This window comes from Bufo gargarizans, chromosome 2 (genome assembly GCF_014858855.1).
Source record: "Bufo gargarizans isolate SCDJY-AF-19 chromosome 2, ASM1485885v1, whole genome shotgun sequence".
NCBI classification, from domain to species: Eukaryota; Metazoa; Chordata; class Amphibia; order Anura; family Bufonidae; genus Bufo; species Bufo gargarizans.
This window is the reverse complement of record NC_058081.1, coordinates 249737816-249809904: the sequence shown is the minus strand read 5'-3', so window position 1 is coordinate 249809904 and position 72089 is coordinate 249737816.

Genomic DNA, 72089 nt, shown 5'->3' with positions numbered 1-72089 from the left:
GATAGACCTAAGTCTAGCCCTTCTTGAAGAAAATCCAGGATTAGTGAGATGTTGGCTCTGAACTGGTTGAAGGAGGTTCCAGACCAATCAGCGAATTTCTTCCATATTTTTTGGTACTTGTCGTTGGTACTCTGCTTCCTGCTAAGGAGTAAGGTGTTCACTACTTTTTTTGATAAACCAAAGTTTAATAAGTTGGATTCTTCAGAATCCAGGCTGTTAACTTTAGTATTTTCAGGTCTGGGTGAGTGATGGGCCCCTGACTTAGAAGGTCCGGCCTCCGAGGTAGAAGGAGAGGAGCTTCCACGCTGAGGGCTTTCAAGAGGGAGAACCAACTTCTCTTGGGCCAGAAGGGGGTTATCAAGATTAGTGTACAATTCTCTTTTAGGAACTTCTGTAACACTTTGGGGATAAGCGGAAATGGGGGGAATGCATAGACTAGGTTTGTTGTCCAACTCTGGTTGAAGGCGTCTACTGCCCGAGGATGATCCCTGGGGTTGAGGGAGAAGAACTGGTTTAGCTGATGATTTCTCCTGGATGCAAACAGGTCTATCGTCGGCCTGCCCCATTTCTTTGTGATTAAGTGGAAGGCTTCTGGGGCTAACATCCATTCCCCAGGGTCTAGTCTGTGCCGGCTTAGGTAATCGGCCTGAATGTTTAATACTCCCTTCAGATGAACCGCTGAAAGAGATTGAATGTTGCCTTCTGCCCAGGAAAAGATTTTGTTTGCCAGGTTCTGTAACAGGTGATGCCTTGTGCCTCCCTGGTGTTGGATGAAGGCCACGGCTGTAGCGTGTAGTCCTTCTGCCAGCTGACTCGTGTGTTTCAGTGCTTCCCACACTGCCCTCAGCTCCTTGAAATTTGAGGATTGCTGACTTACGTAACTCCCCCATGTTCCCTGGTAGGAGTTCCCCTGGACGACCGCTCCCCAACCGTGGAGACTGGCATCTGTTGTGATGACTAGAGGGAGATCTTGTGCCCAGAAAATCCAGTTTTCTAGGTTGGATTTGCTGAGCCACCAAGTTAGCGATTTTTTGGTCTCTGCATCTAAGAATATTTTCCTCTCTAGGGTTAATTGCGATCTGTTCCATTTGTCTAAGATGAACTTCTGGAGTAGTCTTAGATGGAACTGTGCCCAGGCTACTGCTGGAATGCAAGCAGACAGACTCCCTAACACCTTCATGGCCTGTCTTATCGAACAGAATTTCTCCTTCTTGAACTTCCTCAAAGCTGTCTGAAGCTTTACTATCTTTTGAGGTGGCAGAAAGGATCTTTGGGAGACTGTATCTAAGGTTATGCCCAGAAAACCCTTCCGTTTGGATGGGATTAAATCCGATTTTTCCCAATTAATGAGCCAATTAATTTCCCAATTAATGAGCCAACCTAGGTTTTGTAGATGATCCAGGACTTTTCTCTCAAGGTTGTCAAGGCTTCCGCCATTATTTTGGTGAAAACCCTTGGGGCAGAAGAGATCCCGAAGGGGAGACACCTGAACTGGAAATGCTGAATGTTTCCCTCCAATTTTATAGCGAACCTTAGAAATTCCCTTGACGACCTGTGAATTGGAACATGATAATAGGCGTCGCTTAAATCTATTGTGGCCATCACTGCATCCTTCTTTAAGAGCTTCACTGCTGACTTCAAGGTCTCCATTTAGAATTTTTGATATCTTACATATTTGTTTAGATGTTTCAGATTTATAATTACCCTGGATTTCCCGTTTGGCTTCTTTATAATGAAGAGGCGGGAATAGAATCCCAGCCCTGTCTGATTTTTTGGAACGGGCTCTATGGCGTCCAAGGTTAATAGGTTTTTATGTCGTTTTTTAAGGTCACAGTTTGAGATGGGGGAAGGGTAGTGATCACGTATTTCTGTGGAGGGGAAGAGAGAAGATCTATCAGATAACCCTCCTGTATAATACTTAAGATCCACCGGCTGTTTGTTACGTGCTCCCAAGATCTTAGAAAGGAGCTGAGTCTTCCCCCCACAGGTATAGCGTCATTGTTTGCTGTTGGATGAGGAGGCCTCCGCCCGATTTGGGTTGAAGAGGAAACTTCTCCCCCTGCCTCCCTTCGCATAGCTCCACCTCCCAGTCTTCCCTTTATCTTTTTTATTTTCGGGCTGAAAAAATCGGTCACGAAAGGGCTGCCTTTTTTGTTTATATCTTTCCTCTGGAAAACCCCTTTTTTTATTTGTTGCGTTGTCTAGGATTTTGTCCAAATCTTCTCCGAAAACGTACTGACCGTGGAAGGGGAGTGCGATTAATTTATTTTTAGATGTGATATCTCCTGACCACGCTTTAAGCCATAATGCCCTTCTCGCTGTATTTGAGAGAACAGCTGTACGGGCAGATAGTTTTACTGATTCGGCTGCTGCGTCTGCTAGGAAGGAGGTTGCCATCTTTAATAGAGGCAAGCTCTCTAGAATTTGATCCCGTGGTGTCTTATTGACCAGATGTATCTCCAGCTGGTCTAGCCAGAGGTTCAGTGTTCTGGCCACACATGTAGAGGCGACGCCTGGTTTGAGAAGGGCCGCCGTAGTCTCCCAGGTCTTTCGCAAGAGACTCTCCACTTTCCTGTCTAGAGGATCTTTCAACTGTGCTGAGTCCTAAAACGGCAGGGCCGTATGTTTTGCTACCTTGGCCACTGGCGCGTCTACTTTTGGAATAGTCTCCCAATCCGTACAGTCCTCTTGGCTAAAGGGGTAGCGCCTCTTAATTCCCCTTGGGATAAAGGATCCTTTATCCGGTTTTTCCCATTCTGACCGAATTAATTTTTGTACGTTATCAGGGACATGGTGGATAAACGCCTTCTTCCTTTCACCTAGACCCCCAAAAATTTATTGTTGGGTAGACTTAGGAGCTTTAGGCATCTCCATCTGAATGGTGGCCCTGATGGCCCTGATAAGTTCCTCAATATCTTCAGGATTGAACAGGAAGCGCTTATATTCGCCCTCTTCGTCTGAAGATCCTGGGTGCTTTTGCACAGATTCAGAGTCTGAGACCGCCAGCCCCTCAGAGTCGGAATCCAGGATAAGTGATTTAACACTACGGGAGTCCTGAGTGGGGGGAACTTTGGGGGGAGTAGGTTCTCTGGCAGTTAAGGCCAGCTGAACCTCTTCTTTTACCACTTTTCTAATGTCTTCAATTAAACTAGAAGACTCAGCCTTGATGACACTGGTAAATATTATTAATGGTAAATACTCAGATTGGGTCACTGTCACTAGTGGAGTACCTCAGGGGTCAGTATTGGGCCCTATTCTCTTCAATATATTTATTAATGATCTTGTAGAAGGCCTGCATAGTAAAATATCAATTTTCGCAGATGACACTAAACTGTGTAAAGTAATTAACACTGATGAGGACAGTATACTACTACAGAGGGATCTGGATAGATTGGAGGCTTGGGCAGATAAGTGGCAGATGAGGTTTAACACTGACAAATGTAAAGTTATGCACATGGGAAGGAATAATGCAAGTCACCCGTACTTATTAAATGGTAAAACACTCGGTAACACTGACATGGAAAAAGATCTAGGAATTTTAATAAACAGCAAACTAAGCTGCAAAAAACAGTGTCAGGCAGCTGCTGCCAAGGCCAATAAGATAATGGGTTGCATCAAAAGGGGCATAGATGTCCGTGATGAGAACATAGTCCTACCACTTTACAAATCATTAGTCAGACCACACATGGAGTACTGTGTACAGTTCTGGGCTCCAGTGAACAAAGCAGACATAGCAGAGCTGGAGAGGGTCCAGAGGAGGGCAACTAAAGTAATAACTGGAATGGGGCAACTACAGTACCCTGAAAGATTATCAAAATTAGGGTTATTCACTTTAGAAAAAAGACGACTGAGAGGAGATCTAATTAATATGTATAAATATATCAGGGGTCAGTACAGAAATCTATCCCATCATCCATTCATTCCCAGGACGGTGACTGTGACGAGGGGACATCCTCTGCGTCTGGAAGAAAGAAGGTTTGTACACAAACATAGAAAAGGATTCTTTACGGTAAGAGCAGTGAGACTATGGAACGCTCTGCCTGAGGAGGTGGTGATGGTGAGTACAATAAAGGAATTCAAGAGGGGCCTGGATGTACAGACGTGGACAAAATTGTTGGTACCCTTTGGTCAATGAAAGAAAAAGTCACAATGGTCACAGAAATAACTTTAATCTGACAAAAGTAATAATAAATTAAAATTCTATAAATGTTAACCAATGAAAGTCAGACATTGTTTTTCAACCATGCTTCAACAGAATTATGTAAAAAAATAAACTCATGAAACAGGCATGGACAAAAATGATGGTACCCCTAACTTAATATTTTGTTGCGCAACCTTTTGAGGCAATCACTGCAATCAAACGCTTCCTGTAACTGTCAATGAGACATCTGCACCTCTCAGCAGGTATTTTGGCCCACTCCTCATGAGCAAACTGCTCCAGTTGTGTCCGGTTTGAAGGGTGCCTTTTCCAGACTGCATGTTTCAGCTCCTTCCAAAGATGCTCAATAGGATTGAGGTCAGGGCTCATAGAAGGCCACTTTAGAATAGTCCAATTTTTTCCTCTTAGCCATTCTTGGGTGTTTTTAGCGGTGTGTTTTGGGTCATTGTCCTGTTGCAAGACCCATGACCTGCGACTGAGACCAAGCTTTCTGACACTGGCTAGTACATTTCTCTCTAGAATTCCTTGATAGTCTTGAGATTTCATTGTACCCTGCACAGATTCAAGACACCCTGTGCCAGACGCAGCAAAGCAGCCCCAGAACATAACAGAGCCTCCTCCATGTTTCACAGTAGGGACAGTGTTCTTTTCTTGATATGCTTCATTTTTTCGTCTGTGAACATACAGCTGATGTGCCTTGGCAAAAACTTCGATTTTTGTCTCATCTGTCCACAGGACATTCTCCCAGAAGCTTTGTGGCTTGTCAACATGTAGTTTGGCATATTCCAGTCTTGCTTTTTTATGATTCGTTTTCAACAATGGTGTCCTCCTTGGTCGTCTCCCATGTAGTCCACTTTGGCTCAAACAACGACGGATGGTGCGATCTGACACTGATGTTCCTTGAGCATGAAGTTCACCTTGAATCTCTTTAGAAGTCTTTCTAGGCTCTTTTGTTACCATTCGGATTATCCGTCTCTTAGATTTGTCATCAATTTTCCTCCTGCGGCCACGTCCAGGGAGGTTGGCTACAGTCCCATGGATCTTAAACTTATGAATAATATGTGCAACTGTACTCACAGGAACATCTAGTTGCTTGGAGATGGTCTTATAGCCTTTACCTTTAACATGCTTGTCTATAATTTTCTTTCTGATCTCTTGAGACAGCTCTTTCCTTTGCTTCCTCTGGTCCATGTTGAGTGTGGTACACACCATATCACCAAACAACACAGTGATTACCTGGAGCCATATATATAGGCCCAATGGCTGATTACAAGGTTGTAGACACCTGTGATGCTAATTAGTGGACACACCTTGAATTAACATGTCCCTTTGGTCACATTATGTTCTGTGTTTTCTAGGGGTACCATCATTTTTGTCCATGCCTGTTTCATGAGTTTATTTTTTTACATAATTCTGTTGAAGCATGGTTGAAAAACAATGTCTGACTTTCATTGGTTAACATTTATAGAATTTTAATTTATTATTACTTTTGTCAGATTAAAGTTATTTCTGTGACCATTGTGACTTTTTCTTTCATTGACCAAAGGGTACCAACAATTTTGTCCACGTCTGTATTTCTGGAGCGTAATAATATTACAGGCTATAGCTACTAGAGAGGGGTCGTTGATCCAGGGATTTATTCTGATTGCCTGATTGGAGTTGGGAAGGAATTTTTATTCCCCTAAAGTGAGGAAAATTGGCTTCTACCTCACAGGTTTTTTTTGCCTTCCTCTGGATCAACTTGCAGGATGACAGGCTGAACTGGATGGACAAATGTCTTTTTTCGGCCTTATGTACTATGTTACTATGTTACTATGTTACACAGGGCTTTGGATCCTGTGTTAGATAATCTTTTGCAGCAAATACCACATTTTCTGTTTTTTTTGGCTGCAGAAGTCGAATCCTTTTCTCCCTGAAATAGTAAGGGAGGAAAGGATGAGCAGACTGAACCTACCATACCAAGCATGTGCCTGAGAACAGGTTACTCACTGTCCCAGGATTTGATGCAGGCTCGGTTCCAGAGCTCGGCGTGAGGGGGGTGCTCATCCTGACTCCCGACTGCTCCAGAGATGCTCCAAGTATGAGAGCCACGCTATGCAGGGCGCCATTACACAGGTCCTGTGCATTTTTATAGCGTCCTCCTTGCTTCAGGACCTGTGGCGCATGTGGATGACGTCAGCACGCTTAGCTCCGCCCCTAGCGTCTGACGTCATTGCCTGCCGGCCGGAAGGGACACATCTCAGTGCCGATCCGCCGTGTTCCTCCTTCCCTCTGCATCAAGCCCTCTGGGACCGCCGCAGAGGAAATCTTCGCAGGGGCACTACGTATGCGCCCGAGCCCAGGCCTAACCGAACAGAGGAGGGAGAGCTGCACTGCAGATCCGACCTCGGCCTGCAGATGAAAAATAACTCCAGGTGAGCTTCCAACTAGCTCCGTGCACCTCTCCTGCTTCCTATCCTGATGGGACAGGAAAAACACTGGTGATGTGAGGAGGGGGTGGGGGTTTTAACCTCTCTGTGTTTTTCCTGTCCAATCAGAAGGGAGTCAATCTCAGGATGTGGTGTCATGGAGACGACTGGGGAAAGGAGCCTTACTGGCGTAGTTGTAGACCATTTTCTATGCCTAAAACAAGCGTAGAAAATGATAAATGAGATTGGCCTTTCGTCCCAGTCTTTTCCCCGTCCGCGTCAAGTCCCCTATTTTAGACTTGGTGTGAGTGGCGGAAAAGGTTGCAGTTTGGGGAACAAATCGCCTTTGAGGCACAATCTGTGACAGATATATGCCAAAAACTAATGTATATCTGTTTATAAATGACCCCCTAAGTTCCTATGGAGCTTTACCACAGGCTGTCCATAGGAACTAATGTGTGGCAGCTGCCGCACGCTCCCGGTTTTAATCTTCCTAGATGCCGTAGTCACAGTTGACCACAACATTTGAAGGGTTAAAAGTCCACAATCGACGTTACCACCAGTTGCGGATATTAGCTCCTGGTGAATGCTGGTTTAAACAGCAGGCACTCGGCAGCTACGGCAGCGGCTGTACGTGCGAGCATATTTAAAGTCCTGACCGCCTTATGTATATACCGTATATATCAGAACCAGTTAACAATACATAGTCTAGCATAAAACAAAAGTTTTCTTATCACCAAAATATCCTTATATTTTTTTCATTTCTGCGTGTACAAACCCTAGAATACAAATTTCCAAATTAATCTTAAACTTAATACCGAAAATCTGGCTATATGATCCACCACCAGTACCCAAATCCTGCTTCTGAAGACCAAAACAGATGAATACCATCAGCCTGCTCAGCCCCGCATCTAGGGCAATACAAATCTCTTCCAGGATAGAATTTAGCAAGCTTGTCGGGGGAATAGTATAGAAGGTGTATGATAAATAATTGTGATATCCTCAAAGTAGAGTTTAGTGATATGGACCATGCATTTTGAAAGATCGGATCCCATTGATTCTGCATAGATGAATCTACATACAGATTCCAAAGTCTGTGAGCCAATAGTGGAGTTTTCTCTAGTTTCTTATTAAGTAAAAGTTTATTAGAAATATTCTCTTTATTAGTTAAAGATTTCAGAACCACATCAAAGGGTCCAGGTAGTACAAAGTCCTTAAATCTTCCATAATATTTCACTTAATTTCTTCAAATGTTTTCATAGATAGAGTATATATTTATATATATATGGGTTTTTATTAACAGTAGGGCTTTCCCCCCCCCCCCTTTTTTGCTTCTCGTATTACTCCCTTTTTGTGTTGCTTGGAAGGTTTGGAAAGCTGTGAAAAATGGAATTAAAAAATGATTGATAAAGCAGCCACTGAAAATATATCGATTGGACCCTTTTAAAAGGATAAGTTGACCAGATGGCTATTTGTTTGACTGTCATCACTCTCGATCCAGTTAAATTTGCTAAAACATAGAAAGGACCATTGTGGTGACACATGACAGTCTGACAATGTTATGGACCGTGGGTGATTTCACATTTTATCTATGTAAGTACTATAAACATATCATTAATGTAAACTGAGACTTTGTAGAGAGATTGCTATCTAAAAATGTAATATGTTAAAACCTTTCATTTAGCTATACAGCTGCCTATGCTATATGAGTATTTTTGGCAAGAAAAGGCTTACAATGTGAAAGAATGTAATTATACGTTGATCTCATTCATTGCCTCCCAGCCTGTGCTTAGCTGCTACTGAAACAGGGCATTTCCTTTTAGGTAACCTGTGTATTCGACTTACATACTATGTTGAACTTTAATAGCACGTCTACATAAATCAGGTGCAATAATTACCTATAAAGTACTCTTATTTATATCAGATAAAATCATCACAGAGCACGAAAAACGCTGCTTGCTTCCAAGAAAGCAAAGTGTTGCCAAAATGATCCTCTTCTATTAATGAAGAGCTGATGAGTCACGACTGCAATTCAACCACCTACCTCTAATTTCTGCTATAAATACATCACATAATGACTGGGTCTTTAAAACAGGGCACAGATTGTAAAAGTTCTATTTCAGGCACAAAAGCTCGGAATAGCTGAGATTTTAATGCCATTGATAATATGCATGCTTATTTATCCGACTATTGTGCTATGGCAAATTGTACCCGTAATTAAATCTGGAAACCTGAAGCCAGAAAAAAATTACCTAGCCGGCGGATAGCTTGGAATGCGTTCTATTTAGCATGCAAAACAGTCTTTTTTGATCCGTCACATATTACAGCTGAGTGATAACATTATTCATTTCCTGTGACATTTCAATGTATCTTCCAGGGATTAAAATAGTTGCTCATTTGATCTGTTGAGCCAAATGCGCAAACATTTGGATTAAATGTACTGTGATTTAGGCAGAGTAATATGTTTGTTTGTTAAAGCAAGACATTTCTATTGTATTTTTTGAATCATTTTTAGCTGAAAGTTTAAATTCATAGCAACAAACCTACTTCCAGTTCCAACATACCTTTGTGTCCCCTTCACCAGGGGCAGACTGGGAACTTAAAGTGGCCCTGAAAAAAATATTAAAAGTGTCCCCATTTTGTAGTCAGGTCTAAATTGATGTAAGGCAGAGCCAACACATGTAGGTAGGGCCAGAAATACCATATTGCAGCACATTAAACCATTCCAACAGAGCCAACAACCACAGTCCATCACAATACTACCCCAGGAGCACAAAATACATGCCCAAAAACTTCCACTGGCCGGCCGTGAGGAGGGCTCAGGCGGCCCCCTGGGCATCAGCCCACCGGCAAATTTCCCTGTAAGGACTATGGCCAATCCGCCCCTGCCCTTCACAGTCTCTTCATTGCTGAGAAAAAAGTTCTATTCTGTGTGCATCTTAAAGGGCTTCTGTCACCCCACTAAACTTTTTTTTTGTGTACTTATGATCCCTATACTGCGATATATGCATACATAATGTGATTAATCATTTTGGTTCAGTAGATTTTGCTAAAAACTGACTTTTATAATATGTAAATTACCTGTCTACCAGCAAGTAGGGCGGCTACTTGCTGGTAGCAGCCGCATCCTCCTATCATAATGACGCCCCCTCTGCATGTTGATTGACAGGGCCAGGGAACGGGATCGTTTTCTGCTGGCCCTGTTTGCATTCGAAATCTCGCGCCGGCGCCGTACCTGTCTTCAATCGGCGCAGGCGCACTGAGAGGCGGACGCTCGCTCGGCCGCTCCATCCTCAACGCCCCGTTCCCTGGCCCTGTCAATCAACATGCGGAGGGGGCGTCATTATGATAGGAGGATGTGGCCTACTTGCTGGTAGACAGGTAATTTACATATTATAAAAGTCAGTTTTTAGCTAAATCTACTGAACCAAAATGATTAATCACATTATGTATGGATAAATCGCAGTATAGGGATTATAAGTACACACACAAAAAAAATAAAAATAATGTTTAGTGGGGTGACAGAAGCCCTTTAAATGGCAAATTCCCTGAGTGTGGTCCTAATCACAGAAAGTTCTCCAGGTCTCACTTGGTTGATTGACATTGCCAGCCTCATTTGATATTACTTCCTTTGTGAATCCTGCACATGTGGCATTCATTCCTTGCCCTTCACATGTGTTGTAGACTCCCTAGTGTGGACAAAGGATTTGCACTCTCTTCCAGATGTAGTAATGACAGCTGATGTGCATGTGCAGTATGCCTGTGAGGCCTTTTTCCACAGCAGAGAGCAAATCAATGTGTGAACAAGTTTCTAAGTGCCCTACCATGCATTGGGAGTAGTTTGATGGCTTCAGTATAAAAAACCAAATCGTAGACAATGGCTTGCATTTACTAATATTGTCTAAAATTAAGACTATGTAAACTTAGTCTTAAACTGCACCACATTTATCACAGTGGCTGATGCTGGGTGATAAATCTGGAGTGATGATAGACCGTCTAGTCTAAGTTTACCCTTCCCTATTTGTTTACTCCAAAAGCGAGCCACCCTTTCTAGCAAAGACACACCTCTTTTTTGTTAAGACATGAGCCCTTGTCAGATGAGTCACAAAAAGTGTCTAAAACACTAAATGTGTTTTGATTAGTAAATCCCCCCCGCAGTGAGTTAGTTATACTAATCAGTTGTATGATGTGCATCCAGTTAACAGCCATTTTGAATTCCAGTAAAGCACTCATCCTCTTTACTTCCCTAGGAATTTGTGAAATCATTAAAATACAAGTCTCTTTAACTCATTGACTCTTTTCTTTCTGTTCGTTTCTTCAATTTAACATCACTACCAACAAAGAAGAATTGTTCAATATTTTATCACTTTTCATGGTCCATGATGCCATAACACAAAGCTACATTTCCTAGGAATAAAAGTTAGATTTCCTGGAAAAGCAACATATAACCAACATTAACGTTTATGCAGCATCTAGTCTAATAATATTGAGCTGCCATGCAGGAAATTAGCAATTTCTTTAAATAGATTTGCTAATTTTGTTTTACTGGTGATCAACAATATAAACCTACTGAAAGATTGCCTGTAGAGTTCCTGTCAGCAGGCTACAAACTACTGACGTTTACAGCTGCCTGTAGTGGGCAAATGACATTCAGACTACAGGCAGTAATCTTCAATATCCAACCTGCTGTTAGAAGACACAGACTGAGCACAGTGAATATGTAGCTGCATAGATTAAAGGGCTTTATAAGAGCTTAATACCCTTAGCCTCTGTGCTCAAAGATGTCTTTTACTTGAAGGGTGACACAACTTTTTATAGGGATGTGTCATCAGAAAATCACTTATTGCATAAAAGGGTTGACCCACGAAAAATAGTCTGATTCTTCTAGCCTTGTTAGAAAGAGATTGTAATGTACTATATGATGTCTGATTTTCATTTTTTACATTAGTCATGGGATAACTCCTTTAAATTAAGTTTTTGTGCGTAACATATTTTTTAAATGTATTTTTTATTTGTGTTTTTCCTAATTTCCAATGTCGAGTCACATTATTATGACCAGTTTCTACTTTCAGTGTCGGCAGCGTGTAGCTCATGAAGTAAGTTACGTGTTGTAAGCTGGCTTGGTGGGTATATAGGGTGTGAGATAGGCTGTCGGTAGGCACACGTATACTTCAGTACTGTCATGGGTAAAAGGGGTGATTTATCAAAGTTCCAAAAAGGGGTGATTATTGGCTTTCGGGCCAAGGGTGGCAGTATTTCTGAAACTGCACAGTTTGTAACAGTTCACATGCTTCTGTGATGAAAGTTGATTGTGAGTGAACAAATGGCGCCATTGTGAATAAGCATCACATGTCATTGATGTGAGGGGTGAACATTGGTTATGAGGGTGCACAAGGGGTGGACCAAAACTCTACAGAGGAGCAGCTCAAAATGAACCCGGAGAATGCCAGACATGTCTAAAACAGACAAATGGTCACTTCTAAGAAAGTTGCATGGGCAGAATTCACTTTTTACACTATTAGGATTGGACCTTCCCTGTTTGGCAAAGGTTTGCTTTATCCGATGTGTCACATTTTCTGCTTCATTCAACAAATGGATTTTGAAACATCAGAAAAGAAACATCCTGCAAACACGGCTGGAAGAACTCAAACTGGTGGTGGCAGCGTTATGGTCTAGGCAATGTTTTCGTGGCATTCTCTGGACCCACTATTCCATGTGGAAGGCACTCTTAGCTGATTTGGGTATGAATCTATCCTTGCAGATCACATACATCCATACACACTGATTGTCTTCCCTGGGGCAGATAGGATCTTCCAGCAAGACCATGTGACATGTCACATGGCTAGAAATGACTTCCAAGTATTACCCTGCCCCCTAATTCCCAAGACCTGAACCGAATTGAGCATCTGTGGGACCACCTTGATCCTCATGTTTTCGCTATGGATCCTCCTCCACACACCCTCCAGCAGCTGTGGAATGCACCTTCACTCCACATACCGGTGACAACCTACTAGGACCTTATTGAGTCACAAGTCACACCCAGCCTGTCTAGCTGTTGTCCGTGCTGTTACTCTGAATATTAGCTGGTGGTGACAATAATGTGACTAGACTGTGTATAACTCTACTCTAGTTCAGAGCTCTTCTTTGTGTAATATACCAGGTTGGGACACGTCTACTGCATGTAACAACCTTTCAGTGGAGTGCCATTAAAGAGACCAAAGCCAGACACCTGTGAAAAATGATATCTGGCGTATTGATTTTTTTTGTCAATGTCAGGTAAAGTCATTTGGTAACACTTCCAAATGACACAGATCAAGGGCAAGGGACATCTGAAATTTCATATTTCCAACTTTATTTCTATAATATTGCCTAAGGCCTTCTGCACACGGCCATATCCATTTTGGGGTCCGCAAATCACAGATCCACAAAATATTGTGCATCCCATACTTTTTACAGGCCCCATTGTAGAAATGCCTATTCTTGTACACAAAATGGACAACAATAGGACATGTCCTATAATTTGCTGCATAGCCGCATGGATGCGGACAGCACATGGTTGTCTGGATTTTTTTGCAGCTGCATTGAAATGAATGGATTCGATCTGCAGAGTTTTGTTTCTAATTCAGTGGCATTTATTTATCAAGCTACTATGCCAGAAAACTGGCGCAAAAAAAGTCATAAACCACAAACTTTTTATACGCCATTTGTGCAAAAGTTTCTGTATGAATGGTATTTTTACACTGCCGTCATCACTTTCCAAAAAGAAGGGGTGACCTGGGCATGGTATGGGTGGGACCATCAGCCCTGGCATATATATATATATATATATATATCATCATTGCACCAGTTTTCTTACGTAAATTCTGACTGAAATCTACGCCAGCTACAAGATAATATACATTTCATTCTAGGTCCATGGATTGCTGGAGGATGTACTTAATTTACGATGATTGGTAAGCTAAGAGCATTCTCTGGCAGTGCAGGGGAAATCAAGGCTGGCGTAGAAAACCCAGATCTTGATAAATGACCCCCATTTATTGTTAGAAGGTGTTTCAAGAGGGAAGTAACTATAGTATTTTTTTAACATGAGCATTACAGTAAACATTTGTATTCCTGGATCTGATGGCATATGTTAATTGAGGCATATGGGAAATGTTTTAAATATCTAACAGGTTCAGTAACTAATACAGAGTGCTAAATAAAAGAGAATAATATTTGTTTCATTGGCCCCTTAGGATTTCACTCTGGGGTATGTTTGTTAATGTGCGATTTGGCTTGGAATTTTACAAATATCCAGCTGATAAATTAAATATATACAAGTAGCTGAGTTCCTAAATCAACTGTATTGCTTTGTTATAATGAGCAGCAATTTTAGATCTAAGAAATCATTTCTCAGACTGTGATATGGTTGCAAAACGTCAAATCTGTCTCCTTATGGGGGCTCCAAGTCAATCATTTAACACTCAGCAAGTTCCATCTGAAAACATAATACAATCTTTGGCTTTTAGCAATTAGCATTTGAAGTTGTGAATATGCATGTTCTTAGTACTTTAGTCTGAATTTCAATGAACTCCCATGGAGATTAGCTGGGGAAGGTTGAGTGAAGACTTAAGGGCTGTTCACATCTAATTTTTGCTGTACGTACTATATGTTTAGGCATATAGTAAAAATATAAACACAAACATATGCAATTTTGTGGTTATCTATAGTTTTAATATATATGTTTGATGGCTGAGCATATGTTTCATTACGTTTGTGTTTGTTTTTTAACAAAAAATAAAGATTTGAAGGCATTATCTGAAAAAACCTAGATACATTTAACGGATGGAAACATATTGTCTTATGTTTACATCTGTCTCCCATTCACTGCAGAGTCTGCTGAGTTTTGGGGTGCCAGTTAATTGAAAATGAAAGGGGTTGCCCAAGTTATTTTTATTGATTACCTATCCTCAGTATAGATCAGAAGAGATGGCCTTGCAGTTCGCCCAGCGGTAGTTTTGCAGCAAAGTTTGCGTGTCCGCGATTTGACGAAACATGCGAACATATGGCGTTGTCCGCCGGCACCATATTCTTTTGCATTGCGCCGAACTTTGACCCATGACACATCCATCAGGTGGGACAGGACAGCCAATTGAGACGTTTCAGCACATGGACACACCCCCACCCTATAACAGAACCCGAGCTGGCAGCCATTTTACATTCTGTGTTTTGCTAGCTAGCTAATAGGGCCACAAAAGTCCTTTTAAGGACTGGTATAGTGATATACTGAGGGGTGTGATATACTTATAATATACTTTCTAACATGGAAAGTATATTATAGTGCATTTGTATTGTGCAGCAGTTGTGTGCGGTTCTGCTGCGATACCGCAGCTATAAAGAGGGACAAGCGCTATTGGAACAACTATTTTCAACAGCTGTGATATACCTGTTGTCCCCAAAAGGGGTTCGATATACCTGCTTCCACAAACTACTGATTAAGGGGTTTGATATACCTGTTTCCACCAAATATTGAGTGAGGCCGGCTATATAGCTCCTTCCACAAAATACTGATTAAGGGGTTTAACAACCTGCTTCCACCAAATATTGATTGAGGCAGACGATATACCTGCTTCCACAAAATACTGATTAGGGGTTTGATATACCTGCTTCCACAAAATACTGATTGAGGGCTGCGATAGACCTACTTCCACAAAATACTGATTAAGGGGTCTGATATACCTGTTTCCACCAACTATTGAATGAGGCCTGCAATATACCTGCTTCCACAAAATACTGATTAAGGGGTTTGAAATACCTGCTTCCACAAAATACTGATTGAGGGCTGCGATATACCTGCTTCCACAAAATACTAATTAAGAGGTTCGATATACCTGTTTCCACCAAATATTGATATACCTGCTTCCACAAAATATTGATTAAGGGGTTCTATATACCTGCTTACACAAAATACTGATTGAGGGCTGCGATATACCTACTTCCATAAAATACTGATTAAGGGGTCTGATATACCTGTTTGCACCAAATATTGAATGAGGCCTGCAATATACCTGCTTCCACAAAATACTGATTAAGGGGTTTGATATACCTGCTTCCACAAAATACTGATTGAGGGCTGCGATATACAAACCGGATTCCAAAAAAGTTGGGACACTAAACAAATTGTGAATAAAAACTGAATGCAATGATGTGGAGATGGCAAATGTCAATATTTTATTTGTAATAGAACGTAGATGACAAATCAAACGTTTAATCCGAGTAAATGTATCATTTTAAAGGAAAAATACGTTGATTCAAATTTTCACGGTGTCAACAAATCCCCAAAAAGTTGGGACAAGTAGCAATAAGAGGCTGGAAAAAGTAAATTTGAGCATAACGAAGAGCTGGAAGACCAATTGACACTAATTAGGTCAATTGGCAACATGATTGGGTATAAAAAGAGCTTCTCAGAGTGGCAGTGTCTCTCAGAAGCCAAGATGGGTAGAGGATCACCAATTCCCACAATGTTGCGCAGAAAGATAGTGGAGCAATATCAGAAAGATGTTACCCAGCGAAAAATTGCAAAGACTTTGCATCTATCATCATCAACTGTGCATAACATCATCCGAAGATTCAGAGAACCTGGAACAATCTCTGTGCGTAAGGGTCAAGGCCGTAAAACCATACTGGATGCCCGTGATCTCCGGGCCCTTAAACGACACTGCACCACAAACAGGAATGCTACTGTAAAGGAAATCACTGAATGGGCTCAGGAATACTTCCAGAAACCATTGTCAGTGAACACAATCCACCGTGCCATCCGCCGTTGCCAGCTGAAACTCTACAGTGCAAAGAAGAAGCCATTTCTAAGCAAGATCCACAAGCTCAGGCATTTTCACTGGGCCAGGGATAATTTAAAATGGAGTGTTGCAAAATGGAAGACTGTTCTGTGGTCAGACGAGTCATGATTCAAAGTTCTTTCTGGAAATCTGGGACGCCATGTCATCCGGACCGAAGAGGACAAGGACAACCCAAGTTGTTATCAATGCTCAGTTCAGAAGCCTGCATCTCTGATGGTATGGGGTTGCATGAGTGCGTGTGGCATGGGCAGCTTGCATGTCTGGAAAGGCACCATCAATGCAGAAAAATATATTCAGGTTCTAGAACAACATATGCTCCCATCCAGACGTCATCTCTTTCAGGGAAGACCCTGCATTTTTCAACAAGATACTGCCAGACCACATTCTGCATCAATCACAACATCATGGCTGCGTAGGAGAAGGATCCGGGTACTAAAATGGCCAGTCTGCAGTCCAGATCTTTCACCTATAGAGAACATTTGGCGCATCATAAAGAGGAAGGTGCAACAAAGAAGGCCCAAGACGATAGATCAGTTAGAGGCCTGTATTAGACAAGAATGGGAGAGCATTCCTATTTTTAAACTTGAGAAACTGGTCTCCTCTGTCCCCAGACGTCTGTTGAGTGTTGTAAGAAGAAGGGGAGATGCCACACAGTGGTGAAAATGGCCTTGTCCCAACTTTTTGGGGATTTGTTGACACCGTGAAATTCTGATTCAACATATTTTTCCCTTAAAATGGTACATTTTCTCTGTTTAAACTTTTGTTCCGTGATTTATGTTCTATTCTGAATAAAATATTAGAAGTTGGCACCTCCACATCATTGCATTCAGTTTTTATTCACGATTTGTATAGTGTCCCAACTTTTTTGGAATCCGGTTTGTACCTGCTTCCACAAAATACTAATTAAGAGGTTCGATATACCTGTTTTCACCAAATATTGCTATACCTGCTTCCACAAAATATTGATTAAGGTGTTCTATATACCTGTTTCCACAAAATACTGATTGAGGCCTGCGATATACCTGCTTCCACAAAATACTGTTTAAGGGGTTTTATATACCTGCTTCCACCCAATACTGATTGAGGGCTGCGATATACCTGATTCCACAAAATACTGGTTAAGGGGTTTGATATACCTGCTTCCACAAAATACTGATTGAGGCCTTCAATATACCTGCTTCCACAAAATACCAATTAAGGGGTTCGATATACCTCTTTCTACCAAATATTAATTGAGGCCTGCGATATACCTGCTTCCACAAAATACAGATTAATGGGTTTGCTATACCTGTTTCCACCAAATACTGATTGAGGGCTGCGATATACCTGATTCCACAAAATACTGATTAAGGGGTTTGATATACCTGCTTCCACAAAATACTGATTAAGGGGATTGATATACCTGCTTCCACAAAATATTGGTTGAGGCCTGCGATATACCTGATTCCACAAAATACTGATTAAGAGGTTTGATATACCTGCTTCCACAAAATATTGATTGAGGCCTGCAATATATCTGATTCCAGAAAATACTGATTAAGAGGTTTGATATACCTGCTTCCACCAAATACTAATTGAGGGCTGCAAGATACCTGATTCCACAAAATACTGATTGGGGCCTGCGATATACCTGCTTCCACAAAATACCAATTAGCAGGCTTCAAATACCTGTTTCCACCAAATATTGATTGAGGCCTGCGATATACCTGCTTCTACAAAATACTGATTTAAGGGGTTTGATATACCTACTTCCACAAAATACTGATTCAAGTCTGCGATATACCTGCTTCCACGAAATACTGATTAATGGGTTCGATATACCTGTTACTACTAAATATTGATTGAGGCCTGCAATATACCTGCTTCCACAAAATGCTGATTAATGGGATTGATATACCTGCTTCCATAAAATATTGATTGAGGCCTGCAATATACCTGCTTCCACAAAATACTGATTAATGGAATTGATATACCTGCTTCCACCAAATATTGATTGAGGCCTGCGATATACCTGCAACCACAAAATACTGATTAAGGGATTTGATATACCCGTTTTCACCAAATATTGAGCGTAAAAAGTTTATGACGTTGGATAACCCTCTTGCCCAACGGGTGTCCGCTGGCTTGTCGGAACTGCTAGCCCGCCAACTACTGCCATATAAACCGGTGGTCTCGGAGGTCTTTAGAAAATTTGTGGCCATTGGCACACAGCAATGGAAAGTCCTCAGAAGGAAATATTTCTCCCAGAAGGGCATACCAGAGCTATATGTTCAGCGGCAAGTAAATATATCTCTGGCGCAGTGTCGGTGCCAAGATACATCTGACCACAGACACATAGTCTAGCAAACATGGGCAGGGAAGGTACATAACTTTTACTGCCCACTGGGTGAACCTTCTGATGGCCGTCAAGCATGTAACCTGTGGCTCCCGTGTGGATTTAGTGTTACTGCCAAGGATTGCATGCAGGCCTGCCTCTTCCTCTCCTCCTTCTACTCCATCCTCCATCTCTTCCTCAGCTGACTCCTCCTTTTCCACTGCTACCTTCTTTTCCGCTGCACCCCGCAAGCTCCTCAGAACCTATTCGACGTCCCAGGTGAGAAGTTGCCATGCTGTGCTGTGGCTATTGTGCCTGGAAGCCAAGAGACATAACAGTCCTGCACTGCTTTCAGCTCTGCGGTTACAGGCCGATCAGGGGCTAAACACGCTAAATTTGACAGTTGGTAAGGTGGTGTGCGACAATGGTGCCAATCTGCTGAGCGCGCTGAAACAAGGCAAAATGACACACGTGCTGTGCATGGCACACGCCCTGAACTTAGTCGTGCAGTGATTCGTTGCCAAATACCCCAGGGTCAGGAAAGTCTCTGCCCATTTTCGATCTTACACGGCCATGGCTCGCCTTGCTGATGTTCGTTCAGTGGTGACTAGTGATGAGCGTCAGGGGCAATATTCAAATTCACGATATTTAGCGAATATTCGGTAGAATATTCCTCATATATTCTAGATGATTTTCTTGATTGCGAAATTGGCAATGCAGTATGCTTGTAATGCGCATGCTTGATACAGGCGTGGCCTAGCTTTGCTTGTCATACTGCCAGAAGTTCCCTGAGACTGGAAAAAATGGTTGGCAGCAACTTTCGCGAATGTGAGGAAGAACTCCTGATCAGGGCCGGTGCAAGGATTTTAGCCAACACAAGCAAATCTACATTTTGGTGCCCCACCCCCTCTAAGTTCACCTGGCCCTGGTCCCGTCTGCAGCAGCTGGCTTCTCCTCTGTGTGGTCCTGGTATCTTCTTTCTGCTTCAGACAATCGCTGGTTTGAGGACCATATTTTTTGCCCTCTAAGACCCACTGGCCCATAAGACGCACCTAGGTTTTAGAAGAGGATAATAAGAAAAAAATACTTTCCATTGTACCTCAGGTCAGACCAGCAATCAGACCCACAATGTTAATCAGACCTTAGATCAGACCCCCAATGCCTCAGATAAGCCCCCCATGTCAGCCATCAGCCCCCCATGTTAGCCATCATGCCCCCATGTCAGCCATTAGCCCCCCATGTCAGCCATCAGCTCCCCATGTCAGACATAAGCCCCCATGTCAGCCATCATGCCCCCATGTCAGCCATCATGCCCCCATGTCAGCCATCATGCCCCCGTGTCAGCCATCAGCCCCCCATGTCAGCCATCATGTCCCCATGTCAGCCATCATACCCCCATGTCAGCCATCAGCCCCACATGTCAGCCATCAGCCCCACATGTCAGCCATCAGCCCCCCATGTCAGCCATCATGCCCCCATGTCAGCTATCATGCCCCCCATGTCAGCCATAATGCCCCCATGTCAGCCATCAGCGCAAATAAAATAAAATAACTTACCTCTCCTGCTCCTGGACACCACCGCTCCTCACCACCAGCAGTCTCTCTACTTCCTGGGTCTCAGCTGTCAGCTGTGAAGGCTGTGCACAGTGAGGTCACATGGTGCGCAGCCCTTTACAGCAGACAGCCAAGCTGAGGACTAGGAAGCGGGGAGTACAGATCCTTCACAGCTTCCCAGTCCTCCGGTACTAATGAAGCACTTTCAAAATAAGACCTAGGGGCGAAAAATAAGTGGTATTTAAAAAAAATATATGTTTTTATTTTTCCGCCCCCTCGTCTCTGCGCCCTAAGGCAGCCGCTTGGCCTGCCTTATTATAGCGCTGGGCCTGCTCCTGATCACTGTAAGTAATTTTACATTACAGCACTGTTTGAACAATAGCTTTATATGCAGATAGAGTGTTCCAATATATTCATGATTGCGCAAATCGGCATTAATGACGCGCAATCGCAATAAATGCAACTTCAAATTTTATTAGGTCTAAGTAGATATTACTGATTGGTACACTAAGTATTGTTGTTACATCACACCACTATGTCTGTAGCATGTATGTACTGTATAGACAGCAGAGAAATATCTCTCACATGCACATTGCACATCCAATTTCCTGCCACACAGTATATACCACACACACACACACACACACTAGGGTGGCGGGACAGTCCGGTTTTCAGGCTCCTGGTCCTCCGTCCGGCGCAAGGCCAGGACGGTCGGAATTTCTCCTTTTTTGGGGGTTACATGGGAGTTGGCAGTCGGCACAGGTCAGGATGGCTTTACATATCCCCATCCTTAACACTAAACACTGGGGTACCGCAAGGCTGTGTGTTGAGCCCTCTCCTTTACTCCCTCTTCACAAATGACTGTAAACCTATTCACAATACCAATACCATTATAACATTTGCAGATGACACGACTGTGATGGGCCTAATCTCCAACAATGATGAAACAGCCTATAGGAAAGAGGTTGAGAACCTAGAGAGATGGAGAAAACAAAGGAGCTAATTCTGGATTTTAGGAAGAAGAAACAAAATGGACACCATCCCATTAGCATTAATGGTGGAAATGTGGAGATAGTTCAAAGTTTCAGATTCTTGGGAGCTCATATTAGTCAGGACCTATCATGGATAAAAAACACAACAAAAATTACCAAAAAAGGCCTTCAGAGGCTTTATTTTCTGAGGAGTCTGAAGAAAGCACTCCCAAAACAGCTGCTTGTCAATTTTTACAGGTGCACCATAGAATCTGTTATCACATACTGCATTACAGTGTGGTACTCCGGCTGCTCTTCTGAGGACAAGAAGACCCTCAAGCGCATCATCAGAATTGCTGGCAGAATCACTGGTACTCAGCTACCATCACTGGATGACATCTTCACTGCTCGCTGCAGCAACAGGGCAAAAATCATCTGCGGGGATCCAACTCACCCCGGCCACAGCCTTTTTACTCCCCTACCCTCTGGTAGGCGTCTTAGAGCCCTTCCTGCCCGCACCAATAGGCTGAAGAACAGCTTTTACCCCAAAGCAATCAGTCTCCTAAATGTTCGGAGATTATTTCCCCTTCCTAGGATAGAAACTACCACAGACTGAAAGTGACTGCTGCATTCATGACCCCATGATGACCTCTTGTCTGCAGTGGTGTCTGAATCAGTGTGTATATACGCACAAGCACTTCCTATATATATGCTGTGAACTGTGAATAGTAATGCCTTCTAGTGCAATGTTTTGTTTTTTTCTAGTGTAAGGCTTTAGTTTAAATGTCAGTTCTTGTTCCCCTGTCCATGGCCTCTAGGATTGCTCCAAACAACATTTCATTGTATTGTACATTGTATTACATTGTATTGTACAGTGACAATAAAGGCATCTTATCTTATCTCCGTATGACGTGACATCACAACTTCATCAGCGCTGCTGCGTCCGACGTGTACCTTTAGTTCAGGCTGGAGTGGCTGCGGAGTGCGGGTGCCACTCTGATCACTACTCACTGTCGCTGGCTGCCATCTGTGATACCACGCTGGTCTAGGCCGTCCAGTGCTTGAAGAGCCAGCAGAATCAGCACTCAGCCCACTGGGCACAAGGTTAGCACAGACCCCACTGCCCCAGGTACTTACAGGACTATATATCAGATGCTTACGTTACTTTTGTATCTCTCGCCTACACTCTGTAATGTATATATACTGTGAGGCAGTGACAGGCATCATAGCTGCTAGGGGAGATTTATGGCAGGATTTTCCATGTCTTCCCTGTCAGTCATCAGGTCTGAGGCAGCACCAGGTGACACAATCAGTCTGGGATAAGAGCCCAGCCCAGACTGTCAGTTAGAGAGAGAGAATCTTTGTGAAACAGAGTCCTGCTGTAGGCTCTGTACAAATGGTCTCAGCCGGACTGGCTGAGAGTCCATGAGGCTAGGTGCTAGCCGGGATGTTGGGGGATGCCGTGAAACCTGGGAACAAGGGTCACAAGGCCAGGGTCAGGAGGACTACTGGGCCACAATCCCCCAAAAGGTGTTAAAGGATCACCTGAACTGAGTGGCTGGAAAAGCTGCATGCGATGACTGTGTGTGAACGGTACTTTAGGTGAGTCAGGGATATGACTGTTTAGGTAGAGCCCAGATGGGCAAGGTGTTTATCTATTATTGTTTTGTTGTTCTGTTTTTGCTGGGGTGCCACAATAAATCCATTGTTTGGACCTTGAACCTGGTGTCCTGAAGATAACTCTGAGAATGCCCCCTGAAACAAGAGCTAATCCCTCACAATTGGTGGATGATGCAGGCAAGCATCCGTGCTGAAAAGTAAAAAGCAACGTGGTTGCTAGAGGCAACAACAGCTTAGGAGTCTGTTTGTTCGTTGGAGCAGGTGCTGCTGGTGATAACCTGGACTTTTTTCTGTGATGCAAACTCTTTGGGGATTTAAAAGGCCTGTAGCCCTAATTTACAGATTGACTGGTGAAGAGAAATTTTAATTTTTTTTTTGTGGTCTCGTTAAGTGTACTTGGTTGCAGAAATGTCTGATCTCATGGATCTCATGACCGAATATGTCAGATGGCGGATGCATATAAAACAGCGAGAAAGCCTGACCAAAGATGGGGGTCATGCCCCAAGTAAAATGGTGTGCTTTGATGTGGAGAGGGAGACTTTGAAGGTGCACTTGCAGTGGGCCCAAAAGACTAAGTCTTCCACACTGAGTGGACACTTTGCAAAAGTCCAAGTGTCGGTGGTGCACCTGGATAGGATGTGTGGAGGAACCGTGATGCGGTTGCTAGGAAAAACCACTACCTGGTGAAAGGTGGTCCAGTGTGGCGGAAAACAAGAGTCACAGAGGAAATAATGAAGCAGCTAGTGCAGGAAACTAATTCCTTGTTGAGGAAGCCGAGTGCTGCACGTGGAGAGGCTGCTCTGAACTTGGCTGAGAGCGGAGTTTCGGTGGAAAAGCAGATGTATGCCGTTGCCAAGGGAAACCATTGGGAAGACAAGAAAATGGAGAACAGTGCAGTTTTCCGGAGTTCCTATGTTACCTGCAATTGTGCACAGAATCCTAAAGGGTGCGGCTGGAGTGACCGTCCAGGAAAAGTCAGGCCTCCAGGCCATGCTGTTTCCGGTGGCAAAAGTTGCAGTAAAAAGTCTGCCGGTGTTTGGGATACCAGGAACCAAGAGAAGGCGGGTGATCTTGGTAGAGATGTCCTGGGAATATTGTCGTCTCCCGAGACTACAGAATGCACAATGTCAGGTGGTAAGACTGTTCCTGTTGATAATTTTGTGGCAGTTCCAGTGACAGTGAGCCGGCCGCAGTGGAAACTGGCTGGGCCGGTGAGTGATAATTTGCCGAGGAGAGAAACTGTCTCGGAAGTGTGTGACATTGGGAAAAACGCAGTGTCTGAACAGACGGCTCAGCCTGTTGCGGTTGCTCCCTCACAGGATCCTGCAGGGGAGAAGGTTTCTGGGTCACCAAAAGAGCCTGTGATTAAGGCTAGATTTCGGGCGGTGAAAGTCAGAGATCCCATGCTAGCCTGGGTAAGAGGTAGCATGATAGCCGTCCCAGAGACTGATAGAATGTTAAATGTTCAGGACAATTATGCGGATAATATGGACTATCAGGTGGTTCTCACTGAGGGGGAGACTCCAGTAAGAACGGGGTCTTGTGAACTTGATGTTACAAATACGCTCATACATGAGGGAATGGTGGGCCATAATTTCCCCTTATGCTTAAAGGTTTTGAGTAATGGAGACAAATCTGCAGAGAGTAACAAAACACCTGCAGAACCTGAACCTGTCCCTTTAAATGATAATGTGAAGGAGCTGCACATTGAAAACAAGGGTGCGGATAAGATGCAAAGCGAAAGTGTCAAGTTACTTGAACGGCATAATGACAATGTGGATTTTTGTAAAAGATGTGAGCATGAGATGTTTTTTCCATTACAGGTCATGGACAGAAGAAGCGCCCCTGGTGGAAAACATATAAATGATGCAGAAGTGCAGATAAATTTTGTGAACACAGAGTGGAGCAATCCTACTCTGGTGAACGTGCAAGAAAGGGTGGCAGTCCTAGAGGGTGTACCACACATACAAGAGGCGGATATGCAGTCTCCACAATGTTATAGGGTCAATAAGCTAAGGTCCCAGGTGGGTATTAGCTCATCAGTGGCCCTAGAGGTCAGGGTTAATAATGACCCGAGCGGTATAGGTGACGTGTGTGCTGTGACCGTTAGCAACTCCGAGAGGGAAGCTACCATGTCGAGGTCTTGCAAAATTGAGGTGGTTACTGGTAGCGACCAGACAAGGGTTGTACCTAACCATTCCCGCCCGCTCCCTCTCATTTCCAGGGTGGCCGAGCGTTTTTAGCAGAGTGTCAGCACATTGCTGACACTCTGCTTGAAACTGCTGACATCTGTGCTATGATGTCAGCCGTTTAACCCCTTCCATGCCACTGTCCGTGGAGACCGCTGTATGGAAGAGGTTAACAGGGAGGGAGCTCCCTCCCTTTCCCATCGGGGGCTGCTGTGCTGTTTCAGCCCCTGATTCTTGACGGGATCACAGACGGAGGGAGCCTCCCTCCCTCCCCATCAACTGCTGCTCTCTTGTGGCAGCGAATGATGGTCACCATGGCAACCGGACGCCTTGACAGGCTTCCAGCTGTCCATGGTGCTGATCAGAATTGTAAAGTGAAAATACAGTACAGTACACTGTATAGTGTACTGTACTGTATTATAAAGACATCAGACCCATTGTATCTTCAAGAACCAAGTGGGTCTGGGACAAAAAAAAAGTAAAAAAAACTAACAAAGCATTTATCACTGATTCAAAAAAATTAAAAATAATGCACTACACTTATTAGGTATCTCCGCGTCTGCAATACCCTGCTCTATAAAAATATCACATGACCTAACCCCTCAGGTGAATACTGTAAAAAAAAAAGAAATGTGTAAAAAAAGCAATTTTTTTGTCACCTTACATCACAAAAAGTGTAATAGCAAGCGATCAAAAAGTCATACGCACCCCAAAATAGTGCCAATCAAACCGTCATCTCATCCCGCAAAAATCATACCCTACCCAAGATAATCGCCTGAAAACTGAAAAAAACTATGGCTCTCGGACTATGGAGACACTAAAACATCATTTTTTTTGTTTCAAATATGAAATAATTGTGTAAAACTTACATAAATAGAAAAAAGTAGATATATTCGGTATTGCCGCATCCGTAATAACCTGCTCTATAAAAATACTACATGATCTAACCTGTCAGATGAATATTGTAAATTACAACAAATAAAAACTGTGCCAAAACAGCTATTTCTTGTTACCTTGTGTAATATAGAGCAACCAAAAATCATATGTACCCTAAAATAGTACTAACAAAACTGCCACCGTATCCTGTAGTTTCTAAAATGGGGTCACTTTTTTTAAGTTTTTACTCTAGGGTGCATCGGGGGGGGGGGGGGGGGGGGGGCTTCAAATGGGACAGCAAAAACCAGTCCAGCAAAATTTGCCTTCCAAAAACCGTATGGCATTCCTTTCCTTCTGCGCCCTGCCGCGTGCCCGAACAGAAGTTTACGACCACATATGGGGTGTTTCTGTAAACCTCAGAATCAGGGCCATAAATATTGAGTTTTGTTTGGCTGTTAACCCTTGCTTTGTAACTGGAAAAAAATGATTCAAATGGAAAATCTGCCCAAAAAGTGAAATTTTGAAATTTTATCTCTATTTTTCATAAATTTTTTGTGGAACACCTAAAGGGTTAACAACGTTAGTAAAATCAGTTTTGAATACCTTGAGGGGTGTAGTTTGTAAAATGGGGTAATCTTTGGGTGGTTTCTATTATGTAAGCCTCACAAAGTGACTTCAGACCTGAACTGGTCCTGAAAAAATGGGTTATATAAATTTTCTGAAAAATTTAAAGATTTGCTTCTAAACTTCTAAGCCTTGTAACGTCCCCAAAATTTGCGGTCCACAGCATGGGCACGGCTTTAAACACGTTCGTGTGAACGAACCGTAAATCTAAGGTTTGCTTATTTGTTAGATGTTGTCATATAGGGATTTTAAAAACACTGATTTGAAACATTTGGGAAATTAATTTCACCTTCACCAAGAATACTACTAATGATACAACCACACCGTGCAGTCGTGTCATGGTTGTTACGTGGCCAAGCACTGAGAGGGCTCTAATTAAACTAATGAAGACTGCACTGTTCAGTGGGTTTGTATTGTTAATGGGCGCATGGTATTGACGGTGGCCATTAACAATACAGACCAACTGAATATTGTAGTCTTCATTAGGGTTAGTGGGTTGCATTTACTAAGAACAGCTTTTTACGTCGGTCTTAGGGCTCTTTCACACGAGCGGATCCCATGCGGGTAATCCACTGCGTAAAAGAGAGCCTAGCCCCGTTCCGGACAGCAGAGACCCGGAGCATTAACATGATTAATAATGCTCCGTGCCTCTCTGTGATCTTTTTAATACAAAATCACAGTGAGATAAAGCAGTCACTGTGATTTTGTAGCAAAAAAGTCACAGAGAGGCAAAGAGCATTATTAATCATGTTAATGCTCCGTGCCTCTGCTGTCCAGTACGGGGCTTGGCTCTCTTTCACGCAATGGATTACCCGCATGGGATCCGCTCGTGTGAAAGAGCCCTTAGTCTTGCGCTGCTGTAAGATTCGTCTAATTTATGACGAGGCGTGCAATCATTTTTGTTGGAGTCCATTCTTTTTTCACACTGAAAATACTTTTACTGCTTCTACATTCTGAAAGGGAAGTTGACATATCATGATTGCACAGTCTTGGCTAAAACTAAAGTTTGCTCTTCTACATAGTGCCTGGGAAGATAAATCGGGTGTTTGATCTATTGCTAGCACAGAAAAATAACTTTCATTTAGTCCAAAGATAAAACAATTTGTGGGTCATTTCCTAAAATTCCAGTGTTTGTTTTAAAAAAAAAGTTGCAAAAACCCAGTTTTGTTGCACAGGACTTTTTACGCTGTCATTGCCACTATCAGCTCCGGCAAATTCACTAATGTTTACACTGGGAAACAGGTATAAAGTAGTTTTTAAAACTTGAGTAGTTTTCAAACTAGGCACATGGACTGCCAGAGGATGCACTTTATTTAGTGTGTGCCTCATCATAAATTAGGCACATACACTGGCAGTGCAGGGGCTATCAAAGACTGCCGTAAAATGCTGCTCTTTGATAAATGACCCCCATTATGCTTTGCTTTGGTCTAGTTTATCATCTTTGACGTCTTATCAATATCAAGGGTAATATACCCTCCTGGCTTCTTTCCCAAAGGCTAAATACTTGTTCAGGGTTTCAGTCTGCAGTATTTGAAGTTCTCACAAAAATGCACTGCTTTTTTGTCTTCATAGTCTTCATATTTTCTTACATTTTTTGTTAATTTCCCATAAGATAGTAGTGAAATTCAAGAAATAACTTTCCTGTCACTATACAATTGGGGAACAACTGTCATGTCTGCTGTACCTGTTTATGCTTTGGAACTAAATAGGACCCGTCACCTCTCCTGACGTTCCTGTTATGGTAAATACATGCATGCACCATGAAATTGTACCTTTCCTGTGCTATTCCTCCTAGAAATGTATGAATAAGTTGGCAGCTAGATGTTACCATTCATTTTTTTGAAGGGGTGTGTCACTACACCATCTGACCATGGCAGCATTTATTGCACAGTGTCAAAGTGTATAGTGACATGCCTCCAACTGGTACTAGCATTTATAAATTATTAGTAGGGATAACAGAGGAGCAGAAAAAAATTATAAAAAAAGTTATAAGCTCTGCAGTTGTTACATTGTTGAGAACACAATTATTTACTAAGCCAAACATGTCTCAACAGGGAATGTGTCTTCAGAAAATGACTTATTGTTTAAATAAAGTTTTTAAATTAAACATATATATATTAGAATATTTGATGTTTGTTTTTAAATTTTCCATTTCATATATTTGTGATAATACTGAAAATTCTGCAGTTTGCACACAAAGGTCCTATTCACACGTCCATAGTTGTGATGACATTCGTGCCAAAAAGGACATTGGTTTATATGTGAAAATGTCCTTGAAGGCTCTGTATTTGGTCTGCGTATCCATTTTTTGCTCTCTGTGTGTCATTCGTATTCGACAATTAGTTTCTGGCATCTCCTACCAATGGTCTGTGAAAACCACTGACAGAAAACAGATGCCATCCGTATTGTGTCAGTGGTTTTCAAGGACCTATAGACTTCAATGGGAGTGTTTGGTCCACATCATAGACCAAAATATTAAACACATTAAAAACAATGGGTCTGTGCTTCACTAACATATGAAAGAGGCTTCCTATTCAGTAACTTTCATTATCATGACAGGCAGAAGTGCAATGAACGATATTACCTATATATAGATAACACCGGATTTGCGCAAAACTATTCATACTATATCGTTCAGCAAGTAGAGTTCTTGAGCTGTGAGGGGCTGTCCCCACTGCTCATGGGGCTCTCCCTTCCAGCTTGATCTGGGTCAGACATCTTGCCAGGTCCTGTAAATGTCATGTCTGCACTGTTGCTCCAAGTAGTAGTGCAAGCACAGATGCTCTGCTGCTGCTACTGGAGTGGTGACTGTGCAGGTGCAAGATTGACAGGACTGGATAAGGTGAGGGTTGTCTGGTTTTAGTAACGACAAACATTTTAAGCTTTAATTTAGGGAGTTGAGAATTTGAAAACAGACCTCAAGCAGTGGGGCTTGCTGGCGGGCAGCTGGAACCCTCAGAAGTATTGACATACACAGTGCCTGTTTTAGAATGGTCAGTGCTGTCAAGTGTGACAGTCCCTATGATGTTACTACATGCCGGAGCAATTAAGGAAAGATGATATCGTCATATCAGTAGTGATGATCGAGCATGTTCGGCCGAACACCAGTTTGGCTCGAGCATCTCGATGCTTGGCACATGTCGGTATTCGGTGCAATGCTCAAGGGAGAGCTGTGCTGAGGAAGGGACAGACAGTGTAGGGAGTGATTTAAGAATATTTTCAGAGACCCAAAAGTCCTTTTAAGAACTATTGTGTGTGGCAGCAGCAATATCTTTTTTTAGCACAAACTGCGCTAAATAACTAAAACTTTAAAGACCAAAAAGTCCTTCTAAGGACTATTGTGTGTGGCAGCAGTATCTATTTTTAGGATATCCTGCGCTAAATAGTGTGTAAAATTTAGGCCGCTGCAGACAGTGACATTAGCTGCGCCACATCTCCAGTGAAAAGTGTGTACTTTTTCAGTAGCCGGTGTCCGCCACTGACAGTGACATTAGCTGCACCACATCTCGTCACAATTATCCAGTCAGTCATCAGTCGGTAGCTGTAAGCAGTGTAGCACTGCAGTGGGGTAGTGGCAACAGGCCGTGCTGAAGCTGATATTGTTAGGGGACAAACAGCACAACGCCGCAGAGCTGTGGCAGGGGATAAGAGACCAGACTGAGCTGTGGCTCTCGCCATTCAACCTAGAACCAGGCATGGTTGTGTCTGATAATGGCCGTAACTTGGTGGCGGCTTTGGAGCTTGGCAAGCTCACGCACATCCCATGCCTAGCCCACGTCTTAAACTTAGTGGTTCCGTGGTTTCTCAAAACCTACCCCAATTTGCCTGAGCTACTGGTGAAGGTGCTCCGTGTGTATGCACTTTTCTGCAAGTCATCGACAGCTTCAGCTGGTCTGTCAACGCTGCGTCAGTGCTTGAAATTGCCAGCTCACCCGCTGTTGTGCGACGCAAGCACGAGCTGGAACTCGACGTTTCACATGTTGGCCAGACTTTGTGTGCAGCAGAGGGCAGTAGTGGAACACCAGCTGCAACATGGTCGTCGCCTTTCCAGTCAGCTTATGCTATTCACAATCAAAGAGTGTGCATGGATGTCTGACCTCTGTGAGGTTTTACACACTTTTGAGGAATATTGCTATTATCAGCGTAACCATCCCACTTCTGTGTCTACTCAAACGCTCGCTGCTCACAATTAAGGACAACGCTTTGCATGTGGAAGAGGTGGAAATGGGGAAGACATTACACAGGGTGATAGCCAGACCACCCTCAGTTCGTCTTCTGAGTGTGAATTGGATGATGAAGAGGGGGGAGCAGGAGACAGTTGCCTCCGCTACAGAGGGTAGTACCCATGGAAGTTTAATTCCATCTGTTCAGCGTAGGTGGGCAGAAGAGGAGAAAGATGATGAGGAGATTGAGAGTCATCCTCCTGATGACGACCGCAAACTCTTGCCTGTTGGTACTCTGGCACACATGGCTGACTTCATGTTAGGCTGCCTTTCTGGCGACCCGCGCTTTATACACATTTTAGACAACACGGATTACTGGTTGTTCACCCTTCTCGACCCTTGCTACAGAGAACTTCTCATCTCTCATTCTTCTGGTGGAGAGGACGAGCAAAACCAGAAGATCCTTGTTGAAAAATTGCTCCAAGAATTTCAATCTGACAAGGCTAGCGGCAGAGTCCATAGTTCCTTGGCCAACCGAAGAGGGGAGACAAGGAGAACACACAGCAGTTCCAACAGAGGCAGGGCAACACTCTCCAAAGCCTGGGACAGTTTCATGACACCCCGCCAGCACCCTCAACCTGATGCACGGCCTAGTGTCACAAGGAGGGAAAAATTTAGGAAGATGGTGAAGGAGTACATAGCAGATCGTGTCAGCGTCCTCAATGGTCCCTCAGTGCCTTACAACTACTGGGTGTCCAGTGAATGTACCCAGCCACAATCTTCTACGCCTTGAAGGTGCTGGCCTGCCCTGCCGCCAGCATTTTGTCTGAGCGGGTATTTAGTGCTGCTGGTGGTATTATAACATATAAGCATATCCGCCTGTCAACTGAAAATGCTGACAGGTTGACTCTTATAAAAATGAACAAGGCCTGGATTGACCATGACTTCTCAACTCCACCAGAGGAAAGCTGATGAACATAAAGGCACTTTAAATGTGTTGTTTATAATGTACTGAATACAATGTATTCCAGAAACAAGGGTATATGGTTGAATCTTCCTTTTTTTGTCCTCCTCTTCCATCATATCAACATGCTTATTCGTCGCATATAAGGTTAGTTCACCAGCAGGTCCTTACATATGTTTTACAGGGTTAGCTCACCAACAGGCCCTCACCTACAATGTTTTACAGGGTCAGCTCACGAGCAGGGCCTCGCATATAATTTTTTTAGAGGGTCAGCTCACCAGCAGGCCTCGCATATAATTTTTTACAGGGTCAGTTGACCAGCAGGCCTTCACCTACAATCTTTTACAGGGTCAGCTCACCGGAAGGCCCTTGCATAAATTTTTTTACAGGGTCAGCTCACCAGCAGGCCCTCACATACAATAGTTTATAGAGTCAGCTCACCAGCAGGCCCTCGCATAGAATTTTTTAAAGGGTCAGCTCACTAGCAGGCCCGCCCCTAAAATCTTTTTTTACAGGGTCAGTTCACCTGCAGGCCCTCACCTAAAATCTTTTACAGGGTCAGCTCACCAGAAGGCCCTGGCATATAATTTTTTACAGGGTCAGCTCACCAGCAGGCCCTCACCTACAATATTTTACAGGGTCAGCTCACCAGCAGGCCCGCACCGTAAATCTTTTACACGGTCAGCACACCAGCAGGCCCTTGCATACAATGTTTGACAGGGTCAGCTCACCAGCAGGCCCTTGCATATAATTTTTTAGAGAGTCAGCTCACCAGCAGGCTTTCACCTACAATCTTTTACAGGGTCAGCTCATCTGAAGGCCCTTGCATATAATGTTTTAGAGAGTCAGCTCACCTGCAGGCCCTCACCTACAACCTTTTAGAGGATCAGCTCACCAGCAGGCCCTTGCATATAATTTTTTACAGGGTCAGCTCACCTGCAGGCCCTCACCTACAATCTTTTACAGGGTCAGCTCACCAGCAGGCCCACTACTAAAATCTTTTACGGGGTCAGCTCACCTGTAGGCCCGCACCTAAAATCTTTTACAGGGTCAGCTCACCTGCAGGCCCGCACCTAAAAATATTTTACAGGGTCAGCTCATCTGCAGGCCCGCACCTAAATTTTTTTACAGGGTCAGCTCACATGCAGGCCCTCACCTAATTATACCTAATAGGTACTTTGCGCGGATGCTGCCTTGCTTGGATGTGGTAGCCATAGCCGTTTCTCAGGCTCCCTCTCCGGAATCGAACTCTGATTCCCCCTTACCCATGGTCATCGTGGTTAGCGCTGAAAATAACATTGAAAGTTGATAGGGCAGACATCCGAATGGATCGTCGCCGTCAAAGTGAAGGGCGATCGGCCCCAGGTTATCTAGAGTCACCAAAGGGGCAACAGGCCCTCGCCCATAATGTTTTAGATGGTCAGATCAGCAGGCGCTTGCTTCAAATGTTTTTGAGGGTCACCAGCAGGCCATTAATCATAATTTTTCAAGACTGTGTATGATGCCCTCCTTTATGTGTAACAAAGGGTGTATTAGAGTGCTGGTTCCTTGTAATTTTTGACAGCCCTTTCACTTAGTGCATTGGCTTTATGAGTGTAGGAGTCTCACTACATTAACAATTGCACCACAATGTGAATGAGGCCCTCCTTTATGTGATATACAGGTTGGATCGGAGTGCCTCTTACTTGTGATTTTTGGCAGCACTTGCACCTTATATAGAAGTCAATAGGAAAGAATGTTTCCTAACAATTCTTCATCTAAAATCTATTTTATCTTTGGTTTTGTGCGTATTATTGTCAGTCTGTAAAAGTGGCGTACTACTCGGACAACATCGCTCCCAGCAGCGATCTAGGAGTCCAAGATGCATCCAGACATCCTCCCCATGCTGTTCCAGAACCATTTCAGTGGTGTTTCCATCAATGTATGTATGACCTTTTCCTATGAACCAGGCACCCTCCCCTCAGAGCAGGGGATGCCTGGTTCAATGCTCAGGTTTTCTCCCATTGACTTACATTGTGCTTGGTAGAGCACCTGAGAATCCTGATGTGTTCGGCCCGAGCCCCTGAGCACCCGAGCACTATGGTGCTCGATCAATACTACATATCAGCGTTTCTTAATACCGTGGTATATCGTAGATACAGGTATATAGCCCAACCCTAGTCTAAACAGAGATCTGCTTCCCAGAAGAAATGATTCTCTAAAGGGACTAACAATCACATTAGCAATTGCTAGTTCTCTACAGAGGAGATGATTGCTGCATGTAAATGCAGCTCTCACCTCCTCTTACAAACAGACAGTTATCTGGAATTAATGGTTCATTCTTTTAAATTGCCTGCAAAGTCAGCCTAATTGCTTAGACTAAAACTATGTAAGATTATAGAAGCTAAAATGGATCACATTAATGATGGGTTCACTAAATTTATAGAAATACATTCGGGAAGACAGATAATAAAAATGGAATTATCACTTGAATCCATCAGACTCTACCTTTTCTGGTTCAAGGACCACATTGTCAAGATTGTAAAACTCACAAGGGCCACAATAACACTTAACGGAGGGGTTAATACAGAGACAAGCTAAAGTAAGTTCACCAAGTTGAAAGTAGTACAATGCCCAAATAAAGTAACAGTAGCCAGGACACATACAAATTCACAGTCACTGACTTATCTTTCTGATTGGACATCAAGCCATAGCCCCGAATGGCCTGGCTCCCCCACTTTCTGATACGCCCACCAGGAAGGGCTTGCCTGGTCAGCATGGCAACCTACTCAGAATGGCTGTGTGACTTGCACACTTGCTACTCATGTTTTCCCTCAGCACCACCACACAGAATGGAACTGTAGATGCTGGGCAGAGGGGAAGACACCATAAGATTGTGGCTGGGTACATTCATAACACTCCACTCCGATATTGAGTGCCAAACGGGGGATCAGTTTTGCAGGGATTCATAAAAGCACCAATGAGAAACTACAAGTCATGTACTCTACCTTCAGACCTGCACTAGGCAACCACAATAATTTTGTAACTGTATCTAATTTAAAATGTAGTATAGCCACTGAGTTACTCAATAAAACATGTATATATGGTGCCACCTGTTGTCTGTTCTTTTCCTCATTTCTCTGACCACCTTGCTGAGCTGGACACACATGCTGAGTTCCACCCTTCAACTGCCACCAGCTGTATCTACTGTTAGATGTTGTGTCAGTTACAAGGAGAAAGCGGCGCCACAAAAAATAGAACATGTCCTATTCCTATCCGCAATTGCGGACAAGAATAGGCAGTTCTATGGGGGTTGCCGGACGGGTGTAAAATAGGACATGTTCTATTTTTGGTTTGGTGCAGAACCCCAAACAATAATCCAATCTCAAATTCCGCAGTGTGATTGGGTCCTAAAGAACATTTATTTGAGAGAAGTCAGCTTTAAAGGATGTGTGGAATATCCATAATCCCATTAAACTGGACTTTAAGCATTATTCCCATCCTCATAATGCCTGGTCCAGGACTGATTATTTTTTTTAACATCTAGAGATGTAAAGAAAGTATATGAGGTTAGTATTCGTGATATGGTGATCTCAGATCACTGTCCTGTGAGCACAGGACTTAAAGATGTTCATCCCAAAGGCACTGATACCTTGTGGTGTTTCCTAACCCACCATTCCAGTGGCAAGGGATGAATTATTCCACTCCCTCATACAAGGGTGGTGGTGGGAATATTGCCAAGATATGGGGCCCATAGGGGAAGCTGACCTTGTTCTGGGACACCCAAAAGCAATCCTCTGGGGCCATATAATCTCTTATACTGAAGCGAAAAAGAAGAGATTGATGGGTGACTATCTGCAAAAGACTGTCCAGCTTAGGGAGCATTATACTGTGTTTCAGATGTGTCCGAGTGAGCCCAATAAAAAGAAATAGGTTGAGATGAAACAGACTTTTGCTGTGGATATGATGCTGGCCAACCTTTTCAAGGGACTGCATTCTGTAAGTTAGATAACTAAGCTGGTGGATTTAGAGGGGATACCACATACAGAGCAGAAGGTAATCAAAGATATTTTACATCAGTTCTATGAAAAGCTATACACACAAGGTCCTACTGACTTGACAGGAGTAGAGTTGAGCGAACACCTGGATGTTCGGGTTCGAGAAGTTCGGCCGAACATCCCGGAAATGTTCGGGTTCGGGATCCGAACCCGATCCGAACTTCGTCCCGAACCCGAACCCCATTGAAGTCAATGGGGACCCGAACTTTTCGGCACTAAAAAGGCTGTAAAACAGCCCAGGAAAGAGCTAGAGGGCTGCAAAAGGCAGCAACATGTAGGTAAATCCCCTGCAAACAAATGTGGATAGGGAAATGAATTAAAATAAAAATTAAATAAATAAAAATTAACCAAAATCAATTGGAGAGAGGTTCCATAGCAGAGAATCTGGCTTCCCGTCACCCACCACTGGAACAGTCCATTCTCAGATATTTAGGCCCCGGCACCCAGGCAGAGGAGAGAGGTCCCGTAACAGAGAATCTGTCTTCATGTCAGCAGAGAATTAGTCTGCATGTCATAGCAGAGAATGAGGCTTCACGTCAGCCACCACTGCAACAGTCCATTGGCATATATTTAGGCCCAGCACCCAGGCAGAGGAGGGAGGTCCCGTAACAGAGAATCTGTCTTCATGTCAGCAGAGAATTAGTCTGCATGTCATAGCAGAGAATGAGGCTTCACGTCAGCCACCACTGCAACAGTCCATTGGCATATATTTAGGCCCAGCACACACACAGGCAGAGGAGAGAGGTCCCGTAACAGAGAATCTGGCTTCATGTCAGCAGAGAATCAGTCTGCATGTCATAGCAGAGAATGAGGCTTCACGTCAGCCACCACTGCAACAGTCCATTGGCATATATTTAGGCCCAGCACACACACAGGCAGAGGAGAGAGGTCCCGTAACAGAGAATCTGGCTTCATGTCAGCAGAGAATCAGTCTGCATGTCATAGCAGAGAATGAGGCTTCACGTCAGCCACCACTGCAACAGTCCATTGGCATATATTTAGGCCCAGCACCCAGGCAGAGGAGGGAGGTCCCGTAACAGAGAATCTGTCTTCATGTCAGCAGAGAATTAGTCTGCATGTCATAGCAGAGAATGAGGCTTCACGTCAGCCACCACTGCAACAGTCCATTGGCATATATTTAGGCCCAGCACACACACAGGCAGAGGAGAGAGGTCCCGTAACAGAGAATCTGGCTTCATGTCAGCAGAGAATCAGTCTGCATGTCATAGCAGAGAATGAGGCTTCACGTCAGCCACCACTGCAACAGTCCATTGGCATATATTTAGGCCCAGCACACACACAGGCAGAGGAGAGAGGTCCCGTAACAGAGAATCTGGCTTCATGTCAGCAGAGAATCAGTCTGCATGTCATAGCAGAGAATGAGGCTTCACGTCAGCCACCACTGCAACAGTCCATTGGCATATATTTAGGCCCAGCACCCAGGCAGAGGAGGGAGGTCCCGTAACAGAGAATCTGTCTTCATGTCAGCAGAGAATTAGTCTGCATGTCATAGCAGAGAATGAGGCTTCACGTCAGCCACCACTGCAACAGTCCATTGGCATATATTTAGGCCCAGCACCCAGGCAGAGGAGGGAGGTCCCGTAACAGAGAATCTGTCTTCATGTCAGCAGAGAATTAGTCTGCATGTCATAGCAGAGAATGAGGCTTCACGTCAGCCACCACTGGAACAGTCCATTCTCAGATATTTAGGCCCCGGCACCCAGGCAGAGGAGAGAGGTCCCGTAACAGAGAATCTGTCTTCATGTCAGCAGAGAATTAGTCTGCATGTCATAGCAGAGAATGAGGCTTCACGTCAGCCACCACTGCAACAGTCCATTGGCATATATTTAGGCCCAGCACCCAGGCAGAGGAGAGAGGTCCCGTAACAGACAATCTGGCTTCATGTCAGCAGAGAATCAGTCTTCATATCATAGCAGAGAATCAGGCTTCACGTCACCCACCACTGTAAGAGTCAATTTTCATAAATTTAGGCCCAGAACCCAGGCAGAGGAGAAAGGTCCCGTAACAGACAATCTGGCTTCATGTCAGCAGAGAATCAGTCTTCATATCATAGCAGAGAATCAGGCTTCACGTCACCCACCACTGTAAGAGTCAATTTTCATAAATTTAGGCCCAGAACCCAGGCAGAGGAGAAAGGTCCCGTAACAGACAATCTGGCTTCATGTCAGCAGAGAATCAGTCTTCATATCATAGCAGAGAATCAGGCTTCACGTCACCCACCACTGTAAGAGTCAATTTTCATAAATTTAGGCCCAGAACCCAGGCAGAGGAGAAAGGTCCCGTAACAGACAATCTGGCTTCATGTCAGCAGAGAATCAGTCTTCATATCATAGCAGAGAATCAGGCTTCACGTCACCCACCACTGTAAGAGTCAATTTTCATAAATTTAGGCCCAGAACCCAGGCAGAGGAGAAAGGTCCCGTAACAGACAATCTGGCTTCATGTCAGCAGAGAATCAGTCTTCATATCATAGCAGAGAATCAGGCTTCACGTCACCCACCACTGTAAGAGTCAATTTTCATAAATTTAGGCCCAGAACCCAGGCAGAGGAGAAAGGTCCCGTAACAGACAATCTGGCTTCATGTCAGCAGAGAATCAGTCTTCATATCATAGCAGAGAATCAGGCTTCACGTCACCCACCACTGTAAGAGTCAATTTTCATAAATTTAGGCCCAGAACCCAGGTAGAGGAGAAAGGTCCCGTAACAGACAATCTGGCTTCATGACAGCAGAGAATCAGTCTGCATGTCATAGCAGAGAATCAGGCTTCACGTCAGCCACCACTGCAACAGTCCATTGTCATAAATTTAGGCCCAGCACCCAGGCAGAGGAGAGAGGTCCCGTAACAGACAATCTGGCTTCATGTCAGCAGAGAATTAGTCTGCATGTCATAGCAGAGAATCAGGCTTCATGTCAGCCACCACTGCAACAGTCCATTGGCATATATTTAGGCCTAGCACACAGGCAGAGGAGAGGTTCATTCAACTTTGGGTAGCATCGCAATATAATGGTAAAATGAAAATAAAAATAGGATTGAATGAGGAAGTGCCCTGGAGTCCAATAATATATGGTTATGGGGAGGTAGTTAATGTCTAATCTGGACAAGGGACGGACAGGTCCTGTGGGATCCATGCCTGGTTCATTTTTATGAACGTCAGCTTGTCCACATTGGCTGTAGACAGGCGGCTGCGTTTGTCTGTAATGACGCCCCCTGCCGTGCTGAATACACGTTCAGACAAAACGCTGGCTGCCGGGCAGGCCAGCACCTCCAAGGCATAAAAGGCTAGCTCTGGCCACGTGGACAATTTAGAGACCCAGAAGTTGAATGGGGCCGAACCATCAGTCAGTACGTGGAGGGGTGTGCACACGTACTGTTCCACCATGTTAGTAAAATGTTGCCTCCTGCTAACACGTTGCGTATCAGGTGGTGGTGCAGTTAGCTGTGGCGTGTTGACAAAAGTTTTCCACATCTCTGCCATGCTAACCCTGCCCTCAGAGGAGCTGGCCGTGACACAGCTGCCTTGGCGACCTCTTGCTCCTCCTCTGCCTTGGCCTTGGGCTTCCACTTGTTCCCCTGTGACATTTGGGAATGCTCTCAGTAGCGCGTCTACCAACGTGCGCTTGTACTCGCGCATCTTCCTATCACGCTCCAGTGCAGGAAGTAAGGTGGGCACATTGTCTTTGTAGCGTGGATCCAGCAGGGTGGCAACCCAGTAGTCCGCACAGGTTAAAATGTGGGCAACTCTGCTGTCGTTGCGCAGGCACTGCAGCATGTAGTCGCTCATGTGTGCCAGGCTGCCCAGGGGTAAGGACAAGCTGTCCTCTGTGGGAGGCGTATCGTCATCGTCCTGCCTTTCCCCCCAGCCACGCACCAGTGATGGACCCGAGCTGCGTTGGGTGCCACCCCGCTGTGACCATGCTTCATCCTCATCCTCCTCCACCTCCTCCTCATCCTCGTCCTCCTCGTCCTCCAGTAGTGGGCCCTGGCTGGCCACATTTGTACCTGGCCTCTGCTGTTGCAAAAAACCTCCCTCTGAGTCACTTCGAAGAGACTGGCCTGAAAGTGCTAAAAATGACCCCTCTTCCTCATCCTCCTCCTCCTCCTCCTGGGCCACCTCCTGTTCCATCATCGCCCTAAGTGTTTTCTCAAGGAGACATAGAAGTGGTATTGTAACGCTGATAACGGTGTCATCGCCACTGGCCATGTTGGTGGAGTACTCGAAACAGCGCAACAGGGCACACAGGTCTCGCATGGAGGCCCAGTCATTGGTGGTGAAGTGGTGCTGTTCTGTAGTGCGACTGACCCGTGCGTGCTGCAGCTGAAACTCCACTATGGCCTGCTGCTGCTCGCACAGTCTGTCCAGCATGTGCAAGGTGGAGTTCCACCTGGTGGGCACGTCGCATATGAGGCGGTGAGCGGGAAGGCCGAAGTTACGCTGTAGCGCAGACAGGCGAGCAGCAGCAGGATGTGAACGCCGGAAGCGCGAACAGACGGCCCGCACTTTATGCAGCAGCTCTGACATGTCGGGGTAGTTGTGAATGAACTTCTGCACCACCAAATTCAGCACATGCGCCAAGCAAGGGATGTGCGTCAAATTGGCTAGTCCCAGAGCTGCAATGAGATTTCGCCCATTATCACACACCACCAGGCCGGGCTTGAGGCTCACCGGCAGCAACCACTCGTCGGTCTGTTGTTCTATACCCCGCCACAACTCCTGTGCGGTGTGGGGCCTGTCCCCCAAACATATGAGTTTCAGAATGGCCTGCTGACGTTTACCCCGGGCTGTGCTGAAGTTGGTGGTGAAGGTGTGTGGCTGACTGGATGAGCAGGTGGAAGAAGAGGAGGAGGAAGCCGAGAAGGAGGAGGTGGCAACAGGAGGCAAAGAATGTTGCCCTGCGATCCTTGGCGGCGGAAGGACGTGCGCCAAACAGCTCTCCGCCTGGGGCCCAGCTGCCACTACATTTACCCAGTGTGCAGTTAGGGAGATATAGCGTCCCTGGCCGTGCTTACTGGTCCACGTATCTGTGGTTAGGTGGACCTTGCTACAGATGGCGTTGCGCAGTGCACACTTGATTTTATCGGATACTTGGTTGTGCAGGGAAGGCACGGCTCTCTTGGAGAAGTAGTGCCGGCTGGGAACAACATACTGTGGGACAGCAAGCGACATGAGCTGTTTGAAGCTGTCTGTGTCCACCAGCCTAAATGACAGCATTTCATAGGCCAGTAGTTTAGAAATGCTGGCATTCAGGGCCAGGGATCGAGGGTGGCTAGGTGGGAATTTACGCTTTCTATCAAATGTTTGTGAGATGGAGAGCTGAACGCTGGCGTGTGACATGGTTGAGACGCTTGGTGACGGAGGTGGTGGTGGTGGTGTTGGTGGTACATCCCCTGTTTGCTGGGCGGCAGGTGCCAACGTTCCTCCAGAGGCGGAGGAAGAGGCCGAGGCGGCAGCAGCAGAATAGGCCGAGGCGGCAGCAGCAGAAGAGGTAGCAGGGGGAGCCTGAGTGACTTCCTTGGTTTTAAGGTGTTTACTCCACTGCAGTTCATGCTTTGCATGCAGGTGCCTGGTCATGCAGGTTGTGCTCAGGTTCAGAACGTTAATGCCTCGCTTCAGGCTCTGATGGCACAGCGTGCAAACCACTCGGGTCTTGTCGTCAGCACATTGTTTGAAGAAGTGCCATGCCAGGGAACTCCTTGAAGCTGCCTTTGGGGTGCTCGGTCCCAGATGGCGGCGGTCAGTAGCAGGCGGAGTCTCTTGGCGGCGGGTGTTCTGCTTTTGCCCACTGCTCCCTCTTTTGCTACGCTGTTGGCTCGGTCTCACCACTGCCTCTTCCTCCGAACTGTGAAAGTCAGTGGCACGACCTTCATTCCATGTGGGGTCTAGGACCTCATCGTCCCCTGCATCGTCTTCCACCCAGTCTTGATCCCTGACCTCCTGTTCAGTCTGCACACTGCAGAAAGACGCAGCAGTTGGCACCTGTGTTTCGTCATCATCAGAGACATGCTGAGGTGGTATTCCCATGTCCTCATCATCAGGAAACATAAGTGGTTGTGCGTCAGTGCATTCTATGTCTTTCACCGCTGGGGAAGGGCTAGGTGGATGCCCTTGGGAAACCCTGCCAGCGGAGTCTTCAAACAGCATAAGAGACTGCTGCATAACTTGAGGCTGAGACAGTTTCCCTGGTATGCATGGGGGTGATGTGACAGACTGATGGGGTTGGTTTTCAGGCGCCATCTGTGCGCTTTCTGCAGAAGACTGGGTGGGAGATAATGTGAACGTGCTGGATCCACTGTCGGCCACCCAATTGACTAATGCCTGTACCTGCTCAGGCCTTACCATCCTTAGAACGGCATTGGGCCCCACCATATATCGCTGTAAATTCTGGCGGCTACTGGGACCTGAGGTAGTTGGTACACTAGGACGTGTGGATGTGGCAGAACGGCCACGTCCTCTCCCAGCACCAGAGGGTCCACTAACACCACCACGACCATGTCCACGTCCGCGTCCCTTACTAGATGTTTTTCTCATTGTTATGGTTCACCACAACAACAAATATATTATTTGGCCCAATGTATTGTATTCAAATTCAGCGGGATATAAATTTGAGGCCTAGTATTTAGGCGCTGGGTGACCGGTATGGATTTAGTGACAGAATTAGACTTGGAAATGCACAGAAGCGTGTGTGTGTGAAGTTATTCTGAATGACCCAATGTGCACCTTGAATATTATATACCCTTTTAGGGATAGATTTCAAATAGCTCTGATATAGCAGAAACCACTAAATTATGAAATTGCTAAATTGGGAATTGTACTTCAACCCAGAACAAAAAATGTGCTTTGACGGACACTAAATATCTTGCCCAGCAACAACAGTACAACGGTGGGTAACGAGAGATTTAGAGGGAATTAAATTTGAGGCCTAGTATTTAGGCGCTGGGTCACCGGTATGGATTTAGTGACAGAATTAGACTTGGAAATACACAGTAGCGGGTGTGTGTGAAGTTATTCTGAATGACCCTATGTGCACCTTCAATATTATATACCCTTTTAGGGATAGATTTCAAATAGCTCTGATATAGCAGAAACCACTAAATTATGAAATTGCTAAATTGGGAATTGTACTTCAACCCAGAACAAAAAATGTGCTTTGACGGACACTAAATATCTTGCCCAGCAACAACAGTACAGCGGTGGGTAACGAGAGATTTAGAGGGAATTAAATTTGAGGCCTAGTATTTAGGCGCTGGGTCACCGGTATGGATTTAGTGACAGAATTAGACTTGGAAATGCACAGAAGCGTGTGTGTGAAGTTATTCTGAATGACCCAATGTGCACCTTCAATATTATATACCCTTTTTGGGATAGATTTCAAATAGCTCTGATATAGCAGGAACCACTAAATTATGAAATTGCTAAATTGGGAATTGTACTTCAACCCAGAACAAAAAATGTGCTTTGACGGGCACTAAATAACTTTCCCAGCTACAACAGGACAACGGTAACGAGAGATTTAGAGGGATTTAAATTTGAGGCCTAGTATTTAGGCGCTGGGTGACAGGTATGGGTTTAGTGACAGAATTAGACTTGGAAATACACAGTAGCGGGTGTGTGTGAAGTTATTCTGAATGACCCTATGTGCACCTTCAATATTATATACCCTTTTAGGGATAGATTTCAAATAGCTCTGATATAGCAGAAACCACTAAATTATGAAATTGCTAAATTGGGAATTGTACTTCAACCCAGAACAAAAAATGTGCTTTGACGGACACTAAATATCTTGCCCAGCAACAACAGTACACCGGTGGGTAACGAGAGATTTAGAGGGAATTAAATTTGAGGCCTAGTATTTAGGCGCTGGGTCACCGGTATGGATTTAGTGACAGAATTAGACTTGGAAATACACAGTAGCGGGTGTGTGTGAAGTTATTCTGAATGACCCTATGTGCACCTTCAATATTATATACCCTTTTTGGGATAGATTTCAAATAGCTCTGATATAGCAGGAACCACTAAATTATGAAATTGCTAAATTGGGAATTGTACTTCAACCCAGAACAAAAAATGTGCTTTGACGGGCACTAAATAACTTTCCCAGCTACAACAGGACAACGGTAACGAGAGATTTAGAGGGATTTAAATTTGAGGCCTAGTATTTAGGCGCTGGGTGACAGGTATGGGTTTAGTGACAGAATTAGACTTGGAAATACACAGTAGCGGGTGTGTGTGAAGTTATTCTGAATGACCCTATGTGCACCTTCAATATTATATACCCTTTTTGGGATAGATTTCAAATAGCTCTGATATAGCAGAAACCACTAAATTATGAAATTGCTAAATTGGGAATTGTACTTCAACCCAGAACAAAAAATGTGCTTTGACGGACACTAAATATCTTGCCCAGCAACAACAGTACAGCGGTGGGTAACGAGAGATTTAGAGGGAATTAAATTTGAGGCCTAGTATTTAGGCGCTGGGTCACCGGTATGGATTTAGTGACAGAATTAGACTTGGAAATACACAGTAGCGGGTGTGTGTGAAGTTACTCTGAATGACCCTATGTGCACCTTCAATATTATATACCCTTTTTGGGATAGATTTCAAAGAGCTCTGATATAGCAGGAACCACTAAATTATGAAATTGCTAAATTGGGAATTGTATTTCAACCCAGAACAAGAAATGTGCTTGAACGGACACTAAATAACTCGCCCAGCTACAGCACTAGGGACAGATTTAGCTGGATATAAATTTGAGGCCTAGTATTTAGGCGCTGGGTGACAGGTATGGGTTTAGTGACAGAATTAGACTTGGAAATACACAGTAGCGGGTGTGTGTGAAGTTATTCTGAATGACCCTATGTGCACCTTCAATATTATATACCCTTTTTGGGATAGATTTCAAATAGCTCTGATATAGCAGGAACCACTAAATTATGAAATTGCTAAATTGGGAATTGTACTTCAACCCAGAACAAAAAATGTGCTTTGACGGGCACTAAATAACTTTCCCAGCTACAACAGGACAACGGTAACGAGAGATTTAGAGGGATTTAAATTTGAGGCCTAGTATTTAGGCGCTGGGTGACAGGTATGGGTTTAGTGACAGAATTAGACTTGGAAATACACAGTAGCGGGTGTGTGTGAAGTTATTCTGAATGACCCTATGTGCACCTTCAATATTATATACCCTTTTTGGGATAGATTTCAAATAGCTCTGATATAGCAGAAACCACTAAATTATGAAATTGCTAAATTGGGAATTGTACTTCAACCCAGAACAAAAAATGTGCTTTGACGGACACTAAATATCTTGCCCAGCAACAACAGTACACCGGTGGGTAACGAGAGATTTAGAGGGAATTAAATTTGAGGCCTAGTATTTAGGCGCTGGGTCACCGGTATGGATTTAGTGACAGAATTAGACTTGGAAATACACAGTAGCGGGTGTGTGTGAAGTTACTCTGAATGACCCTATGTGCACCTTCAATATTATATACCCTTTTTGGGATAGATTTCAAAGAGCTCTGATATAGCAGGAACCACTAAATTATGAAATTGCTAAATTGGGAATTGTATTTCAACCCAGAACAAGAAATGTGCTTGAACGGACACTAAATAACTCGCCCAGCTACAGCACTAGGGACAGATTTAGCTGGATATAAATTTGAGGCCTAGTATTTAGGCGCTGGGTGACCGGTATGGATTTAGTGACAGAATTAGACTGGGATATGGCCAAAAAATGAACAGACTATTGCTGGTTAAATGCACTTGGTGTGACAGCTTCACCCTGATGTAGGCTTTAGCCAAAAAACAACCACACCATTGAGGGTTAAATGCACTTGGTGACAGGCGCAGCTTGCCCCTGATTTTGTATATGGCCAAAAAATGAACAGACTATTGCTGGTTAAATGCACTTGGTGTGACAGCTTCACCCTGATGTAGGCTTTAGCCAAAAAACAACCACACCATTGAGGGTTAAATGCACTTGGTGACAGGCGCAGCTTGCCCCTGATTTTGTATATGGCCAAAAAATGAACAGACTATTGCTGGTTAAATGCACTTGGTGTGACAGCTTCACCCTGATGTAGGCTTTAGCCAAAAAACAACCACACCATTGAGGGTTAAATGCACTTGGTGACAGGCGCAGCTTGCCCCTGATTTTGTATATGGCCAAAAAATGAACAGACTATTGCTGGTTAAATGCACTTGGTGTCACAGCTTCACCCTGATGTAGGCTTTAGCCAAAAAACAACCACACCATTGAGGGTTAAATGCACTTGGTCGCAGCTTGTGCTGGCGCACCACAAGACACAAAATGGCCGCCGATCACCCCAGAAAAATGAGACTGACAAACGGTCTGTGCAGCCTAAAAACAGTGAGCAATTGAGGATCAGCAGCTCAATGATCCACAGCTGCAGATCGATCAGTTAATCAAGTCCTTTGGAGGAGTTAATCTGCCTAATCTCGCCCTACTGTCGCAGCCGCAACCTCTCCCTACGCTAATCAGAGCAGAGTGACGGGCGGCGCTATGTGACTCCAGCTTAAATAGAGGCTGGGTCACATGGTGCTCTGGCCAATCACAGCCATGCCAATAGTAGGCATGGCTGTGATGGCCTCTTGGGGCAAGTAGTATGACGCTTGTTGATTGGCTGCTTTGCAGCCTTTCAAAAAGCGCCAAGAAAGCGTCACAAAAGCGCGAAGAAAGCGACGAACACCGAACCCGAACCCGGACTTTTACGAAAATGTCCGGGTTCGGGTCCGTGTCACGGACACCCCAAAATTCGGTACGAACCCGAACTATACAGTTCGAGTTCGCTCATCCCTAGACAGGAGGGGAGAGATTTCCTTCAATAATTTCACCCTGCCGTATCTCACAGTTGAGAATCGGGAAGTATTAAATGCTTCAATAAGTCAACTAGGGGTTGAGGACGCCATAAAGTCCTTGCCTACTTGTAAAGGTTCTGGACCTGATGGCCTACTGGGGGAGTTCTTTAAACGTCTGAGATCTGAGCTCAGAGTGCACCTGGTGGAATTTTTCACTCATATATTGCAGGGCCACCCAATCATGACTTTAAGTATCACTTAAACTAAGTAAAGACTGTACTAACAGTGGGTCTTATAGACCCATTTCTTCAAAAAATCTTAGCCAGTAGATTGGCATGACTCCCCTGCATAACGGAAACGGGACGGATCCGTTTTGCAGTCCATAGACTTCTATTATGACGCAATGAATAACGGAATGTTTCTAAAGGCATTCCGTTATGCATTCCATCATAGAATTGCGTTATGGTCCGTGGTAACGGAATCCATAACGCAATTCACCTTTTACCAACAAACAAAGTGTGAACGAATTTCAAAATATGAAAATTGCGCATCTCTAATGAATACCAGTTTACTTCGGCCCAATATTTACAATATTTCCATGTCAAAATTTCTGCATGTCACAGGTGCGTAACTGAGCAGATCTGGTTAAACCATGAAAGTTTTATGCTCTCAAAGGATCTAGGGGCTGGATAGACACAATGTCAGATATTCAACACAGGTTAAGGACTCACTGAGAGGGAGGGTGTATTGGAACTGGGGTAAAGAGCTTGGAGATGGAGTTCAGAAAGGTTCAGATGAAGGTGGTCAATGAACAATAGAAGGAGATGCAATATCGAATTATGCATAAAGCAACCTAGAGGCTGTTTGGGGAGTATTTTTACCACTGACCTTACGCAGCTGTGTTTATCACTATTTCTTGACAGATCCTGATTGTGTGAAACGTACCGTATATTTCACCATTCGTTAGAACCCCAACCCTCAATATTAGCAGAAGTAGTATCTACACTTAAACGTCTAATAGTCCAAGACAAACTAGATGCATAGAGACATAAAGAGCAGAGCTCCCCAATTTTTTTTTAGGGAATTGAAGAAATGTATTGATTATTAATTGTCTTAATGAGAAATACAATGAATAGAATGGAGTACCACACACTAAAACAGCTGGTGCCAGCAAGGACTAAGTAGTTGTAATCAGTAGTATGAAGTTGCAGCACTTATTCTTTTGCAATTTTGGAAAATGTATTGATACATTAAAGTATAAAGTTCATGATCCAGTTACAAACTTGAAAATGATCAATAATGGATAACCACTCTTGGTATTGACGTTGACCGGACATTTTGGACCTTACGGACCTTCTTTATCGGTCTGATTATCTGTGAAAAAATAGCATAGGGTCCACAACTTAGTAATTAGGTAACCAGATAAGCATGTCCAAAAATAAAGTATCAATGACCCTATTGTATATAGATGGGTCTCAAGTGCAGTGATGGTCAGTTCGCCTTTTCGCCCGCCGGGGGGCCTTCATCGGTCTGTTCCTGGAACAGCCTGCTCCCGGTGACCGCATTTGTTTCAGACCGGCTCACGCACAGGCACAGGTAAGGACTTACCTGTGCATTGCCGGACTTGTGAATAAAGATGGCAGCCCACATGTGTTCGCGGGCGAACACGGCAAACTGGCTATCACTGCTCAAGTGATCCTAAGTTTGATATTGCAAAAAATCGGAACTGTGGTTACATATGCTTCAGTGGCTGGTATTATAGATTAAAATCTTGAAAAATATTTGAACATCCTATTACTCTGATAATATACAGTATATTCTATCAAAGATACATAAAAATCTTGTGGAACCTCCTGGGTGACACAAATTTTCTCTGGTAGGGATACATTTTTTTTACACATAGCTGTTTTCCTAGGCAAGGTATTACATTCTTTTGGCACTGGCGCTCTGTCCTATGTCTGTGATACCTCAGATTTTTTTAATTGAAATTGCAAGATGTAGATCTTTCAGGTCATGACACTGTCATTTTAGCATCTTTTGATGTTACAAGCCTTTGCACTTCTATTGACCATGATAGGGGCTTTAAAGTAATCCAAAACATGTTGCGGTATTCTTCATTCTCTGATGAGGCCCAACACTTCATCCTGTCACAAAGGATTTTTATATCCAACCACAGGGCGTGGCCATGGGGTCTTACGTGGCACCAACATACGCTAACATATACAGTATAAGAGACATTTAGAGGAGGACATAATCTATGTTTTCCACCATTTCTCTCAAGTTTTGAGGTGGTTACATCGATGACGTCTTCCTCATTTGGCCTCCTGAATCCCTATTTTCTTTCCATACTTTTCTCCATGACATTGACCCTGGAGTTAGGTTTACTGTCGTACTCTCCTTTAGTCATATTAAATTTTTTGACACCACCGTCAGGCTAATTAATGGTAGATTACAAACTGAGTTGTACACTAAACCAACTGACAAGAATTGTACGCCTAGATATGACAGTTGTCATCTTAGAAATATGATCCGAGATCTACCCTTTAGCAAATTTTTACACGTAAGACGCATTGTTTCTGGCAATACGATACTTAAAAGTAACTTGGGCAACATGGTGCATAAATGTCGAGAGAAGGGTTATGTCACGGTAGGTAGGTAAGCGGGGAAATAACCAAACACGGGAAAACAAATAGAATAAAGGGTCACCTCCTAGCGATCCCTAAATGCTTTCCCTAAACTGCTGTGCCCATGTGCATACCCTTAGGGTGGATATGCACATGCCCTCGTGCTTAAAGCTGAGCACCCTGGGCAAACCCTAAGCAGCAGGGAAAAGGGAAGAGGCAACCTGCTTCTTCAAACCAGGAAGAAGCAAGCATCTCCCAAGAGGCCTAGAAAAACACACAAAGGGAAATGAAGGAGAGGACAAATCTTGAGCAGAGCTGGAGTAGACGATCCACCACAAATCAAGAGCTCCCAGGAAAGAACTATGGAGAAGGAGGAACAAATAGCCTCATTAATAATCAACTCAGTACACCTGAGGGAAGGTGGATCCAGCTCAAACTCAAACTGAAACCAAAACAAAGAGAAGAATCATACATGTGCAGCCAGCCTGGCAGATCTCCGCACATTCACAGGGCAAGGCGTGACAGTGTCCCCCTCCCCCCCCTTCTATGGGTAACCTCCGGACACCCAGGACCAACTTTATCCGGGTGTGCCCTGTGAAAGGCCCTCACCAGGCGGCTAGCACTAACATCAGAAGCCGGAATCCCCATTCTTTCCTCGGGACCGTATCCCTTTCAGTGCACTAGGTACTGGAGGGAACGCCGAAGAACACGTGAGTCGATAATCCTAGAGATCTCAAACTCTAAATTGCCATCCACCAGGACAGAGGAGGTGGCAATGGAGATAGTTCCACAGGTTCCACATATTTCCTCAGTAAGGAACTGTGAAACACATTATGGATCTTCCAGGTCTGCGGAAGATCCAGACGAAACGCCACCGGGTTAACCACAGCAGAGATTTTGTAAGGGCCAATAAATCTTGGACCCAGTTTCCAAGATGGTACCTTGAGCTTAATGTTTTTAGTGGACAACCACACAGAATCACCGACACACAGGTCCGGACCAGTCATCCGTCTATATTTTTCACCCATCATTCCAAATTAACTTGGATTTTCCGCCAGATAGATGACAATCTCTCCTCTTCTGGCATTCCAGAAGTACCAAACTGTGGGTGAAAACCATATGTGCCAAAAAATGGCGACTTATCAGTAGACTCCTGTCTACGGTTATTCAAGGCAAATTCAGCTAGAGAGAAGAGCGAGGACCAGTCATCCTGGTGCTCGGCAACAAAACTCCTGAAATAGGTCTCCAGGTTTTGGTTAGTGCGCTCTGTCTGACCATTCGACTGGGGATAAAAAGCCAAAGAGAAGGACAGTTGAATTCCAAGACGAGAGCAAAACACCCTCCAAAATCTGGAAACAAAATGAGTCCCTCTATCAGACACCACATCAGCGGGAATGCCATGTAGTTTTACAATGTTATCGATAAAAACCTGAGCGAGAATTTTGGCATTGGGCAAGCTAGGTAACGGTAGAAAGTGGGCCATCTTACTGAAGCGGTCCACTACCACCAAAATCACTGTTTTCCCAGAGGAACTTGGTAAATCGGTAATAAAGTCCATGGACAAATGCGTCTAAGGACGCGACGGGATGGACAAAGGAACAAGGGATCCTGAAGGCCGAGTGTGTGCCACCTTCCCTAGGAACCCTTCGTGACAACCCATCTGCCTTGACGTTTTTAACCCCAGGGTGAAAGGTGACCACAACATTGAAACTAGTAAAAAACAGTGACCACCTAGCCTGTCTAGGATTCAGGCACTTAGCAGACTGCAGGTAAGCCGACTTCTTGTGGTCAGTATATACCATAATAGGATGAGTAGCCCCTTCCAACCAGTAATTTAATGCCCAGTAATTCTCTCTCTCCTACATCATCATTTCTTTCAGCGCAGAGAGTTTTTTGGAGAAAAAAGCACAAGGATGCCATTTGCTAGGGGATGGACCCTGAGACAAATCTGCTCCAACCCCCACTTCTGATGCATCAACCTCCACAACGAACGGTTGAGATACATCTGGTTGCATAAGAATGGGAGCAGACGCAAAACATTTCTTAATAGCAGAAAAGGCCTGTAATGTCTCATTCGACCAGACAGAGAAGTCGGCCCCTTTTTTAGTCATATCTGTCAAAGGTTTTGCAATGGTGGAATAATTCAAGATTAATTTTCTGTAGTAATTGGTAAAACACCAAAACCGCATCAGAGCTTTCTGATTCTCCGGCCGGTCCAATTCCAGTACCTCCTGGAGCTTTTTGGGGTCCATACGAAAACCAGAGTCAGAAAGCAGGTATCCCAAAAACGGTAGCTCCTAGACAGCAAATACACATTTTTCCAAATTTGCATACAATTTATTCTCCCAACGGATCGACAACAACTGTGTCACGTGATCCTGATGGGTCTCCAAATCAGGTGAGTAAATTAGTATGTCATCAAGATAAATAACAACAAACCTTCCCACTAAATGATGGAAAATATCATTGACAAATCGCTGAAAGACTGCTGGCGCATTAGTTAAACCAAAGGGAATGACAAGATTCTCAAAATGACCTTTATTCTGATCAAATTATAGGCTCCTCTTAAACCCAACTTGGAGAACACCTTGGCTCTGACAATTTGATCAAATAGATCAGAAATCAAAGGAAGGGGATACGGATCACGGACCGTAATAAGATTCAATTACCGGAAATCCAAACGCCGTCTAAGTGATCTGTCTTTCTTTTTTGCGAAAAAGAAGCTGGTGGCCACAGGGGACTTGGATGGCCTAATATGTCCCTTTGCCAAACTCTCGGAAATATACTTCCACATAGCCTCTCTTTTGGGTTGGGAAAGATTGGATAGCCGAGATTTTGGGAGTTTAGCTCCAGGGATGAGATTGACTGGTGGACAATCATATTCTCGATGGGGGATGGGGGCAGCTCCTGAGCTCCACCCTCCGAGAATACGTCAGCAAAATCAGAGAGAAACTGAGGTAGTTGACACCCCTGAGATAGAAGCACAGAGACAGTTGTCCGTACAAAATTCACTCCAGCTACTGATTTGTCTTGTTTGCCAGTCAATAGTAGGGTTATGCTTTATCAACCATGGTGAACCTAGAACCATGGGAGCAGGCAAGCCCCTCAAACAAAACAAGAAATGGACTCAACATGCGAATCACCCACCCTTAACTGAATGTCATGAACGATATGAGTAAGGCTACTTTCACACTTGCATTCGGAGCGGATCCATCTGGTGTCTGTACAGACGGATCCGCTCCTATAATGCAAACGCTTGCATCCGTTCAGAACGGATCCGTTTGCACAACAGTTTTTTTCAGATCTGATTTTTCACTTTGTGAAAACTCAGATCCGACAGTATATTCTAACACAGAGGCGTTCCCATGGTGATGGGGACGCTTCAAGTCAGAATATACTAAAAGAACTGTGTACATGACTGCCCCCTGCTGCCTGTTTTTAACTCATTGGTGGCCAGTGCGGCCACCCCCCCCCCCCCCCCCCCGTTTTTAACTCATTGGTGGCAAGTGCGGCCGGCCCCCCCTCCCTCCCCCTGTTTTCAACTCATTGGTGGCCAGTACGGGCGGCCCCCCTCCCTCCCCCTGTTTTTAACTCATTGGTGGCCAGTGCGGACGGCCCCTTCTACCTCCCCCCCTGTTTTTAACTCATTGGTGGCCAGTGCGGCCGCCCCCCCCCCCCTGTTTTTAACTCATTGGTGGCCAGTGCGGGCGGCCCCCCTCCCTCCCCCCCTGTTTTTAACTCATTGGTGGCCAGTGCGGCTGGCCCCCCCTCCCCCCTAATTAAAATGACCGACCCCCCATCATTGGTGGCAGAGGAGAGTTCAGATCGAAGTCCCAGTTTAATCGCTGGGACTCCGATCAGTAACCATGGCAACCAGGACGCTACTGCAGTCCTGGTTGCCATGGTTACTTAGCAATATTAGAAGCATCATACTTACCTGCTGCGCTGTCATTAAGCAATGCGCCGCACAGACCTGTCACTTACCAGTAGGAGGAGCTCCCGGCCGGTCACAGACAGCGCAGCAGGTAAGTATGATGCTCCTAATATTGCTAAGTAACCATGGCAACCAGGACTGCAGTAGCGTCCTGGTTGCCATGGTTACCAATCGGAGTCCCAGCGATTAAACTGGGACTCCGATCGGAACTCTCCGCTGCCACCAATGATGGGGGGTCGGTCATTATAATTAGAGGGGGAGGGGGGCCGCCCGCACTGGCCACCAATGAGTTAAAAACAGGGGGGGGAGGGGGGCCGCCCGCACTGGCCACCAATGAGTTAAAAACAGGGGGGTAGGGAGGGGGGCCGCCCGCACTGGCCACCAATGAGTTAAAAACAGGAGGGGAGGGAGGGGAGGCCGTCCGCACTGGCCACCAATGAGTTAAAAACGGGGGGGGGGGGGGGTCATTTAGTATATTCTAACTTGAAGCGTCCCCAAGTTAGAATATACTGTGTCAACGTCAAACGGATCCGTCCCCATTGACTTGCATTGTAAGTCTGGACGGATCCGTTTGGCTCCGCACGGCCAGGCGGACACCAAAACGCTGCAAGCTGCGTTCAGGTGTCTGCCTACTGAGCGGAACGGAGGCCAAACGGAGCCATACTGATGCATTCTGAGCGGATCCGCATCCACTCAGAATGCATTGGGGCAGTACGGATCCATTCGGGGCCGCTTGAGAGAGCCTTTAAACGGAACTCACAAGCGGAGCCCCGAACGCAAGTGTGAAAGTAGCCTAAGACTCTTTTGTAAGAGAGGGGAGGAATCAATAGCAAACACTGGTATTAACTTTTCTAAAGTGCTAGTTCTAAAACCAAGATTTTGGAGGAACTGAATATCAATAAGGTTTACCCCCGCACCACTGTCAACAAATACCTCAAAATCAAAATTTCCTTAGTCTAGCACCACCATGACAGGCAGGAGGAAACGAGTATTGCAGGGAGAATGCATAAGTGCTTGCTCAGACTCCCCATTCACACTAACAAGAGTAAGGGAAGTCTTTTTTTTTCTCTTTATGTGAATACCTCCGTAGTTTTTCATTACCGCTTTGAAGTTTAACCAAAGGACGTGCACAAACAAAATGACCTTCTTTTCCACAGAAGTAACATAGCTTATTCAGCTTCCTAAAATCCCTATCACCTTTCTCTAAGATGTCAATCAAGCCGCACTGCCAAAGACATGGCTGTCTCCAATGAATTGGGATACTCATGAAAAGCAATGGCATCTTTCAACCTCTCAGACAGTCCCTGACAAAACTGACTCCGGAGTGCAGGATCATTCCACCCCGAGTCAGTTGCCCATCTTCTAAATTCTGCACAATACACCTCCGCAGTACGTTCTCCCTGTAACAAACTGCGCAGCTTAGATTCAGCCATAGAGACGCGGTCTGGGTCATCATAAATCAAGCCCAAAGCTCTAAAAAATTCATCCATCGACCGGAGGGATGGTGAACCAGTTGGCAGAGAAAAAGCCCAGGACTCCGCATCCCCTTTGAGCAGAGATATAATGATCCCCACTCTTTGATTCTCGTCACCAGATGACATCGGCCGCAGACGAAAATACAACCTGCAGGACTCCCTGAACCGTATAAAGTCATCACCACCCCCTGAGAACCTATCAGGGAGAGCGACTTTAGGCGCCAGACGCCAGAGCATTCTGACACCGTGCAACAGAACATGGGAAAACAAACAGAATAAACGACTAGGCCCAAAAGCTAAGGAGAAAAGGGTCTCCTCCTAGCGATCCCTAAAAGCTTTCCCTAAACTGCTGTGCCCATGTGCATACCCTTAGGGTGGATATGCACATGCCCTCGTGCCTAAACCTGAACACCCTGGGCAAACCCTAAGCAGCAGGGAAAAGGGAAGAGGCAACCTGCTTCTTCAAACCAGGAAGAAGCAAGCGTCTCCCTAGAGGCCTAGCAAAAAAAACACAAAGGGAAATGAAGGAGAGGACTTATCTTGAGCAGAGCTGGAGCAGACGATCCACCACAAATCAAGAGCTCCCAGGAAAGAACTATAACCCGCACAGGCCACTGGGAGAAAGAGGAATAAATAGCCTCACTAATAATCAACCCAGTACACCTGAGGGAAGGTGGATCCAGCTCAAACCCAAACCAAAACAAAGAGAAGAATCAGACATGTGCAGCCAGCCTGGCAGATCTCCGCACATTCACAGGGCAAGGCGTGACAGGTTACCCCAATGCAATATTACAACCACAGAAGTCCAAGGTTCTTGCTCTTGGCAGACAACAGACATTACAAAGGGCATCTAGATCTTCTTTGGGGCCTAGAATTCCTTTTATTTCAAGCTATAATGAACACAGCCTGCATAATAACTCCATAATCAAACGTCACTGGCCCATGCTCTCTGACTGTATAAAGGGTGTTCCTGAGTTTACCCCTCCTCCTTTATTCTCCTATCGTAGATCTAGGAATCTTACAGACCATTTAGTATCCGCTGATGTATTACATAATGCAATCTGAACCCAGACTGTGCTGTCCATTCGTAAATCTGGTTGCTTCCCTCGCTTAAGATGTGTCAACTGTCGCCTTATGATTACAGGCGACCGGTTTACACACCCTGACATGGGTGAAACATTTCCTATTAGACATTATCTAACATGTGATAGTGATCCTAATCATGTCATTTATGTATTATCTTGCCCCTGTAATTTACTTTATGTGGGTGAGACTACTCTTGATTTAAAGGATCACTGTCACATTTAGACCCTAATTTCAATTTTCATATATGTAGTTACTAATAACATGATATTCCAGAATCAGTTACTATTAGACTGACTTACCCCATATTTAATAAGATTCAGCCCTTAGGAACCACTCTGCATAAAACTGCAATTTCACTATTCAGTTAAGATGGCTGCCACTGCCCTCACCCTGAGGCTAATCCCGCCTGCCCTCACTAGCCAGTAACAATAGCCCCCCCAAATGTGTCAGTAACCAGACCCCTCCCCCCTAAAGGGTTAATCTCCTGCAACACAAAGGGGTCCTCTTACCACATGTTGCTTTCATTTATACACTGAGCAGATGGCAGATCTCCCTTCCCTGGTCTGCGTTGCTCCAACTCTGCATTGTCCAGCTCTGCTGAGTGAGGGAGCGTCTGCCAAGCGCAGGGACAGGGAGAAGTGCACACAGCCCAGGCACTGTTATCAGCTGCTGGGGAGGACCTGGCTTTAATCATTTACAGTCCCTGGCTGTCAGTAATGTAAGCCTGCACACGCTGCCTGCTCCGTCCTTCAACACATAGATGGACCATGCCTAGCAACCCTATTTTAAGCACAGGTAAAAGTAGGCAGTACAGGGAACAAAAATGTGGAATTAAGGGGTAATTGAATACACAGTGAAAAGTTGAAATAGGGCCACCAAGGAGATATTAATCACCACAATCCAATACTCCCCCAAAAAAAAAAAACAACAGTTATCCTTTAAAAACCTGACTCAACCAATATCTTTATACTATTCGTAAGAAACGTCAGTATCTACCAATGCCTAAACACTTTTCAGATTTGAAACACACTGAACAACAGCTACATTTTCAGATCATTGACCATGTCCCCCCATCGAGGAGAGGTGGCCATAGATCAGACATATTGAATAAAAAAGCGCTTCAATGGATCTTTAGATTAAACATGCTGAAACCCAAGGGTCTCAATGTGGATTTTAAGTTGAATACAATAATATGCTGATTTCTTATCACTGCTGACGTATGGGAGGTGTCTTGACCCCAGCTTCTTGTATGGTTTCCGATCAGCACCGATGTGCTAGCAGGTTACTTGCATTATGATTATTATTATTTTTATTTTATTTTACCGTATATATATCCATGATCTATTTTTTTATTTTTTTCATAGACGTGTGCTGACAGCATTTGACCCGCCGGGGGACTAACGTCATATTTTTGGTTGCCATACTTAAATGATGTACTGTTATTGTGAGAGCTATAGTAGAGTGTTAATGTGGGAGCCTATAGGTGGTCACTCCACGGGAGTGGGATTGTCCTACCCTTTGTCTCTCTGCCAGTTAGGAGCTGTCTATCCAGCCAGTATTGGAGTGATGACCCCTTTCTTCAATCTTCTAGCAGTGCCACTTTATGAGGAGATCCCTCTCTTTATGGTTTACTTAAGAATCTAAGTGTCCAGTTCATCTGTTAATTTCTTTTTATTATATGTATGCCAGTCCCCTATTATTTGCTCTAATGCCACTGCTGCTTCTTCCTTTTTTAGTGTTTTTGCGGCTATGATGTAGAGAGCGCTCATGCTTGTTTTTATGTACTATAGAGCAGTTTGCCCTTCTTTTTTCCCTATTCCAAGATGGCCACCACTTGTGCATGTTACAGCCCATGTCAGGCACGCTCAATACACTTTGGGCTTTCCTCTACCTCCTCTAGTCTTTCTAGACATGCACTGTGGCGCTTTGGAAATGCCGATCTCGGCGTGCTGTTATGCTGATAGTCCCCTGGTGAGCTAAACTGTTTGATCTTTTTATTTAATAATCATTTAAATATGAAATACACAGGTGTAATAAAGACTTATTATGAATATAAATCATGGCATTATATGAAATTATGCACTTTCTATTATGTGTTTTGGGAAATGACAATCATGTGTATGAATTACAAAGATGCATAATGTTGGAACATGGTACTTCTACACATTTATGCCACTATAGGCACTTTATTTTCTGTTATTTATGCTTAATTATGTATATTGATTCAGCATTTCACATGAACTATATATATATATATATATATATACACACACACAGTATATATATATATATATATATATATATATATACACACACACAATATATATATATATATATATATATATATACACACACAGTACAGACCAAAAGTTTGGACACACCTTCTCATTCAAAGAGTTTTCTTTATTTTTATAACTATGAAAATTGTAGATTCACACTGAAGGCATCAAAACTATGAATTAACACATGTGGAATTATATACATAACAAAAAAGTGTGAAACAACTGAAAATATGTCATATTCTATGTTCTTCAAAGTAGCCACCTTTTGCTTTGATTACTGCTTTGCACACTCTTGGCATTCTCTTGATGAGCTTCAAGAGGTAGCCACCTGAAATGGTCTTCCAACAGTCTTGAAGGAGTTCCCAGCGATGCTTAGCACTTGTTGGCCCTTTTGCCTTCACTCTGCGGTCCAGCTCACCCCAAACCATCTCGATTGGGTTCAGGTCCAGTGACTGTGGAGGCCAGGTCATCTGGTGCAGCACCCTATCACTCTCCTTCATGGTCAAATAGCCCTTACACAGCCTGGAGGTGTGTTTGGGGTCATTGTCCTGTTGAAAAATAAATGATGGTCTAACTAAGCGCAAACCGGATGGAATAGCATGCCGCTGCAAGATGCTGTGGTAGCCTTGCTGGTTCAGTATGCTTTCAATTTTGAATAAATCCCCAACAGTGTCACCAGCAAAGCACCCCCACACCATCACATCTCCTCCTCCATGCTTCACGGTGGGAACTAGGTATGTAGAGTCCATCCGTTCACCTTTTCTGCGTCGCACAAAGACACGGTGGTTGGAACAAAAGATCTCAAATTTGGACTCATCAGACCTAAGCACAGATTTACACTGGTCTAATATCCATTCCTTGTGTTCTTTAGCCCAAACAAGTCTCTTCTGCTTGTTGCCTGTCCTTAGCAGTGGTTTCCTAGCAGATATTCTACCATGAAGACCTAATTCACACAGTCTCCTCTTAACAGTTGTTCTAGAGATGTGTCTGCTGCTAGAACTCTGTGTGGCATTGACCTGGTCTCTAATCTGAGCTGCTGTTAACCTGCGATTTCTGAGGCTGGTGACTTGGATGAACTTATCCTCCACAGCAGAGGTGACTCTTGGTCTTCCTTTCCTGGGGCGGTCCGCATGTGAGCCAGTTTCTTTGTAGCGCTTGATGGTTTTTGTGACTGCACTTGGGGACACTTTCGAAGTTTTCCCAATTTTTCGGACTGACTGACCTTCATTTCTTAAAGTAATGATGGTCACTCTTTTTTCTTTACTTAGCTGCTTTTTTCTTGCCATAATACAAATTCTAACAGTCTATTCCGTAGGACTATCAGCTGTGTATCCACCTGACTTCTCTACAATGCAACTGATGGTCCCAACCCCATTTATAAGGCAAGAAATCCCACTTATTAAACCTGACAGGGCACACCTGTGAAGTGAAAACCGTTTCAGGTGACTACCTCTTGAAGCTCATCAAGAGAATGCCAAGAGTGTGCAAAGCGGTAATCAAAGCAAAAGGTGGCTACTTTGAAGAACCTAGAATATGACATATTTTCAGTTGTTTCACACTTTTTGGTTATGTATATAATTCCACATGTGTTAATTCATAGTTTTGATGCCTTCAGTGTGAATCTACAATTTTCATAGTCATGAAAATAAAGAAAACTCTTTGAATGAGAAGGTGTGTCCAAACTTTTGGTCTGTACTGTATATACTGCCAAAAAAGTCCAGCGGGAGCACCAAACCAGGGAACGGGTGCAATGTCCACAAGGGCAGCGGCAATACCCCAATAGTACAGCTTAGAAAAAATAGGACTGCACTTTTATTCTGGAGTGCAGTCCTATTTTTTCTAAGCTATATATATATATATATATATATATATATATCTTGTTCACTTGTAAAACTGCTTGAGAAAGGCTCTAGGGTTGAGCGTCGCATATCCACATAGGTGAATGGTCACAGAAGTAAATTACCCTTAAAATATAACCTTTATTAAATACGATAATAAAATAGATATTCCCTCAAAAAAGTGATATATATATATATATATATATATACAGATATAAAGAAAAAATCCGCCTGAATAGGCGTGATTTAGTGATCAATCCAAAATACCTCTAACATTGATAAACAGTTACAAAGAGGTAAATGTGGATAAGTAGGAGGATGCAGGGTACTAATTACATAACATAATAAACAGATACCGTATCATAGGGGTTAATACCCTTTAGTAACAGAACGGCTAAAAATACATAACAGAATTGATATAACTGTTAGCAGCCATGTACTAGTTACTCACGGTACCCAGGTATGATATATTGGTGATCACAGATGAAAGGATATTAGTAGTCGATGATTGGAAATTTCTTTTTACCTTGATGCTGGCGACAACTGAATGAATGCGAAGGTGGTATAGTCGAAGCCAGCTGAGTGGAGGTCAGGGAAGGTATAACCCTAAATATCCCTAGGGGTCTCCCTACCTAACTGTGGAGCACCCGCCCAGAAAAGGGTGACCCCACTCAATCGACGGCTCACCCTAATGTGCCCTGGATGCCCCTAAAAACCACATTAGTAATGCTAAAAGTCGTTCCGACGTGTTTCCCTAACGGGTAGAGAAGGTTCCTCAGGGGACAAGTAATAATCTGGTGGTGATGTCCCAGATACTGGCCGCCTAGATGATAAGAGGTGCAAAGAGTGTCCAAACAAACCATACCTTAATACAGACGCAATTCTCCTGGTGCCACCGCTCAAGAATCAAAAAACGGAAGTGACAATACATCACTTCCGGTATTTGGAACGCAGAATGCGTTCCACCGCTGACTTACTTCCGGTATATGGAACACAAGCAGCGCTCCAAATTCACAGGACAATAGCACAGAGGGATTAATACCCAGGATCAATGTGCAACATTGCATAAAGCATAAACTATATCATGAGGGGCTGAGAGGCATGTGGTATGGGATCAATATCCATATAACGTATAATAATTAGATTATTAAAAATATGAATGGACAAACTGGAATAGGAGCCAGTAGGACATAAAAAAGAGGGTATGTATGTAGAAAGAGGATAATATAAACGGGGGTCAAGGATATAATAGCCATAAACCCATGAATCCTCATAGATAACAACAAAACGCACAGGACTGATTTTGGTCTGATGAATAAGGCAGATAAATATGCGTATATAAATGTAAGAGGCAGGATAAATGGTATGGTTTGTTTGGACACTCTTTGCACCTCTTATCATCTAGGCGCCCTGTATCTGGGACATCACCACCATATTATTACTTGTCCCCTGAGGAACCTTTGCTACCTGTTGGGGAAACGCGTCGGGACGACTTTTATCATTACCTAATGTGTTTTTTATGGGCATCCAGGGCACATTAGGGTGAGCCATCTATTGAGTGGGGTCACCCTTTTTGGGGCGGGTGCTCCACAGTTAGGTAGGGAGACACCTAGGGATATTTAGGGTTATACCTTCCCTGACCTCCACTCAGCTGGCTTCGACTATACCACCTCCGCATCATTTCAGTTGTCGCTGGCATCAAGGTGAAAAGGAATTTCCAATCATCGACTACTAACATCCTTTCATCTGTGATCACCACTATATCATACCTGGGTACCGTGAGTAACTAGTACATGGCTGCTAACAGTTATATCAATTCTGTTATGTATTTTTAGCCGTTCTGTTACTAAAGGGTATTAACCCCAATGATACGGTATCTGTTTATTATGTTATGTAACCGGTGCCCTGCATCCTCCTACTTATCCACATTTACCTCTATGTAACTGTTTATCAATGTTAGAGGTATTTTGGATTGATCACTAAATTCACGCCTATTCAGGCAGATTTTTCTTTATATCTGTATATATATACACATCACTTTTTTTAGGGAATATCTATTTTATTATTGTATTATATGCCGATGACGTCTTCTCTTTCGGTGATGTCATCGGTGCAGGCGCACTGAGGGAGTTCTGAGGAGACGAGCCTCCTCATCTCAGAGCGCCTGCGCCGAATGAACAGAGGCGCTCGATTTTTGAAATACTGACAGGGCCGGCCGGAGGAGGAGATCCCGGCTGGCCCTGTCAATCAACACGACGAGGGGGTGTTTTTTTTGCGGCGGCTACCAGCAAGTAGACGCCCTACTTGCTGGTAGAGACCTGATTTGCATATAATAAAACGTTGTTTTCTTAAGAAACGGCCGCATGAAAGTAAGTAACACCATTATATTCTCATATATCGCACTATAACGAATGTAACTAGCCCAAAAAAATAAAAATCACTTTAGTGGGGTGACAGAAGCCCTTTAATATAATTGCCGGCATTTCTCTTTACTGAATATGTGCCTCCTTATTATGCTTTGCCATTTGGGATTCATCCCACTGCCTTCTGTGATAGTCCTTCTATATATGTTCCACACCTATTAGGGATTGTACACTCCTTACATATCCCCACTTCCCAGCATTACCATTACTTCTATGACTTTACCTTTATTGGTATATGCTTCCTATTGTCATTTACCCTTTTGTGATATCTTCCTTTATTTTTGGACATGCTTATCTGGTTACTTCATTACTAAGTTGTGGACCCTATGCTATTCTATCACAGATAATTACACCACTGAAGAAGGTCCGTAAGGGCAAAAACGTCCGGTCAATGTCAATCAATACCAAGAGTAGTTATCCATTATTGATCATTTTCCAGTTTGTAACTGGATCATGAACTTTGTGCTTTAATGTATCAATAAATTATCCAAAATTGCAAAAGAATAATCTGAGTGCTGCAACTTCATACTATCAATGAGAAATGCAGTCATTGATGAGACCCTTTAGATTGTATGGTATCAAACACAATGTGACCGAAGTACCATGGGAAGATTATGATGGCAGAGAAGGTTTGGTCCAATGGTCACTGGTGAAGTAGAAAACTGACCATTGTTAAATTTATTTTGATTCTATGCTTTTTTTATGGTTACTTGAAAAATGAGAATGGGGCAGCAATCTGAATTATGACGGGAAATATCCTCAGTTTGATTGTTCTACTATGGCTTAGGACTTTTTCTGTTCATTATTATTTCCTATATTACTTAATTGTAATTGTGCTGCTTACTCAATAAAAATGTCAAAAAAAAATACTTTATTTTGACACAGATACACCATCTGTGCAGCCAGATATACCACCTGTGAAGCCTGTTCAACTACACAAGGGCACTGAAGGGAGGGAGGCCCAGCCAGATCGCAGCAGCTGGGCATTTAGATTTCAGTCCCCGTAGTAACAGATGGATGGGGGTGGAGTTAGCGGGTATGTGGCTGTCTCTGGCGGGATATCATCGCTATATTCTGCCAAGATTCTGCTTCCCAAGATTTCAAAGTCTTCTAAAGACAGCTGGTAAGTACAGCATTATGACTTCCATGTTGTGCATGATGCTTTCAGTGTAAGTGATGGGTGCGTAATGTTAACAGTATGTTCAGTATGAGTGAAATGTCAACTTTGTGTGAGTAGCTTGTGTGTAGCATATAGTGTGTCTGATGTATTTTTGGTGGCATCTATGCCAGTCATATCCAGTGTGAGTGACTTGTAGGATGTGTGTTAGTTGCATTTGCAGTGTTCTGCGACTTAGTGGTATGTGCAGAATTTGCCCGGTGTCTGATTGGTGTATACGGCATGTCTCTAGAGTGTTAGTAATGTGTGCAACATATGCCCATCATGTGCATGGTATGTGCAATATATGCCCAGTGTGTGCACCATGTTTCAGTGTGCTAGTGATAAGTGGGCCATCAAGGGTGTAGCTATAGGGGGTGCAGAGGTAGCAGTCGCTACGGGCCCAGGAGCCTGAGGGGGCCCAAAGACCGTTATGTCACATAAGAAGACCTATAATATAGAAAGGGTATGCTGGTCAAGTTACACCTCTGGCTAGAAGAAAGGGGTTAGGTCAAGAATTAGGCATGGGGAGCGGGTGTATCAATTTTTGCCTTAGGCAACACGAAGGTTATGTGCTACCCTGACCCTGGCTAGAAAGCACTGATAGAAGGGGGGCCCAAGCTAGACTTGCACCAGGGCCCGTGAGTCTTTAGCTACGCCCCTGTGTGTCATGTCTTCAGTGTGCTAGTGATATGTGTGTCAGTGCCATTTTTTCAGTGTCTAAGGGCTCTTTCACACTTGCGTTGTGCGGATCCGGCATAGAGTTCCGTCGTCGGGGCTCTATGCCGGAAGAATCCTGATCAGTTTTATCCTAATGCATTCTGAATGGAGAGAAATCCGTTCAGGATGCATCAGGATGTCTTCAGTTCTGGAACGGAACGTTTTTTTGGCCGGAGAAAATACCGCAGCATGCTGCGCTTTTTGCTCCGGCCAAAAATCCTGAACACTTGCCGCAAGGCCGGATCCGGAATTAATGCCCATTGAAAGGCATTGATCCGGATCCGGCCTTAAGCTAAACGTCGTTTCGGCGCATTGCCGGATCCGACGTTTAGCTTTTTTAGAGTGGTTACCATGGCTACCGGGACGCTAAAGTCCTGGCAGCTATGGTAAAGTGTAGCGGGGAGCAGGGGAGCGGTATACTTACCATCCGTGCGGCTCCCGGGGCGCTCCAGAGTGACGTCAGGGCGCCCCAAGTGTATGGATGACGTGATCACATGGAACATGTCATCCATGCGCACGGGGTGCTCTGACGTCATTCTGGAGCGCCCCGGGAGCCACACGAACTGTAAGTATACCGCTCCCCCGCTTCCCGCTCCTACTATGGCAACCAGGACTTTAATAGCGTCCTGGGTGCCATAGTAATACTGAACGCATTTTGAAGACAGCTCCGTCTTCAAATGCTTTCAGTTCACTTGCGTTTTTCCAGATCCGGCGTGTAATTCCGGCAAGTGGAGTACACGCCGGATCCGGACAACGCAAGTGTGAAAGAGCCCTTAGTGATGTGTGCTTCATGTGTCCAGTGTGCTAGAGGTGTTTGGGTCGTGTTTTATTGGCAGGTGGGGCATATGTCTAGTGATGATAGCTTTTGACACTAAATGGCAACATAATTCTCGCACAGAGACCATCTACTGCCACCCTCCCCATCTGCTACCATATACTCCAATCCTCCCTCAGTTTGACAGCCACGTCCTAATATGACAAATTGTGTAGAGCCCCACTACATGTTTTCTGTATTTCCTGAATCAGAACAAAGAGCTAGAGATATGATACGGATGTCAAGTAACAATCATTCTGTGATATTTGTGCTATTAATGCTATAAGGATATGAGATGCCTCATGCAGTTGCAGTTTTGCTTTGCAACAATGTACACAATCCAAAGCTTCATGAAATCATTGTATAGTGATTTTATTACATCTAGAGAACTCTTAGGAGTCATTTTTATTGCCGCTCTCTTTACTTCACTTGAAGAGTCTGATGAATACATTAAAGAGATTTGAAAGAATGCAAACTCATGACCATGCATAGCTATTTCTCCTAACCCTGCCATAAACATGCAAGCGCGACCTAGCATGCATCTTTATTTAAATAGGAAGAGGGGAATAAGACACTTCTAGATCAGAATTTATAACAGCAGGAGGTTGTTCACCCACTGACTTGCCCACAACATGCTTGTACAACTATCAATACACTCACCTGTGTTGAGACAAGGAGCTATAGTCTGTAGATGCACACCCGTCGGATTCACCCACTGCCCTTCATCATCTCCAGTGAAAAACACTGGAAACAACACAACACTAAGGCCCCTTTCACACGGGCGAGTTTTCCACGCGGGTTCAATGCGTAAGTTGAACGCATTGCTCCCGCACTGAATCCGGACCTATTCATTTCTATGGGGCTGTGCACATGAGCGGTGATTTTCACGCATCACTTGTGCGTTGCGTGAAAATCGCAGAAAGCTCTATTTTCTGCGTTTTTCACGCAACGCAGGCCCCATAGAAGTGAATGGGGCTGCGTGAAAATCGCAAGCATCCGCAAGCAAGTGCGGATGCGGTGCGATTTTGACTCACGGTTGCTAGGAGATGATCGGGATAGGGACCCGATCATTATTATTTTCCCTTATAACATGGTTATAAGGGAAAATAATAGCATTCTGAATACAGAATGCTAACTAAAATAGCGCTGGAGGGGTTAAAAAAATAATAATAATTTAACTCACATTAATCCACTTGTTCACACAGCCGGCTTCTCTTCTGTCTTCATCTATGAGGAAAAGAACCCTTGATGACTTCACTACGCTCATCACATGGTCATCACATGATCCATCACCATGGTAAAAGATCATGTGATGGACCATGTGATGAGCGCAGTGACGTCATCAAAGGTCCTATTTCTCAAAGAAGAAGACAGAAGAGATGCCTGCTGTGCAGACAAGTGGATTAAGGTGAGTTACATTTATTATTATTTTTTTTAACCCCTCCAGCCCTATTGTACTAAGCATTCTGTATTCAGAATGCTATTATTTTCCCTTATAACCATGTTATAAGAGAAAATAATACAATCTACACAACCTTGAACCCAAACCTGAACTTCAGTGAAGAAGTTCGGGTCTGGGTACCACATTCAGTTTTTTATCACGCGCGTGCAAAACACATTGCACCCGCGCAATAAAAACAATGGAACGCAATCGCAGTCAAAACTGACTGCAATTCGGTACCTACTCGCGCGGGTTTGCCGCAACACATCCGGACCTTATCCGGACACGCTCATGTGAAAGAGGCCTAATAAAGGTTAGGGATCTAAAAAAAAAAAAAAAAAGTGCATCCCTTAAAATGCACACATATTGTAAAACTAAATATTGTGAAAATAATAATTTTATATAAATCAATTTATAATTCATGTATTTCTATTTTTCTGAATAGCAGGATGTAAATAAATGAAGTTATAATCTCTTATGTAAATGAAAATTACTGGGTAACAGAACTATTTTTGATATTAAATATGTCTGGTTTCCATTGTCATCAATTTTCATAAAGCCTGTTCATGTAAATAAAATAAAATGCTATGAGAATAGCACACTAAATTAAGTTTATTATTTGAAATGTCGACTCATGACATTTTCTCAAGGCTGCTATGTTGTATGTCTTAAGAATATTAGGCACAATTACGTGTCAGTTTATTCCATGGCTACTTCTATAAACATTTTATGCAGTCACTGTTATATCTTTTCACTGTAGCAAATCTTTTGGAGAAGAAAATAGTTTTTAAAAGCTACTAAATTAATTCTGTTTAAATAAGGCCTATAAAACGGGGTTGTCCGGGTTCAGAGCTGAACCCGGACATCCCCCCCCATTTTCACCCAGGCAGCCCCCCTGACTTGGGCATCGGAGCAGTTCATGCTCCGGTGCTCTCCTTTGCCCTGTGCTAAATTGCGCAGGGCAAAGGCATTTTCAGGAGTTCCGGTGACGAACCGGGCTCTCCATGGGGCTGCCAGGAAGCCCGGTGACATCACCAGCACTGATGGGCAGGCTTTAGCGCTGCCCTAGCCAATAAAACGGGTAGGGCAGCGCTAAATCATGCCGATCAGAGCCGGTGTCGTCACCAAAGACACTGCTGGGAGCAAGCCTCCACCCAGCAGTGTGTTATTGTAAATAAAAGAGCCCTTGCTCTGCGCAATCCAGATCAGGGCAAGAGAGAGCGTCGTAGCATGAAATGCTCCGCTGCTAGCATCAGGGGGGCTGCCTGGGTGAAATTATGGTTTTCAGCTCTGAACCAGGACAACCCCTTTAATTCAAAATGGAGTAGCAATACTCCTTTAACAACATATTACATTTTATTAGGAATTTGAGATCCAAAATGTTGATTATAGCGTAGTAACAGATATTTCTAGCGCTGTGGTTTAGCACCTTAAATACATATGGGAAAGTAGTGACATTAATGACAGCCTAATGCTTGATTCACACAGGCAGTGTTCGGTAAGAGATTTCCATCAGTGATTGTGAGCCAAAACCAGGTGTGGGTCCAAAACACAGAACAGGTGCAGATCTTTCACTTATACCTTATATCTGTGTAGCTCCAATCCTGGTTTTGCCTCACAAATCGCTGATGGAAATCACTGATTGAACACTGATGTGTGAATAAGGCCTCATGCACACGACAGTATTTTTTTACGGTCCGCAAAACGGGGTTCCGTTGTTCCGTGATCCGTTTTTGTTACCGTGTGTCTTCCTTGATTTTTGGAGGATCACCAGATCTCCTTCAGATGTGTCTTCCTTGATTTTTGGAGGATCACCAGATCTCCTATCATTTGCCTTGCAAATGATAGGAAAAAAACTGACACGGATCACGGACGCGGATGACAATCTTGTGTGCATCCGTGTTTTTTCACGGACCCATTGACTTGAATGGGTCCGTGAACCGTTGTCCGTGAAAAAAATAGGACAGGTCCTATTTTTTGGACGGACTGAAAACACGGATCACGGACGCGGATGACAAACGGTGCATTATCCGAGTTTTCAATGGACCCATTGAAAGTCAATGGGTCCGCAGAAAATCACGGAAAACGGAACAAGGAAACGGAACACAACAACGGTCGTGTGCATGAGGCCTAAGGCTACATGCACACGAACGTTGTTTGTTTCTGTGTCCGTGCCGTTTTTTGTGCGGGCAGACCCATTCATTTCATCCATCCGCAGCCGTATGTCCGTTCCGTAGCCCTGCAAAAAAAATAAATAGAACATGTCCTATTCTTAACTGTTTTAGGCACTGTTACAATGGATCTGCAAAAAAAAAACAGATGGCATGCGGCTGGTCGTGCAATGAGTGAATTACAAAACAAGCCAAAATGGTACATGCAAGAAAATATCAATATTAACCCCTTTCTGACCTTTTGGATGCGGAAAAATCTCAGTGGGCATCAGAGCTGCCAGGTGCCTGCAGGTGCCTGCTGTTTCACCATTTTTTCACCACTTCACCTCACAAAAAATGAACAAAAACTGAACCAAAAGTCGTACACATTTCAAAATGATATCAGTAAAAACTACAGATCATCTCACAAAAAATAAGTATTTTAGACCTAAAACTATGCCAAAATATATTAAGGATGAGAACTCCTTGGCTACAAGTGCAGCATCCCACTGCAAGGCAGTGGTACACTGCTAATGGGGCTCCAGATGTGCTTTATGATGCCTATGTAGTTTTCTGTATAAGAGGCAGTAAACAGTTAACAGGCTGTAACAACCAGTTACTAGGTGGGGCTGTGCGTCTCTCCCCATAGGGAGTGAATAGAAAGTAGTCTAGAGGAGACAGTGTTTAGACACTGATGACAGCAGATGCAAAGACACAGCCCTGGAGTCTGAACCAGCCAGAGAAGTAGAAATGTAGAGGAGAGTGGAGAAAAGATGTCTGAATGTTATGGAAATGGGTGTCCGCGTGACTTTTATATTCTCCATTGCTGAATGTTCAGAAGATTTAAGTCCTGGTAGTTGTACATACTTAACCCCTTAAGGACCAAGCTCATTTTCACCTTAAGGACCAAGCAATTTTTTGCAAATCTGACCAGTGTCACTTTATGTGGTGATAACTTTAAAACGTTTTGACTTATCCAGGCAATTCTGAGATTGTTTTTTCGTCACATATTGTACTTCATGACACTGGTAAAATGGAGTAAAAAAAAATCATTTTTATTTATAAAAAAATACCAAATTTGCCAAAAATTTTGAAATATTGGCAAATTTCCAAGTTTCAATTTCTCTACTTCTATAATACATATTAATACCTACAAAAATAGTTATTACTTTACATTCCCCATATGTCTACTTCATGTTAGGATCATTTTGGGAATTACATTTTATTTTTGGGAGACGTTACAAGGCTTAGAAGTTTAGAAGTAAATCTTGAAATTTCTCAGAAATTTTAAAAAAACAACCTTTTAAGGACCGGTTCAGGTCTGAAGTCACTTTCTGAAGCTTACATGATAGAAACCACCCAAAAATGACCCCATTCTAGAAACAACAACCCTCAAGGTATTCAAAACTGATTTTACAAACATCGTTAACACTTTAGGTGTTCCACAAGAATTAATGGAAAATAGAGATACAATTTCAAAATTTCACTTTTTGGGCAGATTTTCCATTTTAATTGTTTTTTTCTTCCAGTTACAGAGCAAGGGTTAACAGCCAAACAAAACTCAATATTTATGGCCCTGATTCTGTAGTTTACAGAAAGAAACACCCCATATGTGGTCGTAAACTGCTGTACGGGCACATGGCAGGGCGCAGAAGGAAAGGAATGCCATACGGTTTTTGGAAGGCAGATTTTGCTGGACTGTTTTTTTTGACACCATGTCCTATTTGAAGCCCCCCTGATGCACCTCTAGAGTAGAAACTCCAAAAAAGTGACCCCATTTTAGAAACTACGGGATAGGGTGGAAGTTTTGTTGGTACTAGTTTAGGGTACATATGATTTTTGTTTGCTGTATATTACACTTTTTGTGAGGCAAGGTAACAAGAAATAGCTGTTTTGGCACAGTTTTTTTGTTATTTACAACATTCATCTGACAGGTTAGATCATGTGGTATTTTTATAGAGCAGGTTGTCACGGACGTGGCGATACCTAATATGTATACTTTTTTTTATTTATGTTTTTTGCACAATGATTTCATTTTTTAAACAAAATAAAACATGTTTTAGTGTTTCCATAGTCTGAGAGCCATAGTTTTTTCAGGGTATGATTTTTGCGGGATGAGATGATGGTTTGATTGGCACTATTTTGGGGTGCATATGACTTTTTGATCGCTTGCTATTATACTTTTTGTGATGTAAGGTGACAAAAAATTGTTTATTTAGCACAGTTTTTATTTTTAATTTTTTACGGTGTTCATCTGAGGGGTTAGGTCATGTGATATTTTTATATAGCTGATCGATACGGATGCAGCGATACCTAATATGTATACTTTTATTTATGTAAATTTTACACAATAATATCATTTTTGAAACAAAAAAAAATCATGTTTTAGTGTTTCCATATTCTAAGAGCCATAGTTTTTTCCAGTTTTTAGGCTATTATCTTGGGTAGGGTATGATTTTTGCGGGATGAGATGACGGTTTGATAGGCACTATTTAGGGGTGCATATGACTTTTTGATCGCTTGCTATTACACTTTTTATAACTGTAAGGTGACAAAAAATGGTTTATTTAGCACAGTTTTTATTTTTTACGGTGTTGATCTAAGGGGTTAGGTCATGTGATATTTGTATAGAGCCGGTCGATACGGACGCGGCGATACCTAATATGTATACTTATTTTTCCATTTATGTAAGTTTTACATAATAACAGCTTTTTTAAAACAAAAAAAAGATGTTTTAGTGTCTCCATATTCTGAGCCATAGGTTTTTTTTTTGGGCGATTGTCTCAGGTAGGGGCTCATTTTTTGCGGGATGAGGTGACGGTTAGATTGGTACTATTTTGGTGGGAGTACGCCTTTTTGATCGCTTGCTGTTGTCCTTTTTGTCATGTAAGGTGACTAAAAAATGGTTTATTTAGCACAGTTTTTATTTTTTTATTTTTTACGGTGTTCATCTGAGGGGTTAGGTCATGTGATATGTTTATAGAGCTGGTCAATACAGACGTGACGATACCTAATATGTCTATATGTTTTCCCTATTTTTTTACAATTTTTTTTTACTTTATTTTTGGAAAAGGACGCTTTTTTTTTTTTACTTGAAACTTTTAATTTTTTGGTAAAACTTTAATTTTATAAACTTTTTTTCACTTTATTATTTGTCCCACTCTCGGACTTCAACATTACAGGGTCTGATCCCTGTTTCAATGCAGCACGATACATCTGACGCTAACAGTTGCCTAGGAGACCCAGTCTCTTAGGCCTCTGTACATGCTTGGCTTGGGGCTGCCATGGCAACCATCGAGTCCCCGCCACAGCTGCAGCGCAGGGACCGATAGATGAGACGAGGGAGCGCAAACCTCCCATATGCCGCGGTCGGCGCTGACCGCAGCATACGTGGGGTTAATCCACCTCGCCGGTGCTGGTGGATGCAGCAGGATTCCGTCTGGCAGTAACAGCCGTATCTCTGCCGCTGATCGCGGCACCTCACATGGGGGGGGGGGGAGGAACGACTGCAGGACGAGAACGCTCATCCTTTAGCGCTAAGTGCCGGCGATTTAGGACGAGCATTCTCGACCTGGGTCGATAAGGG